Source organism: Xenopus laevis, chromosome 3S, assembly GCF_017654675.1.
Source record: "Xenopus laevis strain J_2021 chromosome 3S, Xenopus_laevis_v10.1, whole genome shotgun sequence".
In the NCBI taxonomy this organism is placed as follows: Eukaryota; Metazoa; Chordata; class Amphibia; order Anura; family Pipidae; genus Xenopus; species Xenopus laevis.
Window position 1 is genome coordinate 57476252 of NC_054376.1, and position 72089 is coordinate 57548340.

The following is a 72089-nucleotide window of genomic DNA, read 5'->3' on the forward strand; positions in this document are numbered from 1 at the left end:
TTAGAAACTCAGAGCACTTCTGAGGTCGATCCTTTTCTACGCGAAAAAACTAGTAATTATGAAATGGATGAGCCCTAACCCTCCCTCACTGCAGCAATGGATTGACTTGATCAATAGTACATTACCCTTAATTAAGCTGACGTACAATGCTAGGGGAACACCTGGGAAATTTGGGAAAATATGGGACCCTTGGCTAAGCATCAACCCCCATGCATCCCTTCCGGATGATTGATTTATGAGAAGTACTCTGCCGTAGTTATGGTTATTGGCTATTTATTTCTTCAAATAATCGCTATACATATAAGTACTTGTAACCGGAGCTGAATAAGTGTAAAGCATATATGTGCTGTTTATTGTTTGTTTTTTTTGTTTAAAATGCAAAATAAAAACCTTTAAAAAAAAAAAAAAAAGAAGATACATGGTCTTGCTCAAAAAGCCAGGGATATTTCACATGACATGTGAAATAATTATCAAATCAATAGAGATAAGTAGTTTCCCTTTCAGGAATTACTTTGTACATGCTGGCTCAACGGCCTTAATTTTGAATATGGTTACTATTATAGGGGTTGTTCACCTTTAAATTAACATTTAGTATGATGTAGAGAGTGATGTTCTGAGACAATTTGCAATTGGTTTTCATTTTTTTTTTTAGTTATTTAGCTTTTAATTCAACAGCTCTCCAGTTTGCAGTTTCAGAGATCTGGTTGCTAGGGTCCAAATTACCCTAGCAGCCATGCAATGATTTGAATAAGAGACTGGAATAGGAATAGGAGAGGCCCTAAATAGAAAAACGAGTAATAAAAAGTAGCAATAACAATAAATGTGTAGCCTTACAGAGCATTTGCTTTTTAGATGGAGTCAGTGACCCCCATTTAAAAGCTGAAAAGAGGCAAAACAGAAGGGCCAATAACTCAAAAAACGATAAAATATAAATAATGAAGACCTACTGCAATATTGTTATGAATTGGATATTCTATAACATACCAAAACTTAACTCAAAGGTGAACCACCCCTTTAATTTGTGCAAAACTGGAAAACCATAAAAAACCTAAAAGAGAGAGTACAACATTTCCACATGGTTAGAAAGATTCAAACATATACTAACATATCTAACAAAACTAAAAACAAAAAGAGATTGTTGACTGGCTTTGGGTTAAGTGACATGGGTTGGGCAGAAGAGGTTAACATTGGTCCAAGATTTGATACCAGCCAGGGCAGTATCTGCATAAAAAATCTGCTGGTTTATTATCCTTTGGTAGAAAATGCCTGTCCTGTGTAAAATTATTAATGATATAAAGTATAATAATATTTCTATGTTAATTTCAGATGTATTGAAGATATTTATCAGGGGAAGAATTCATTTACAGTGAAGCTTGCACACACATGCTTCTAACTCTCATGCTGTGTAATCAGGGATGATGATGATGTGTGTTACCTTTTGCAAGCTCACATCATTCATTACAAGGTTTTTTTTTTTTTTTTTACTCCAATTACTGCCTGACCCTTTGCTTTTTGAGGACAGGCTGCCCTGTGTGTTATTTGCCATAGGCCACTATCTGAATGTAAGGTTCTAAGCAAATACCTTCATGTTACTTATACTGGATTAAGACAATACATGTTGTCTAATGAGATTGCGAGAACCCCACAGCATCAAGGTTTCTCTTACTAGTAATCTTTATAGTGAAGATCTACGCCTTTCATCCCTCTCATCCCTCTCTAGTCTTCTCTTACTTGCCTATGGGGTGAATATTTCCATATCTTTCATCATAACGTTGCCTGCCTTGGTCACAAACATGAAACGCAAACTCTTGCACAGAATATCTTAGCACTGATTAACAATTACAAGTGCATTTAAACATATGTGCAATTTCATATGGACCAAATGCAGAAATGGAATCTGCAGAAAAATCTGATCCACTAAATTCATTTATTGGAAATATTCTCTAGTGTGTTAGTTCGAATCCAAACCATTTAAAGCATACAAAAAAAAGTGAATTTACCCCATTTCCATAGCAGTTGAAAAGTAGGTTGACGTTAAAGATAAGTGGTGCAAGAGTAGTATCAAAGGATGAGACTCCAAGCATGAGAGAATCTACATTGTTCAGGCATGTTCAACCTGCACAAAGTCATTGGACTCTAGCTCCCAGCATCCAGATTAAACTAGTGTTTTTCCATGTTTCATGAAGAGATTTAAATTGTTAGAACTCAGGGAAATGTAAATGTGCTATATGGTTGCCTTCTGTGTAGATGATATAAAAAGTATTTATAGCAACTATTCAATCTTCATTTTTTTTTTTAGAATTCTAGAAAACTTGCTACAATTATCCTCTAGGTAATAATGGATTATGCCACCACAGAGCAAACACTTTTAGGGGAAATTTAGAAACATTTGAATTCAAAGTTGCACAAAAACATTCACGCTATAATAAATAGTTGCCAATTTCAACTTTTCATAAATAGGAATAATATTTGCATTCATAGGAAGTACCGTTGTACTCAAATTCAAGGTGGCACCCTATTTATTGCAAATGTTGGTAAATCTGCAACATAAATAAAAGCTTCAATTTTACTAATATACTGACCCAAATCAAGCTGATAAATGGAGTTAAATAAAGCAGTACTTTATTAGATGATTTACTTTTCAGTACAGTACAGTACAGTGTAATATTACTTTTTGAATTACTCACAGAAGTGAGAAAACAATATTATTACTAACAGTTCTAAAGAGATCAGTTTTTTTATGGCATGTGCTACCTCCTGAATTGCACCTCATCCACTTGCACTTTTACACTTGCACTTATACAAACAGCATATGCAAATGAATTTAGGCCAAGGAATTCCCCCAGGATGTGCCCCTACCATTCAATTAAAAACACAGAGACATATTATGGCAAAAATCTGTAGAGGTCACATGCTTTTTTTTAACAGTTTTAAGCATCAAGGTCTAGGTACATCCTAACCCCAGCTGCGGCTCTTAGTCTCCAAAAAATGTGGGCTCAATGCCCAAAATTATTTCAAACGTGGAGCAGGGATCATTGGGCCGAGTTCCCTCAGTGACCGCCTTTTTAGCCCATCCCCCTGCTCCCAACATTGTGAATAATGGCGCTAACCCAGTCTCTTGCATGCCTCAGACAAGACTGTGTAGTCTGAAGTCTGATGCACACTCGCAACTCACTAAAGGTAAGCCTGCACTGTAACCAATTCGTACTCCTAGAGCTGCACTGACGCCACCCAATGGAAAAAAAAAGGGGAGGGGTGACACCTATCCTTTTCCAATGGCCCATGAACCCGGCATATGCCCTCCACCATTCCTCACGGAACACCTTGATGTTCCCAATGAACAAAGCCAAACCTTCCTCTGATAAATGCACTCCATCTTCCCTATACAGCTGTGTCCGCTTACATTTTTTATATTTTCATACCTTATTACATCCCCACCGGAGGAACACACGAATTTACTTAAATATATATTCCTGTTTGGTAAGATTCTTTAATATGCCACTTAATATAATATGAACTATCTGTTGCTTAAGTGTTCATTTTGGGGGTATAGTTTTCCTTTAAGGCCATTTGGGAGAGGACCATATCAATGCACTGGTGTGGTCCATCCAAGAGGATTCTAAAACCTGCTTGATTGATATCAGATGGGCAGACTGTTGGAGAGGACTGGAGGGTGTTGGCAGCTTTTATTGGCCAGTGTATCACCACCTTTATAACTTAAGGTACTATATTTATTAATACACCTTTTCTAAATCCCCTTTCTACAGCATGCCAAGACATTTACAGTCTAATCTAGTTATTATGTGCTATGTCATAGTTATAGTTATTTAATCAAGAACGCAAGTTATTTTCTATTTAATTTATTTAGGGTGTAAAGCATTGCAATGTTCTCTTGGATAGCTTTGATATTTCTATGTAGCAGCTGTGAGATCAAGTTATCAGTGCCCTAAATCCCCAATCATGTTAACATACTCTTCATAAACCAGTTAGACAAGCAGACAACATGGAAAGGCAAAAGGTTAAGTACATATGATTGACCTCGCCGAGGCTGTGTTCAACAGATCATTAAATATGTTGTGCTCTTCTGCTTCAACTGGTCACACTGAAAAGTGTCCCGGGAACATTATTTAATGCTTAGATGTTCTACCTACTTTTCTGTGACACAAAATCAATACCTCCTCCTTAGCCTCAATCACATGGATTTCCATCCATCTGGCTTTTACACTCCAGATGGATGGGAAAAAAAAATCACATATTCTGAATGAAACAATATCTATAGGCACATGAATTAATACATTTTTTATTTAATACCTCTATGTCTGGTTCCCTATGCTACCCTTAGAAAAGCTACCTTTCAAATGGTATAAATGATTTGAACACTAGAGAGGAACAAACTATTTTGTCTGAGTTGGTTTTGCTATGAAATATTGTTTCAAATTTTTGTGTGAATCTGCAGTAGAGTTGTAACATACGGTATGTATTCTGCTGCCGAAAAAAACATCACATTCATCATTATTATCCGCTCCTCGATTTCCACATCATACAACAGAGATACAAGCTGCATATGGGCTCCATGTTTAATAGGAAATGGCAACATGGGAGCACTTAGAATAGTGGAAATTAGTTTCTCTTATAGAGTAGGATCATTTATATGCTTTTACAGAGCTGGACCCTTCCTTCTTTTTCAACTAACAATACTAATTTCAGTGTGGGTATTTAGCAATGTGCATTCTATACTGGTTTCTTTCTCACCCACCTCAAAAACACTTTCCATTGTTCTGTTATTCATTCTTGCTGGCTAACAAGTAATAATGGGCGAATAAATTTGGCAGACACAAATTCGTGGCAAATTTCTGCGCTTCGCCGTAAGTGAATAAATTAGCGAAACTGCAGCGACAATTCACTGACGAAAAGTCTGCCGCGTCCAAAAAAAATTGATGTTGAAATTGTTGCATGCATAAAAATTGTCGCGCTTCAAAATTATTCGGAAGCCCATTGACTTTAATGCATTTGGACCAAATAGTGACGCGTTTAAAAATTGACGCGCTTCAAAATTATTTTGACACCCATTGACTTGGCTGTTGGATTTTAGATATTGATTGCAATTGACATTAGCGCTCTTAATTGTAGATTCAAGCTGGTTTGGGACACTGTACTAAATGGTTTCATATTCACCACTCTCCCCACATTGTCCCTTCCCCTTTTTTCATATTCTCCCCATTTCCCCTTCCTTAACTGTAAATGAAAACATATCACATTATACAGGCAACACATTATTATGTGATTTTATTTTGTGTTCATTTTTTCTTTAAAAAAAAACCTAAATACATTAAAGTAGTTAACATAACCAGTTTTTAACAATAAGTAAATACATGGCTGATGTGGGATTACACAGATGAAATAATTATAGGTAAATGGCTGAAATTCAATCAAATGTGTTCTCTCAGAAATACACAAGGTGGGGGACCTTGTGTATTTCTGAGAGAACACATTTGATTGAATTTCAGCCATTTACCTATAATTATTTAATCTGTGTTTCATCAAGATCTGGCTATTTCTGCCCATTTCTGGTAGCAGCTGATTAAAAAAACCTGAAGGAAATGCTGACTTTTTCTATATTGTTTCAAGAGGTTGAGCCAGAGAACAGAAACAAACAAATACTGATTTCATGTGCAATCATATTTACAAATGAATTCAAAGGCACTGAACATTTTAAGTTAATGTATATAGGACAGGGGTGCCCAAAAGATAGATCAGGATCTACCAGTAGACCTTCAGCTGGTGGTCATTAGATCTCAAGACACTGTCAACAGCTTGTCTAAATCACATTCCTATTTTATGCTTTTAATTCAGATATTTATTATGTTAAGGTTACAAAAAAAATAGTTGTTTGTTAAATATAGCAATATACACTTTCCCATAAATCAGTATTTAAATAATATTTTCCATGGAACAGAATGCCAACAATGTTTTTATGTAAAACGATCCTGTCCCTTCGGCCGCCAGTGAAGAATGAAGAACAACCAGTATGTTTGCTTTTTCATAGCCGACTTTTGCGCCTTTTTGTGAAGCCACGCCCCTCGGAAAACGGGTAAGCTTTTAATCACACTCCCGTCTCTGGGAGTTAAGTCTCTCCCCGTTCATTATCTTGCATTCTGACTTGACTCTGCTGCTCTCAACCTGCATATTTTTTCGAGGCTGAGCGAAAAGGATCAGCTCTGTGCCCCAGCTTCAGACAACTGAACTGCTTGTGTGTAGTAATGTGCAGTGGACAGGGCCAGATTTATGCAAGCGGCACCCCAAGGTCAGTGCCAGACACTTCATGTGCGCACCCTCCCATTGCTGCACCGTCCTAGCGCTGGCTGGCTGAGAGCAGTGGAGCCAACACTCTGTGTGTCCTTGGCCTTACTGTGAATCTGTGCACTGCAGGAACCAAAAGATCTTTATTTTTTATTTAATAACATGTACTTAAAAAGCACCAACATATTTCACTGTACTGCTGTACAATAAACAGATGTACAGTATACATTAAACATACTGATTACATAGAAATGATACAAAAGGTAATGAGGGCCCATGCATATCTGTTTAGGAAAGGAGAGAAATCTGAAACATTAGCACTTGAATTATATCATTGCTGAGTTTAGAATGGGATGGAAGCAGCTGTGATTATATTTTCAGATGGATTTATCAAGTCAGTGAGAAATTAGGCAGACGGGGCAAATCAGACTTTTAAAACTAAACTGTAATAAAAAAAAAATGAAGTCTGGGCTTGTGGTAAAATGTATAAAATGCAACACAAATAGGGCATGGGAAGCTATTCATTCATTGTCCTAGGGGTTTGAAAAAATGTTTTTCAAGCACCCATACATACACCTACGAACCACTTTGTAACATTTACAAAAATGTTAAAGGAAAACAAAGCCTTAAAAATGAATATGGCTAGATATTGCATATTTTTAATACTTAACTTTTTGAACTAGTCTAAAGGTTCAACATCTATCTGTATAAGTTATCCAGGCCTTCAAAGTTGTCACAGGAGTTTCCCAGTTTGAATTTTGTTAGGAATGTCTGCACTCATCATCAACCTTAGCCTTACAGTATATTGTGCCATTTATATGATATATATTTAGTATCTTGTGCATTGGTCCCTAAGCTCAGTAAGTGACAGCAGCACAGAGCATGTGCAGTGAATCAGCAGAAAAGAAGATGGGGAGCTACTGGGGCATCTTTGGAGGTACAGATCTTTACTGTTAAAGGGCTGTGGTTGCCTTGGGCTGATATGGAAGCCCAAAACATAATGTACAACATTTCTGTAATACTTTTTTAGTTAAGCTGTAATTCTCCTTTAATCGTTAAAGAATGTGATTTTTCTTGACTTACCATAACCAAATTTAAAAAAACAAACATTGAATACATTGGATTCACACCATTCCCCTTCCCAAAATGAAACCTACACAATTTAGTATTCTTATAAAAATAGGTTATAAATTGTATAAGTTTGACAAAGAAGACTGCATGTTACCCCTTAAACAGGACACATTTTAAAACTGTGTATTGACTTACCTATGCGTCAGTAATTGAGAAAAGGTGTCTTTATGTAACCTGCCTGTCCTTATGCCCTTTTCATATTGTATGTGTTACAATTATTCCAATTTATTGTTTCTCTTACAGACTTTATAGCTGTCTGAATAGCAGACAAAAGCAATGTGTTTCTGAAAAAAACATTGGGGCTTGCACTCTGAAGAACTTTGTGGTGTTAGATAAAATATGGATGGCGTGTCTATAGACAAGTCAGCAGACCTAGCTGGTACATTTCAACAGTTAACCTATTTAGTATGGTTAAAAAATGTAAAGCAGCCTCCATATGCTTCTGCTGCAGGTGCAGTGCCTACTGCTCCTTAAAACTTAAATTGTACATTTCATCAACATCTTAACACCTGTGTCGACATAACACATCTGTTTGCGGCTAACATCTATATTTTTTCATTTGTCAGCAGCTGGCTACCAGATGAGTTTTTGATGAATTGCATGCACCTTTTTTCTATGGTTGTTTTATGATGCTCTTGACATGAAATAGCATCTCACAAACACTGTCAATGAGCATAGGCTTGTACTCTCCACAGTTCATTGAACCCATATGGCTAAGCACAGCTGGATAGATAGGTTTGATTCCTCAGGCCAATGTTTGTGTTGCCAACCGAGACTTTTACATGCTGACCCTTGTATAATTCATTCCATCACAGGAAATCTTGTCCTTTTCTTCCCAATATTTGATGAATGATCTTACTTAAAACTGATTGCCCTGTAAAACCACTGGTAGCTTAGCCCATTAGACACATGTTAGGAAGGAATTGCTCAATAAATATTAAGTCTTGCAATTAGTCTCAATAGCAAGTGTAACTAATACAAAGAGATAATGGCTGTACAGAGAGGCTGTGATCAACATACATCCGAATGCTGCTAAATCACTGCACATTGACTATGCATTTTCTGTATTTTAAAAAAGGATTACTTTCACCTACCACAAAGTCATTATAACTTTCAGATTACAACTTTCTAACTAAGGCAATGAAGAATATAAATACATGAAGGCAAGCAAGTTCAAAGAAAAAAGAGACCATCTACATTGACTTTTACATGATTTTGACAGGTTTTAGCTGGAGTATTATCAAATTCGAATTGTTAACAGCTTCGGGGTATAATAAATCTCGAAACAATTATATTTTCTCAAAAAATAGTTTTCTTCCCCTTTAAAACTCGACTAGAAAAAATTGAGTTTTAGTAAATTCAAAAAAAATAAATGTTTAAATATTTTTTAAGCAGACTTAAGGCATGGCGATCCAAATTATGGGAAAAAAACCTTATCCAGATCCTAAGAATTCTGCATAGAAGATAACATACATTTAGGGGCAAATTCACTAAGATTCGTAGTTGCGCCAGGCGTCGCACTTCGCCACACTTCGACAGGCGTAGTTTCGCTAGCGCTCCGCAAATTCACTAAAATCCGAAGTTGCGCTCAGGGGTAGCGTAAGGTTGCGAAGTTGCGCTAGCGTTGATTCGCGAAGCGAAGTTACGCTAGCGACGGTTAATTTGCATACGGCGCCAAATTCAAATTTCAATGGAGGAATATGTAGCAGCACTAAAAATGCCTGGGAAACCTTCAAAACATCAAATAAAATTTTTATTTTGCCCTACACATGTGCCCACTGTATAGTTAAGTTGCCATGAGTTAGGAAATGTAGGGGGGAAGGAGGGGAGCCCCAAAATAATTTTCAATCTTTTTCAGCCTATCACCCATACTATAGAAAAAACGCCAGCGTTTTTTGGGACTTAGAAAAAATTTCAACTTTTTTTGAACCAATCCCTATCTACTCTATTGCGCTTCGCCTGGTCTGAGGTGGCGAAGGAAGTCTAGCGTAAAAGGTAGCGTTCAGTACAATGCGCGCGTTAGTGAATTTGCGTAGTTACGTCCGTTGCTCAAATTCGCCAGGCGTAAGGGTGCGAAGTAACACTAGCAAATGTACGCCAGCGTTCGTTAGTGAATTTGCGAAGTAACGAAAATGACCAACGCTAGCGAATTGACGCTAGCATTAGGCGCATCGGCGCTTAGTGAATTTGCCCCAAATTCGGCTCTTAAAGTTACCAGAGGCGGCTTTTTGCCGCCCCTGGTAACTGGCCGCTCCGTGCCGCCTGAGGCAAGATTCTCACCTTGCCTCATGGCCGGAGCGGCCCTGACTGTGAGGGAATTGCAGGGCCTGCAACTATACTTGTGGACTAAGTGGCGGATTTAGCAAAGGTCGAGGTGAATTTTCCAATGAAAAAAATTTTTTTGTACTTCAACTAATACAAATTTGAAAAAAGATCGAAAATTTGAATATTGAAATTGTACTGTCTCTTTAAAAATTTGACTTCGACCATTCACCATCTAAAACCTGCCAAATTGCTGTTTTAGCCTATGGGAGACCTCCTAGAACCAATTTGGAGTCAATTGGTGGACTTTGAAAAATCAAAGTTTTTTTGGGGAAAAACTTTGAATCGAATTCGATCGAATGCGCTATTCCTTCGATTTGTACAATTCTAATTCGGCTGAATACAGACCGATTAGATCGAAAACTGACCTATTCGACCAAAAAAAAAAACTTCTGGCGAAAGAGGTAACGTTCAGTAAAATCTGCATCTTAGTGAATTTGCAGAGTAACGTCCATTTGCCAGAGCAAAAATTCGCCTGGCAATAGAATGTGAATGATCGCTAGCATCTGTCTCTTTCGCTAGCGACGTTACGCCTGCGCTTTAAGTAAATCGGCAAAGTCCCTTAAAGCAGTAACGCTGGTGAATCGTCGCCAGTATATAAACCAGTATCATCTGGGACTTTTTCTGCAGGGGACACAATACCAAGGGGGGGGGGGTGGCTTGGTTCTGGAATGGCAGTTCTTACCATAATTAATATAATAGAGCTCATAAGTTTCATGGAAAGAGTAATTTTTGGGGTCCAGGTCAGAACTGCTATTACATGGAGTTTTATAATATCTACTATGAAATATCTAACAATTTTTAACATAGGTTTGATAACAGTTTGTATTTGGTTTTGTAATGTATGCGGAATAAATTAAGGCATTTTACAGTTGATGTGTGGCAAAATTAATTCCTAATTTATGTAATTAGTCTATTAAACTATAATTCTAACATATGTTTAAGATGCCCAGAAGGTATTTAGTATCCCAGGTACTTATTTTGATGTCACAAAAAAAGCAGCTAATTAATTTTGCATGCATATTAATTTAGTATCTGCTTTGAATCTCTCTTTGTGAAGGCTGATTTAATATTTATCTTTCTAACCATTTGGGGAGAATTCTGTAGTTATTGTTCAAATAAAAGTGACTTTCTAAATACTATTTAACGCGCTTCTCTTCCTACATCAGAATATTTACATACCGCTATAATTAAATCATATCCAGTAAAAAAAATGTCGTTAGCTTTTCAAAGCTAAAATTGATGACTATGGCAATTTAGACTTTTTCTTCAAAATCAATTATTAATTAAACATGTTCATGGGAAAGCTGTGTTTGTTTTTCAGAAAACAATATCCCTGAGATATTTATACAGCACTATTACCTATTGATGAAAAGTTTAATGTGAAATATGTATTTCATTTTGTAGAGATTATATTCATTGTAATTTTTTTCATTTTATGTAATGAATTGGTTATAAATAGAATGAAAAGCAATAAAGCCTCAATCACCCTATATTTAACTGATTGCAGCAGGTTCCCCACAGGATTTCCAGCCATTTGACTTGTTTTGGCATACTTTATACATCTATCAAACTGGCCTTTTGATTTGAATAAAATTGTAAAATTTTAAAAGAACTTAACAAATTCTTTATCTCAGACCCCTCTAAAGAAAGAGCGGTCTGAGATGCTGGATACTATAGAAGATTATTGCCAATGTATTATTTTTTAATTTCTTTTGATATTTTTGATTTGATCAATATCGGTTTGTTTTGATACTGATACTAGAGTTTCCTAGCTGATTATTCAAGATAAGATCAATTTAAAATGATTCATTTAAACTTTAGTAAATCCCCAAATCATTGATACATCTTTCCAACAGTGTCTGATGGGTTTGATGAAATCTGCACTATTATTGTCAGATATAATTTTATGGATGTGTGGATGTGCTCAAACTATGCAATAAAATCCAATCAAATTTCAAGAGTTTGAAGAATTATCTACAGGATGAATGTTTTGTGCAATGAGAACACTCAAGTAAGTATTTATTAAGTCAGATTTCTATATCTCTTTCACACACTGTGTTCCATGCACTCAGCTATAGGAATTTTGTTAAAGATAGGTAAATGTTTAATAAAATAATTGCAGTAGTCATATCAACCTGAAAAAAAATCTTCCAACTATTGAATTGGCTATTTTTCAAATGTATGATTATTAAACATTCATCAGTTTCACACATTAAAGCACAACATAAGGGGAACTGATGATATTCTGTTGCTGCCAATGGGAAATATGGTCATTGGGTTAAACAGGCCAGCACTTCTATTAGCAAATTATATGAATAGTCAGATTCTCACAGAAATGCCTTCAACCAATGTTCAAATGATTGACTTAATGGGGTTAACATATTATCAACTCATTTACAAAGGACCCCAGCACAAGTGCTAAGAGTCTAAGGTCCACAAAATGCAACTCCTTAGTGCTTATTTGGTTGTGTCTGAAGCCTTTCTGCTTTCTGCACCTCACAGTGAATTTAAAATGTGGTTTAGAGTGCAGCACGGGTGGGCATAAGTTCTGTCCTTTTAATACGCTTGGGGCAGATAGTTAGTACAGGGCAATTTAACACCTTGCACTTGCTGTGTTCACTTAAGCTGGCCATACTGCTGCTGCTGACAGACCAAGTCGGAAGCTTATCGGCCCGATCGATATCTGGCTGAAAGTTGGCCAGATGTCTATCTGCAGTATTAAAATCCCATCAGATCGCGCCCACATCTGTTGGTAGATACGGCCCGTGATCCTACCGCCTGTGTTGGCAGCATTATGATCGGATCATTGGACCCTAGTGCCCACGATCAGATCAGCCCGATATCGCCCACCTCAATGTGGTCATATCGGGGAGAGATCCGCTGATTTGGCGACATCGTTAAACAAGCAGATCTCCCTGTGTATGGCCACTTTTACTTGTCAGTCTGAATAACACACAAGTTAGGGGACATGATGTGGACATTAATGTGTGTCATTTAGCATGGTCCTGATGAATATAGTGCATTCTGAATGCTGGTATTTGCTCTCAATTATGGAGTTCAAAGATCTGCAAACATTTTGGTTTGCACCTGTTTTTTGGACTTTGCACCCTGCACTTAGCTTACCCCCATGTTTATATACCAACTTTGTTGTATTCAAATCTTTTCTCACTGTGCTCCCTTGCAAGATTTTCTTTATTAAAATGAAATGTCTCTTTCCTTGTACATTATCTGTGTGTTTATTCTTCAGTTCATAATATCAGAACCTGTTTGGTTATCTCACATTTCTCTGTTTTCTAAACTGTGTTATCTATGTTATTGTTTTGCTAAATTAATGTATCACTTTTGTGTTTTAATAAATTGTCTGCCTCCCCCCCATCGTCACCATTTTTATAGTCTTACGGGGGAATGTAATAAAAATCGCTAACGGAAAAAATATTCGCAATGCGAAAAGTTATGCCTTTGCGCGAACAAATTTTGCTTTGTGCGAATTTAATATAGCTTTTGCGAGCCCGGAAACTGTATAGCGACCACTTCCGACAGTGAAGACCGTTTGCGAATTTTATAGTTTGCGCCAATGCGCAGTCAATGTAATAAAACTTCTAACTGAAAAAGTTGTTATGTTTGCTCCAAAAGATTACGACACCTTCAAGCACTTCTTATGAGTGCGCAATTAAAATTCGCAATGCGCAATTAAAATTCGCAATGCAATAACAGTTTAAGGAACAATATTACATTGCGAGATGTGGATTTTTAGTCTTATTGGTGCGAATTGTTTTGCTCTTTGCGACTTTTATTACATTCCCCTGTTAGTCTGCAATCCCCCTGCAACTTGTAGCTATTGCCTTTAAGGTTTATACCTGCAAACTCAAGCACAGTCACTCAGTGTACTTTAGAGGAGGTAATAGTACTTATCATGCGTGCCACAGTTATCATAATCTACTATAGGTTAAGACCCAGTTATTCTTTAAATAACATACTATATTTTTACAGAAACAATATACCACATTGTTTTCTTTGGGTAATGACACATGGAAAAATTTTAAAAGTTTTTTTCCCCAGGGCATTTTTGCTCAGTTATCATTTGATGTCAAGATACCCCACTTATATTCCATGGCCCTCTATGACAAGTACTTATAAGTGCTGCTACAAGTGCATTTCAAATGATATATAATTGACAGAGCAGGGTTTCCAAATTATTACTTCAGACAAACTTTCACAGAGTAACTTGGTTTAAAATCACATTAACTGCCACAAGACACATTTTTTTACTGTTTGTTATGTTATACATCATTTTATTCATGTTGCTATTTTTAAAATCACCTGGGTTATTGGTAGCCTCCCATTCCCAACCTGAATATTATTGCTACTGCTTTATCTTGTAGTATACCGCCTCTGACCAACTCCTTGCATAAAGCAAGTGAAGGCTTCTGCACTTTGGCATAAAAGAAAATAAGTAAACTGATTCCAGCAATATAAAAAATGTATTGTGTGTTAAAATAATGAATACATTTTTCTCAAACCCCACTCATAATTTCTCCTTGTATACATGTTTATCTATTGGCACTTAATTGTATAGTGAGTAGCCAAGGCATACAAAATATTGCTATTGTCAATAACCCAGATTACAAGAGAAAGTATTATCTTTTGGTTTATCATGTAAAAACTCCATTGAAATCTATTGAAAAATCTGGCAATGAATCAGCAGATTATTTTTTCTCACCAAATTTAATCTGAGTCAATAAGTTTTCTGAATGGAAAATACATATTGGTATTAAAAGTGGTAAAAAAAAGCATATTATTCACAAACAGATACAGATAAGTCAGTGTTATATTAACCTTATTTATTTTTGCAGTGCAAAAAAAGCACAAAATACGCAACTCTTTGCGATTACAAAATGGAGTAAATAACAAAGTCGATTCCACCTGTTTTTGCGTAGACCTTTAACAATGATAAATGCATTTGCCAGAACTTCTCTAATTTCCATTAGGAGATAAAGACAAAATGTTTTCAGCTCATCCATTCTATGCATTATTATTGCTTATAAATGCACTATGTCTATAGCAGCTGTAGAAATCTGGAATGGCTAATTATGATAAAACACACGTGGTATGCAAATTAATGAACTTCTTAACTGATAAAATCAAAGGGCAGTGTAAGTAATCTGATAATGAAGGTAAATGAGTGCACAGTAAAATATTCAATAATCCACTGCTTTGCCCAAAGCCCCCTCTAATTCTGCTTAGAAATAAAGGAGTTTGAGTGCCATAATGAGATTCTTCGGTCTGATAATTAATTGACACCCTTTTGAATATTCATATATACTACTACCAATAGGTCCGTAATTGCTCAGTGGAATGGATCTCAGAGGACAGTAAATTGCCTTAGACTTAATTAATATAATATATTCCACCTATAAAATGCTGCAGAGTTGACATTTGAAGCCCCAATAAAGGCACCTGTTCTGCTTTAAAAATCAGATAGACAGCTAGGTGCAAGCTTAGGGGAAGGCTACAGAATACGGTCAAATCAGAAAGTAAAATGTATGCTCTTTTACAGTCTTATACTTTCCCACGCTTAGATCTTTTTAACAAGATACCACATCGTTTTCTGTCAGAGTTCATCTCTTTATCTTGGAGCAACACTGTTTTATTAAAAAAGAGTTTATATATTTTACATGATCTGTATGAGAGTTTTGCTGGCTTTGTTTCTTCTTTCTTGGTGTAGAAGCCATGGATTAATTAAAGCCGACATCTGTGTTTCCGTTATCAGTGTGCCATTGGCGGCTATGTGCCACTGATAGCATTATGGCAGTAAGAGATCTATAAATACCTGTGATATTGTGTAAAGAAGCAATATGTAAATCTTTGTTACTACATTAGTCAATGAATAGTTTTTTAATAGGACTAACCAACTATAAGCAGAGTCTGTGAATGAGTGATATTCTTCAGCAACAACTGGTAGGCTACTTATTATACTTACTTGGGCAGTATACTTATAAAATGTTAATATCTTCATATTGCCCTACTGTTGCCAGCTTATGCCACAATTCACCTATTGTCAACTGCTATTTCTCCTTTTGGCAGTCCCTAAAAACAACTGTGGAAAATATGTAGTAGTGCAGGAGGCTTCTTTAGGTGTTTTTTAAACTTGACACAATCTTTACTTAATACAGTGTAATCTTTTAGAGTTTGCACATAAGAGCAAGCTGTTTGGAGACTTTCTGGTATTTCCAATAGAAATGTAATTTTAGTCCTAGAATTACCTGCCTAGAAGGCATTTGATAGTGTTATTGTAAAGCAGACTGAAATACTAAGAGGCTCAGAGGATGGCAAACTATGACAGAAACAGTGCAATGGATCCAAAGCTAGGGTGATGAGTATTGGGTTGTAGCTAAATTTGAAGGCTGTTTGCAAGTGCAGTCTAAATATGCTACCCTACAAATTTCTTCATGTTAAAACTAGTACTAGGACTACTTTTTATATTTTGATTTTATATATATATATATATATATATATATATATATATATATATATATATATATATATATATATATATATATAGTGTATAAATGTAAAAAAAAGTAGATTTAATTTAATTTGGTGACTGTACATAGGAAGATAACGTAAATTACCACAGGTTACAAACTAAGTAGAGTGTATTTGAAGACACCAAAATGCATATTTATTATACACATGTAGGCATTAACAATGTAAATTACACCGCCAGCATTAGCTGGTTGTTTATTCATTAGATCTTTATAAAATCTACATTGCCTCAAGACAGATGGATAATAATGTGAAATACACAACCAGATACACACTTAGCTCAGCAGGGTTTATACATCATTAGAAGGTGTCACAAGAAGTTGTGTATATATGTGTGTGTGTAAACAAACATACTGTATTATCTCAAATAGCAGAGAGGGTTTTTCTTTACAGTAAAAATGTTTCTTCATTTTTTTTTATTCCATGGATATCATATATTCTTGGGTTTCTGAAACAGAAACAGAATTTTACAGATTTTCATCATGAGCTAATTCGACACACTCATTCTCTACAAGTCTAGAGAAAGAGCCTGTAGGCAGACAGCCTGGGCAACTGGGTTGGGGAAACTGGGATGCCCCAAATAGATGCTTGAGGATTTGAGCTTGCCACAGAAGCCTGAGAACAAGTGCTGGCAAGCGTAAGAGTTCAGTACTGAGGACAAATGCTACCAAGCTTGAAAGGTTGCCAAATACAAGACCCTTGCAACAGCAGAGTTAACCAGGCTATGACCTCAGTTTACTGATCATTAATTGTTACTGGTCTATTAATTGTGTTACTAGTGAGGGCACCATTGAGTATTTATACATCCATTATGCCTGTTGCTGTGAATGAAACACAAAATGCAACACACAAGACACAAAGGTGCAAGGGAACCCTGTTCTTTATATTTGCCAATTACAAGGACATACGGGCACGGTCTTTCAGTGTATACTTACCACCCCTCAATGATGCAAGTTTAAGGGCAGTGAAAGTGCTTGACCCTCGGGGACCCATTTACTTAGCTCGAGTGAAGGAATAGAAGAAAAAATACTTCGACCATCGAATTGGCTACTTCGACCTTCGACTACTACTTCGACTTCGAATTGAATGATTCGAACTAAAAATCGTTCGACTTCGATAGTCGAAGTCCTGTCTCTTTAAAAAATTCTTCGACCCCATAGTTCACCACCTAAAACCTACCGTGGCCAATGTTAGCCTATGGGGAAGGTCCCCATAGGCTTACTAACAATTTTCTGATCAAAGGAATATCCTTCGATTGATGGATTAAAATCCCTTCAAATCATTCTATTCGAAGGATTTAATCGTTCGATCGTCCTTGTACAATTGTCCTTGTAGTTGTAAAACTCACCTACCATCTCACAACTCCCACTACATTGGGATGGGCCCAACACAATATCGGCTAGATTTGGTAGACGGTGGCTCAAGCTTAATGGATCATTAGCCTGTGCTGCAAACCAGCAAACCTGCAATGATGCTAATTGCAATTGGTGGCATCTGTTTGATCTCCAGGTCTGGCCATAAATAGAAACTCATACAAATACATGGGGGTATATTTATCAAAGAGTCAAGTTAGAGATCAGCACAGTCACTACAGTGAAATACCTCCGATCTTGATTAATTTCTATGGGATTTTTAAAGGTGTATTTATAAAAGGGTGAAAGTGAAAGTTTACCATTTGATAAATACGCCTTTAAAATCCCATAGAAATTAATGGAGAGAGGCGATATTTCACGCTAGTGGATTGTGCTGATCTCTAACTTCACTCTTTAATAAATATACCCCTTGGTATGCTGCTTTTTACCTCTTATTGTGTGCATGACTATATGCCATGTCACTATATGTTCTTTTTTTGTATTGTCTCCTCTATTTATATTAGTTTGTTTTCTTTTTAGGGAGGCCTAGGAATTTGTGGATCAAAAGAGATATTATTGACACAATAAGGGGCAAATTAACTAAAGGGGCAAAGTGGCCGTCGTTAGCGAAATCCCATCCGCAGGGACATTGGCAATTTACTAACAGGCGTAGACAACAATGTGCTAGCGAAAAAGACCGTTGCTAGCGCAGTTTGACGCCCTATCACCAGACAAATTTTCGCTCGGGCGAACAATCATTACTTTGCAGAACGTAACCTCTTTCGCCAGAGTTTCCTTCACCACCTTAGACCCTGATAAGATGAAGCTTCATACTCCTCAATCTTATGTCAGTGACAACAAATCCTGTATGCCGGAAACTCATAAAAGTTGTAAAAAAAACTATTAAAGATTTTTCTCTTTTTCCAACCATTTGTTTTAGGGTAGGCTCATGTCTAGGGCATTAGAGGACCTCTATTGTCTTTATTTTGCTTCCTTGGACATAATGTGTAATAATAAGTGGCAACTTCAAGCATTTGCACAAACATCTCCAATAAATCCGTCTATACGACCGATATGTACCCGCCCTAATCAAATTGACTTAAGAATTAAACACTAGTGAAAGGTTATTAAGAAATGCTCGCACTGACGAATGCCAGCATTCGGCTGCTGAGACGCAACATCGCATTTTAGTGAATTGGCATACTGGTATTGAATTTACGACTGACGAAGTGTGACAGAGCATTTGCTGGTGAAAATTCGCCCTTTAGTGAATTCCCCCCTAAGAATTTTACTTTGTTATTGCTTTATAGCCATAGAATTACACCAAGCTCTGTTTTTTGATTTTGCATATCCTCCAACTTTCCCCTCTTAAACTAATATCATATTTCCCCCCACAATTTCTAGGTAACAGTGACTTAAAATAAATGGGTCAATTATAACCTCTTAATTAATTGTTCCTAATCCCCCACTAGCATCATAAAAACATACATACACTTATATACTCTTACATAGTGATGGGCGAATTTGCGCCGTTTCGGTTCGCCGAAAAATTCGCGAATTTCGTGCGAAATTCGCGAAACAGCGAAAAATTCGTGAAACGGCGCCGAATTTTTTCGGCAAATTTTCGCGGTCGTTTCGCGAATTTATTCGCTGGACGCGAATCGCACAAATTCGCCGCGAATTTGCGCCTGGCGATTAAATTCGCCCATCACTACTCTTACACAGATATCCATGCAAAGAGAAAAAAAACGGACGCACCAAAATTTCAAACAACATTACAAAAGGTTACTTTTGCATATACAGGCATTTTATCTGAAAGTTTGTAGGATTTTTTAGCCTAATTACATAATTTTACAAAATACTGGCACAGCACTGATTTACAGCATATACTCAAAAACGTCCATTTTTGAAATATTTCTATTATTTGAAGGTTTTCTGTCTTCAGAGGAAAAAAAATCTGAGCCAGAATCTTCACTTTAGGCAAGTGATTAAATCCGACCTGTGTAATATCTTACAGAGAGACAACACAAAGAAGGGAATTGCTACAGGGGAAATCCTTTCTAAAGTCAGATCTAAAGAACATATTCCCAGAATTAAATATTAAACAAGTGAAAGATATCCTTCTTCTCTAGAACTGTGATTGGAGAATAGCTTTGATCAGGAACAGAAGTCAACAATTTGTACACTGGAAAGTCATTTCATTTTACATTTAAATAAACTATAACATATTTTCTTTAGTCAATGTAAGTTTTCAGTCTGTGAAAAAATATTCTGAATGTTTGCAGTGCATAAAGTAGATATAGTCGTCCTGTGGCTCATACACATGCAAGTAAACTACAGTGCTCTGCATCCCCCACTGACAGATGTTGCTTGGAGGTACAGATATCCACCTACAGTTAAACAGTTGTATAGAGAGAGAAAATTAAAAGGAATTATAAGACATTGAGAGAGAGAGCGATAGAGAGAGAGAGTATTTTGTCCTGCCATTATAAATAAAGTTTATGTACAAGTCTTATCTAACTTTTATCGTTAGTGCAATGCAAAATGAGTGCTTGTATCAGGGTATAAAATGTATAGACTTATTGATTTATTTCTGTGCACAAATATAGTTTTTCTGGCACTTTTTACATAGCTCATTGTGTGAAAGTCAGCAATGTTAAAATTGTGTTGTAAATTCCAGTGCAGATATATCAGCAGCAAACATATATCTCTTTATCCTTATTTAAAATCCTACAACTTTCACAAGTAATTGATACATTTTATGCCAAAATGTATACTTTTTTGTAGGGGCAGATTTATCAAAATGTGAGTTTAGATATTAATAAATAAAAACTCACCCACCCCGGAATTTTTGTAAGTGTATTTATAAAACGGTGAGTTATACTTTTCACCCATTTATAAATATCCTTATAAAAATAGAACGTGGGTGAGTTTATATTTATTTAAAATCTGAACTCACATTTTGATAAATCTGCCCCTTAACGTTACTCTCACATGTCCATAAATATGTCAACATTTTGTTTTACATTTATGCATATTTACAGAAAACAGAAAAAGTGAATTCATATTGTTATTGCTTCAAAAAAAGTACATATTTGCAAAAACACATAACAGATATACTGTATACATCCAGAATTAATAAGGACTTTCGTCATATAACGGATTATATTACTATTCTGCATTGCCTGAGCATTGGTCAGTCTGTGTGACCAGAGGTTTAAATTAATACTCCAAGCTGATCCATTCTTATTTTAACACTTGAGGGAAAAAAATTCTATATTGTTTCTGAAAGTCTTTCATGTTCACAGGTTTTGCAAGTGACCTTTTTCCTTTAGAAAGTGCTTGGGTTTTACTGAATGCGAAGATCATTCATTGGAAAGGGATCAATGCTGCTTTTAGACACTAGGAATTAGCCATCCTTTGGTTCACTGGAGGTTAGTTATAATCACATGGACTCTTTTTTACCAGCTTTGTGGGTGGCAATGCAGTGCTGAACTGGGGAAAGAGAAATAAAGAAGAGGAATTGAATGAAATGAATGGAGTTCTATTAACCTTTTGAAGAGCCAATAATAAACTGTTGGTATACTTAAACTATATATATGACTAGCAGAATAAATAAGAAAGTCAAAATTCCAACCACTAACAAACCAAACAAAGCAAAAACAAATACATACAAAAACAACCTTATTTCAATTAATATAAAAAGTAATAAACAAAAACCATTAAAAAACAGAACAATATAATATATACAAAGATCAAGTTACATTTAAAATGACAAAATCAGTAGCAAAATAAATTTATCAGATTGGAAACCTTCTAAATAACCCTGGAATGATTTAAGACCTTCCTGGGACAGTTCTCCAAATGTTCAAATAGAGTTAAAAGTGACGCAGCCTCTTATTAAATTAGCACAATAGGCTACTCTGGGTGGCACTGCGTTGAAGTTGATTCCGTTTTGACAATGTTGTTTAGCTATCATTTGCTATTTTGAATGAGTTGAAGCAATCCCCCTTTTTACAACATTTGTTTTCTTTTATGGAGAGGTGCAGCAGTTGAGGGCAGACATGTGAAAGTGGCTGTTTGGTTCTCTTTTTCATCCCCCTGACCCTGCCTTTGTCCCTTGTCACCCTGGGAATGTCACGCCTCACTACTTCACTTTGAGATGCTCTAGAAAGTGGCTTTGTTATTCCCCCCTTTTTTTTAGACACACACGAAATTGTTCTCATTCCCCCTGCTGTAAAAGATACTTCAAATTGGGACTCAGTTCACAAGTGCAATGCAATTTGGCTAAGCTCAACCTTTGTTCCGCACGTACAAATGACCAAACAGTGCTCACATTATACAGTTGATCTACTGCTGCCTTAACACTGGAGTTATAGGCTGGGAGAAAGCTAATCCCTCCAATACCAAGGTGGCATTTTTCACGTTTGCAATATTTCCAACTGAGAAAAATGTGGAAATTCTCAATTGATGGTTTTCAGAAAGGATAAGTATCCTACTGCCTATAATCCAACATCAATTGCACCCTTTATCTTAAACTCTTAATTGCTGGGTTTAATCATCTATAATATAAAACAGAAACTTTAGTTAGCTAGCAATAAAACTATAAAATGTTTCTCCTGTTGCTAAATAGGTGGTGAGAGGCTGCAGATGACTAGCATTAGCTTGATTGTGGGAAAAGACTTTTTGTGGTATATAGGCAAATGTGTATATGAAATGAAAATTTTCTAGCACAATAATGGCACAATATGAAAAGCTCATTAAGTAATGATTAGTTTTTGGATATTTTCCACTGAATTACTTCTCAGTTGTTTTGATATTGATATACATTTATAACTAGCACAATTTTGTAAATGTTCTCTTGTGCAGTTGATTTATGTTGATTCCACCCAGTCCTGTTGCACATTTGTAGGGAACATTTCACATATTGTTATGCTCACTTTCATGCTTCCATGAACACAATTTGTCATTCATAAGTAGCCATAGGGCCTTGATATAAACATTTGCAACTAAAAATAATAATATTGCAGAGTCGACAATTTTCTAAATTTGACTATTTATAAGACTACAATTTTCAAAGTAATATTTACTATTTTGAAACAGATTGCCATTGAACAGTTATATTTTGCTTCACCCTATTTAATTTAAAAAAAAATACCCTATGCCCAGTATAACACTTAGGGCAGATTTATCAAAGTGTGCAATTAGAGCTCAACACACAAAAACCCATCATTCAGGCCTATGGTATTTTTAGAATTATATTTGTCAGTAGGTGGAAGTTAGAGTTCACCATGTGATAATACCCTTCTAACAAATACCATAGCAAAGAAGAGATAGTGAGTGGGTTTTTCTGTGGTGAGCTCTAATGAAGAACATAAATAAACCAAATCATACTTTCCATTTTATAAACAGCTTAAAGGGATCATGTATGACCTGCAAATGCAGTATCAAAGTGTACTTTTGGAAGCAATTAAATGTTTTACCCACAATGCAGTGTTTCCCCCATACTTCCATATTTCTGAATAAAAAAAATGTTAAAATACAAATAACTGAATCAATTTTTCCTAGGGATGTGATGTAGAATGAGAAATACAGGGGAGGATGAGGAATGCTTATAAAGAAAGTGAGGAGGAAGCAGAACTGAATAAAGAAACTGTATAAGCAAAGAATAATAAAAAAAGAAACGATAAACATTAAAGGAGAAGGAAACCTTTCTTATTAAAATCCCCTACCCTACATAGACCCTCCCTGCTCCCACCCAGCCTAGGTGTTACCCTGGGTAAATGCCCCTAACTCTTTATTTACCCCTCATTGCAAATTCAGGGCATCGGAGTTCACAGGCACGATCTTTTTTCTCTTCGGTAATCTTCGGGAAGAGAGTGGTGTATCGGCACATGCGCAGCTGGCGCAATATTCCAGTTCCAAACAACTGTGCATGCTCCGAAATCCGAGAAAATAGCCGAATTGGTGGAAGAAGACCTGAATATTACTGAAGAGAAGAAGATGGCGTCCGTGAACCTCGATGCCCTGAATCTGCAACAAGGGGTTAAGGGCATTTACTCGGGGTAGCACCTAGGTTGGGGGGAGCAGGGAGGGGGGTCTATGTAGAGTAGGGGGTAGGGGATTTTAATAAAAATGGTTTCCTTCTCCTTTAAGTCAGGAAAGAACAGTGTCACGAAAGCTGGTACAAAATATGCAGAGCCTTATGACAAATTGTATCAAAACTCTTCATACAGGTAGTACTGTCATCTTTCATTCCAGCACAATGTCTCATTGTCTAGGATTTCTTCTTTATACCTATTCCTTATACCCTGTCCAAGTACTGCTGCTTTCCTTCATATATTGTTGTTACCTTAAAGCAGTGATCCCCAACCAGTAGCTTGTGAGCAACATGTTTTTAATTGCATAAAAAGTAAGTATAGTGTGCCAAGAAGAGTATCCTGTAGGCTGCCAGTCCACATAGGGGCTACCAAATAGCCAATCACAGCCCTTATTTGGCACCCCAAGGGACTTTTGCATGCTTATGTTGCTCCCCAACTGTTTACAGTTGAATGTGGCTCGCAGGTTAAAAAGGTTGGGGACTCCTGCCTTAAAGAGATACTGACACAGAAAATAATCTTTTTTATATCCATCATAACATTATCTTTGAATGCTATTTATAATTTTGCCATAAAAGTGTTTGCCTGATGCTTTCCCTCCATGTTCTTCTATAAGGGGGCTGCCATATTTGGGCAGCAGTACTCGGTTAGATACTATAACTGACAGACTGAGATAGGACAGTCAGGTTGACAAAACAGTCAGGTTTATGGACTTTTAATGTAGATTAATATTTTGAAAATACATTTTTTAGTGTCAGTATCACTTTAATTTAGAAACAGCCAAAACATATATCTACTTCATTATTGTATAATCCAACCTTTAAGTTCTGGTTACCTTGATCCAAAAAATTGTATTGCTGCCAATTCATTGCTGTCAGTGCCACACCTCACAGCACAAAACTGTAGCAAAGTAACAAAGAATTCTGCCATAGTACAAGCTGCAAACATTTACTATATTATATAGTTTTATATAATAGTTTTATTCAAGCATCTTACTCCTCTCTACCATATTTAACCAATTCAGTCTGTTTTAAATGCTACTGATAGACTCAGGGCCGGACTGGGAGTAAAAAGCAGCCCGGGCAAAAAGATCAAAGCAGCCCACATGTAACTCATCCACTCATATATTGGGGTAAAACTGCAAAAAAGTATGTGCATAAAGAGCTGCTTTTCTCACTTAAGTGTAATTAATGTAAAATATGTGAAAGATTGAGCAGCCTTGTGCCTTTATATGGTCACAGAACAACCCCTCAGTGACTTCTAATATCCTTATCATTTACAGTAGGGGGTACATTATCCCTTATAATACATGAGTGATACTCAGAGTTCCCTGTGTAACTCAGCCTGCAGCCTTGTGCCTTTATATGGTCACAGAACAACCCCTCAGTGACTTCTAATATCCTTATCATTTACAGTAGGGGGTACATTTTCCCTTATAATACATGAGTGATACTCAGAGTTCCCTGTATAACTCAGCCTGCAGCCTTGTGCCTTTATATGGTCACAGAACAACCCCTCAGTGACTTCTAATATCCTTATCATTTACAGTAGGGCAGGGGCACCCAGGTTATTTGTCATTTACATCAGTCCAACCTATGTCACACAGGGCATCATTGCTCACATAGTGCGTGGGCATTGAAAATAATGTAACTCGTAGGAATACTTGCTGTTTGCTGTTTTAATTGGGAGATCTCAACACACAAACTAACTCTTGGTAGAGAGTACTTGAATGATTATATTTTTAGTAATATGTTTATCACTTTAAATATGTGTATATTTTTAAGGTCATACATCAACATCAGTTTTAGTTGCTGCTTAGTTATAGATGTTATAATGAGCCTATAATGGGTAGTATAAGTAAGTAAGTCACTTTCCAGCTGGGGCTGTTACTGTTGCTTTGTCAATTTATTTTTTTATTTGTAACTGGGACCTTTTATTTTAGATGGTACTTTTCTTTTTGTAGAAGAAAAAGAAGACATGAAAGCTTAGAAGGTGAAGGAAGTGAGGGGTTAACTTATGTTTCCTGTCGTTTATTTTGTCACAACTTGGATAGGGTTATATCATTCAAAACATTTATTTCTTGTCCAGAGCCAATACATAGAATAGAATAGTTTCACCTATAATCTAGTGATAAAAGCTGCTAAATATTACAATCAGCTCACAGTTGATGAGGATCACGATAAAAAAATTAGATTACAGTAACCACTCACTTGCTTAATTCAGTATACAGTTTAAGATGAAAGGTGCACCTCCCCCAGTAGTTGAAGTCAATCTACTGAAAGCATAACAAAGTAGGAGCACAGTTCTGTGCTGCGTCTGCTGCTTCTCCCCACCGCTGTCTGCAGAAGGCAATAAATAAGCAGACAGGCAGCTCAGGAGCCTGCCGTGCGGGGGACTGAGGAGCAGTCCGGCGCTGCCACTGCTTCTGCTTCCGGTTTCATGACTGAAGAATCACCGCCCACTCTGCCCTGCTTTGCGCATTTAAAGGAGCAGTCGCGCTCTTGGGTATGTTCTACTTCTTAAAAATCTTGCGAGCGGCCCACTTGAGCTAAAAATAAAGCAGCCCCTCGGGAATTTGCCCGAACATACAGATTGCCAGTCCGGGCCTGGATAGACTTATCAACTTATATCACAATTTCATATTGACTGCTCCTCTATGCAAAGCCCCTTGCTGGCTTCCAATGTCTTCTCAAATTCAATGCCTACTCTTAACTCTGACATTTAATGCTCCAAACAATGACACCTCTTTACATCACAGCTATTATCACAAAATACCCTCAAACACTCCTTCATGCTCCCTACTATCTGTTTCTGACCATCACATGTATGTGTTTTTTTTATCAATGTATAAACATTATCCATCATATGTATTTAAGACATGTACAATATATCTGGAGATTACAAGTGAAAGTTGCTAGTTACTGCAGAGTGAGCTTCTATAACTGATATTTTTCAAATTTGGAGGAAAAGTATTTAAAATTTTTAGTGATGAGCGAAATTTTTCGCCATTTTGCAAAGTGAAACGGGTCAGATTCGCCTATCACTATTTATAATAAAATGTATTTTAGACAACTGTCCTATGAAGTATTGTTGCAAATTCTTATTTTTAGATTTTCCAATTATGGATTGTAGGTTACTACAGTAATGTCGCAACTAATACATATCTGGTAAAAACGTTTGCTGGGTAATCCTTTACTCTTAACCTAGATTTCCTAAGTCAAGATGTTTTCATTGACCATAACTACTTTGAAACATGCACTAATCACCCAATACTGGGGAAAAACAATAGTGATCCCTCCAGTCCTGTTAACCTTCAACTCATCCCTTTACTCCAGTAATAGTCGTATATTCCACAATTACTACTCTTACTATTCACCAGTGACCTGCTATCTGCAGAAGCAAAAAAACACTTAAACACTCTTAAAACTCAATCACTCTCTTGGCCTTTGTGACACTACAACGTTTAGGTTTTCCACTTACCTTTCAAATTGCATTTTTAATGTCTCCTACAATCGAGTACTATATCATCCCTTACCGCTTGGTGTTCATCGAGGCTTTGTCCTAGACACCTTAATATTCTAATTGCCTAATACTTCAATTTATTTGTATTCAAATTCCACCTGTATGATAATTTCAAATGTATGGGTAATCCTTTACTCTTAACCTAGATTTCCTGAGTCAAGATGTTTTCATTGACCATAACTACTTTGATATCCCTAATGCAAACGGTCCTCTTTCCTCAATTCAACGATCATAACATTCCACAATTCTCTCTCCAGTTATCAACTCCTATCCCCAGGCCTGGTGCCATTATTGTATCTTTGATTTTAGCCTCACAATCACTCCAATCACGCCAATCAATGATAAAATTAGACCATTATAATCTATAATGTATGAGCAATACATTTGCCCAATGTTAACAAATGATGTTTGTTCATTGCCAAATCTGACAAGACAGATTAGTTAATATTTCAGCCATCTGGACATATTTCCTTTTACACATGCTTAAAATTAAGTGAAACAATAGGGGCAATTTATTAAGACCCCAGGCAGAAGTGCAAGAGCACTAAGTGGAAGAAGAGTGTGCACCTTAGAGTTCATGCTGATAGGACTTCTAGTGTCTATTTGTGCTCTGCACCTCAGGCTTAATTATACATCTGGCGCAGTATCAGTGGTTGCAGGGCAGCCCCGTTCTTACCACTAAGGGGAGGACTAACACCTCTATCTAGCTTGGGCATCTGAATGATAAGCAAGATATGGTGATGAGTAGAGGGTTGGAGGCCTCTGTGCCTCCCCCCTCCTCTCCCTCGTGAATACAGCAATTCCAAACACAGGCAGCAAAGCATTCAGTTAGTGGCCGCTGGCCTCTGTGCTCCAAATCAGAGCAAACAAAAATGGTAGAATGAGCCTGTTTGTGCCCTTTGCACTATGCGTTTAACTTTGTAACTTACCCATAATATTTATAAAGGGGGGGGGGGTGAAATGCTTATTGGCTGCTATGAGTTTCCTAACATTATGCAAACTTTATACGTTTTTTTTACATTACCCCTGAGCCTTCTCACATGACCCAAGATGCTTCACTTCCACCTCCCTTACATAAAAGAGCTAGGACCTCAATTCTTGAATTAGGGAATATGTATGATTTTTTTGAGCTCAATTTCAGCAACAATGAGGCAGCCTCGAGCTATACATCACTGGTGTAAAATAGGTAGACTTCCAGGCTTAGGCCACATGAAGTAATTGAAGTAGTGTTTTGCCCACCACATTTTCTAACATTCAAAACATAATGTCAATACACCCCAAATTGCCCCTCATTATCAAAATTGCCTCCTATTAAAATGTCAAAATAGATGATATTTTCCTTTCTCTTTTCTCATCTGAAAATGTGCTCTGCTATATTTTTAATTTAGGGGCATGTAAACATTAGAGGCATTTCTATCAAGCACACCAAAGTAATTTTGATTGTTTTCTGGATAATGTAATAAAAGCTGAAAAGTTAGCACTATGTCTAGTGGCCTGTAACAACCAATTAACAGGTAGCATGAGGTCACCTGGTTGAAAGCACATGTCTGATCGATTGCTGATGGGTTACTTTGAGATTTTTGTTACATGACCTCCTTCAAGCTCTGCCAAAAAAAAGTCAACTAACTTCCATTACTGCACTTTTACTTCCATTATTGATATCATTAGCCTCCTCGTGGGGCTGCAATAAAAAATAACTGGGTTCAAGAAGATATTAAATTATATAGAAATAAGGTTCAAATGTACTAAATGCAGAACACACACAACTATAATGTTTTTATAAAATGCCCTATAAGTTGAAAGAGAAGAGACCTGTAAATGGTTAATTGAAAATATACTTTTTTTTCTTTTTACCAATAGTTGCTTATTGTACCGTCAATGTTGAAAAATCTGGAGTAAGCCTCTTAAAAATTACACAGTGTTTCCAGTCAAACAGAATTAGTACTGCAAAAGTATTTACACTAATATATACATACACATACATATAATATACATATACAAACATACAATATATATATATACACTGTATATATATATATATATATATATATATATATATATATATATATATATATATATATAGATATATAGATATATAGATATATAGATATATATATATATATATATATACATATAGATATATAGATATATATATATATATACATATACATATATATATATATATATCTATATATATATATATATATATATCTATATATATATATCTATATATATATATATATCTATATATCTATATATATATTTATATATATATATATATATATTAATGTAAATACTTTGCAGCACTAATTCTGTTTGATACTAGAAAGACTTGCTTAACAAATGTCAGTAGTGTTTTCCATTTGTAAAATAATACAAAAGCAGAATAGAAATCTCTAAAACCCGTTCACAGGACAGAGAGCCACTTCTTAAGCTTGGTGAACAGGGCGCCCAGTTAGCTCCCAGCAGAATAGCGCATTGCACCCACTCTTCAAATCACCCCAGCTAAGAAATAATACTTTCCTTAAACAGAAATGTGGCAGATTTGGTAAAGATTGCTCGGGATTCAGACAAAGAACTTCATCTGTTCTGTTGATTCCCATATGCCACGAAATCACTTTGGTAAACTCAAAAACCTGCAGCTGCACAAAAGAAAGTCCCAGACCCAATTCTTTGCGCTCCCCTTTCCCTGCCAATAAGCAAACAGAGCGACAGCGAGTAAATTCATCAAATATAATCTAGGATTTAGAGCGAAATGTGTTAAATTGCTTTCAAGATGAGAAATCTGCTTTTGTTTTGCGTATTGTTTGAAGCCTTGGAAAACCCTAGAAGCTGCTTCACTTCACCCTATCGCTATATTGTAAATATTAGCACGGTTTCAGTAAAAGGGGTATTTTCTTTTTCTGGGACAGAGCCTGGAACCTCTGCACACTCGCACCTGCATTGAAACCATAAGGATGAAAACCAATATTGTGTTAGTGACTATTATCTGTGGCTTTCTCTTGCCCATCTCAACAGCCTGCATGCCACTGAAACGAATTGTGGATTTATGGGAGAGAAATTAGCATAAATTATTAGCAAATCTGTAAACGTGTGGGGTCCTGCTTTTGGGGGGAAAAGGGTCTATTGCAATCCTTTCATGCAGAAAGCTGAGACCATAGAAAGGCTGAATAGCCTTCGCTGGAAATAGATGCCCATTTGCCTTGCACATTGATATCATTGACTTATGTGTATTTTATTCCGTTTTCCCAACAACTTGCCGAGCTTCTTATTTAAATGAGTTCCACAGAAAAGCTCTTTTATTTGTTCGTCGTTTATTTACAAAGGATACATTCACTTCAAATCCCAAATACACATTTTGCATGCTATTAATTTCCCTGGTTGACTAGAAGAAAGTAAAAAGAAAATAAGGCTGTTTTGTCTAGGTTGTGGCGCTGCCTGACTGTTAATCTCTTTCCTCAGTGCGCATTTGGAGCATCGCAGCGCACGGAGCCACTAACAGGTGTCTCTAACTCGGCGTTAGAGAATTCCCTACCTATGTGCAACATGTGTGCAACAAAATTGATTTGGATGGGCGAATAATAAATCTGGCGAGGCGACCAGGCACAAACCACAATTCATTTAACAAGTAAAAATACATAAAACTCTTAACTGTTGCTACTCCTTCCCCCTCAAATATATCAAGAATAGAACAATTGGATAACACCAATGTGATATTAGATTCTCTATATCTGTATTATATTATAATTATATATTATATAATTATTATATATTATAATGAAAGTGTCAATATTCATCTTTAACTGAGGACAGGCAATAACAAATCGGTGTCATTTTTATATCTTGAGCATAGAAAGACTAGGGAAAGTGATTCAATTAAATAACGCAAAACAAAAATGACAGAGGACATTAATCGTAACGACTGAACGCCAATCGCATTCATTCGTTCGATTAAACTTTTAGCAATAAAACTAATGACGGGTCTATGCGTTACAGTTATTTTATAGGGTGTTTAATCGCAGCCTTGCCTTACACATATCAATTCTTATTGCAATTCATTTATAATTCCTGTGCGTAATCTTTCCCGCTGGAAAAGGGGGGGGCGGCTATTTGCCCCTCAGGAAAAGAAGGGGTTAACAGTAGAAATATTCTGAACTCAGGTCACAAACTGTGCGGACTGTCTGCTCTACCTGCCTGCTCTACCTGCTTTTTTTAACCTGAATTTAGAAGATCATAATATGTTAGGACTCAAGTGCTTCTGTTAATATTGGAAAACGTGATTCTGCATTTCAAGCGACTAATCTGAATCCCAACAGCTATTTCAATATTAATGAAATTGTTTAATCTCCTAAATTTATCGTGTTTAAGTAACGATTTGGTGATTTACTGACCAGCAAGAAGCTGTCATTGATGTTTAGGCTGCCCCAAAGTAGCATTTGTCTTCTTCCAACTAATTGTACAAATGCATTTGGGCTTTCACTAGCCCAGACTAAATACCGCAAACCTATCCGTGTAACATATCAGTTATTTACTTCTGTACGAAGATACATTTACACCGATAGATGATAGATAGACACATGGTGATATATAATTATCTGCCTAAGATTATTGTTATGGCATTCTACCCTTAAAATATAGTTTTTGTGGCTTTGAATGAGTATGCTTAGCTAGAGAAATAAAGGTCTGACCAGATGTGTATGCCAATATTTCCTGTATAAAAGCTCTGGTGTAGGAGCTAGCTCATCTTGGAGAGGGAGCTGTTTCCAGAGGATCCACTGTTTTACTCCTTCTACAGTGGAACCCAGTTACCTACCAGCCGTGACACAATGACACATTGCCTGTGTATGGCAGTACCAATAGGGCATTTATTCTGGGCTGTGAGTTTAGATATATTGCAGTTATTTCTTTCATTCCAGCACAGAACAAGCATCTCCACTAATCTTGCATGGGCACCTGTATGTATGTATGTACCTGTATGTATGTAGCCACGCTGAGTACAGTCACCTATACTTATATATTTATATGAGACTAGCTAGCCTCTAGCTAGCCAGCCTATGAGTAAGTGCCCCAGCAGGCACGAAACGCGTTAGGTATTGTCTCTTATGTCCTAATAAATCTTTTTAACTGATTGATTCATTATTGTTGGAGGTACTCACATCTCTTTTTTGAAATGTTAGCTAGCCTCTAATACAAAAGTTGAATGAGCCACAATCAACGCTAATGTCATTAAACGTTCTGTAATGTCTGGAAATGAAGGTTGCACCTCCATACATCTTTTGGTAAATTCTTCATATACATTGTAGATGAAAAAACACTAAACGCACAAAACGCTAAATTCAGCGTTTATACATGTTAATTACTCCAAAATGAAGATGTCTACAGTTTGTCTCAGAACAGGAAAAAAAACTTCTGGAACTCTAGAGTTACAACTCAGGTCCCAACAGGGCTGAATGGTTCAGATCCAACATCCCGCTATATTCACCATTATTTGTATTTTATAACATTTCCATTAACTGTGATTTTACTCTGTGATTAAACCTACCTACAGCCTAGGCTTATGGCAGTCACATTGACAGACTGTATGTGTAGGGGGTACAGCCACTCTGATGTCTTTCCCATTGGGATGAGTGCGGTATTTTATGTATCTGCAGTTACTCTAGTCTCAAAAGGAGAAGTAGTAGTAAACACAGGCCATAGTCATGTTATGTGGAAGTACATAACCACACAATTTCACATGACAGCTGAAGTGCTAGCATCAATGAAATATTTGTATGTATACCTTTTACATGAAGTCTGATACCTTAGTAGGGGCCACTTTATTAATGGGAAACAACAATCACTATTTATAGCTTTTGCTGAAAGGGACAGTTGCCTGTAATTCATTGCTTATTATAGGCCATATTTTCACTGACTTTGACCAAACTGACACCCTTTAAAGTTGGCATGAATCCTAAGTGGTTGAGTAGAAATAATTTTTGGATCATCTTTGGTAAGACAGGGAAATAAAGATCTTTTGTGAGCTGAGCCACACATCTGCTATTTATACAGCAGTATAATAATAGTCAAGGGAAAATAGCATTAGCAGAGCTGCCCTGTGCCCAGGATTCAGTCATTTTATAAGTAGACATTCCAAATAAAGTCTTGTTAATTTATCATCCTGACTCCTGAGCCACTTTCTGGAATATCGGAGAATCAGAATAGCTGGCAATTGTATGTGTGCACAAGTATGCACTTGCCCCATATTATAATAGTAGTGGAGCTGAAGTGAGATCAGGCAGTTAGTATAGTCAGGATAAGTGTAACCCTCACCTCCCCCTCTCCTCTTGTTAAAAAGTAAAAGCGCTGCCTTAAGTTAGCTAACAATACAAATCAGATAACAATATAGAACAAACAGAATAGCCCAGCCAAGCAATTTCCATGTCAAACATCCCACTGCTCACTAGCTCCATTTGTAAGTGTGAATTGCAGACTAAGCCCCCTGCAAATCCCCCCAGAAAGGTTAGTGCATACCTTCACACACAGTTACTGGGTTCCATCACACTTCAATTCCGGTTGCTGAGCCTTTTCACCCTTTGCCTTGTCTTCAAATGGAAATGATTTCTATTGGCCCAAGGTGTCCATGTAAATAGGTGTAAATGAAACCAGATTATGCTTTTCTTCCCCTCCCCCCTCTGCTCCCTCCCTCCTCCTCCTCCCAAGGCGATTGTCAGATGATAGCAAAGAAGTGGCACATTAATGAAGCGCCTCTACAGGGGTCTTTTCTGCTCATGTCACTACATAAAACTATCAGTTGGTTTGAGGAAGGACATGGAGACAACTACTTAGCTTATCTCCCACCCTGCAAAAAAGGAAACCTTATCCCCCCCACCCTTGTTAATTCAGCCACTGACCAGGACAGGAGCTCATTCCCGATGCTCAAGTGAAGATCAGAGTTTCTTCGAAGAGGGACCAGACTGGCTGGGGCTGAATTCCCATCTGCTCTGCAAGGGAGGGGGTCCTGCTTTCTGGACAAGAGGCTTCATCTTCTGAAAGTGGCAACTTCTAGGAACTATAAGGTATTTCTCTAAAAAAAAAACCCTTTAGTGTAGCGGAATTGGTGGGAACACGGTGCTAGTTATCCACAGCCTTATTAGGTCATTCCCTCTAGATCCCATCGATGTGTTTCATATTAGGACACTAATAAGATAAAGTAACCTCTACTTTTTCCTTTCATTGCCGGGCAGATTTCCCCTGTTTACAAGTGAAGATGCCTCGTCCTGGAAGAAACACCTACAGCGACCAGAAGCCTCCTTATTCCTACATTTCCCTGACCGCCATGGCCATCCAGGGCTCCCAAGAGAAGATGCTGCCCCTCAGTGAGATCTACAAGTTTATCATGGACAGGTTCCCCTACTACAGAGAAAACACACAGAGGTGGCAAAACTCTCTGAGGCACAACTTGTCTTTCAACGACTGTTTCATCAAAATCCCAAGGAGACCTGATCAGCCTGGAAAGGGCAGTTTCTGGGCGCTGCATCCCAGGTGTGGGGATATGTTCGAAAATGGCAGTTTCTTAAGGCGCAGGAAGAGGTTCAAGGTGATGAAATCGGACCACCTGGCCCCCAGCAAAGCCTCGGATGCCGCCCAATACCTGCAGCAACAAGCCAAGTTAAGACTGAGCGCCCTAGCGGCCTCTGGTACTCACTTGCCCCCGATGTCCACCTACAATCTAGGGGTATCTCCGACTTCCAGCTTTAAGCACCCCTTTGCCATTGAGAATATTATCGCCAGAGAGTATAAAATGCCAGGAGGACTTGCCTTTTCCACCATGCAGCCCATGCCAGCCGCCTACCCTCTCCATAATCAATTGACTACAGTTGGAGGTTCCATTGGCACAGGCTGGCCCCACATGTACAGCTCCAGCATGCTGGACTCAACCACCCCCATATCCATGGCCAACAGCGACTACAGTGTCAGCGCCTATGGAGTACCTATCAAACCTATATGCCATGGGGCACAAACCTTATTACCGGCCATTCCAGTTCCTATAAAACCAACGGCAGCGCTACCAGCCCTGCCCACACATATCCCAGCTATTTTATCGAACTCCTCTCCATCCATGAGTCCAACATCTCCACAGACAGCCACAAGCCAAAGCAGCCCTGCTACTCCCAGCGACACTCTCACTAACCCCTCCACCGCCCTGCTCTCTGTGGCTGTACACTGACCCACCTGCTGACACTCTAACCATCCGCCTGCTGCCCACTTTTTGTTGGCTGAGAGAAACTCTTGACTTTGGTACAGAGCTTTTCAGCACGTTCCCCTTACAATTACAACACATTCATGAAAGTCTCGCCTATTCACAGTTTCATTCCTAAAATGTGGCTCTATAGGTATTTAAAAAGAAACGTAGGAATTCCCATAGTGAAATTCCACGTCTTTCCCAAACTGTGGTCAAATCAAACATGAAGATCAGGATAACTATTGAACAACACAATTGCAATTAACGGCCTCTTATTAACCTAGTTACGCACAATAATAGAAAAGGTCTCATTAGACCAATGTGTGATCTTTCTTTTGCTATTTTGTAATTTGCACCTTACATGTATTTTGTGGGTTTTTTTTGCAGTACACCTCTGCTAAACAAGTAGAATTGGATCGGTTCTGTACCTATTATATTATGTGCAACAAACTTAAACACAGTGACAGAAAATTGCTCTACCGACCTTGTTTTACATTAGCCATGTGTAAATACTGAGCCCCACATTGTGCTCAATGCAGCAGAGTCTGCAAGTGGTTATCATTTCACAGGCCTGAGGGATGATGTAGCCGATACCGATACGATTATATTTATTATTAAGGAAATAAGCAGCCAGGCATTTAGCTGTATATGGATTTGGAAAAAAAAGCTGCAAACTCGTAATGTGCTTGTTTTCAGACTACTGTAATATTGCTCCTGTGAGGCACCTGTAAATGTTTGTGAATACGAAAGAATATATGTTGTGTATAAATAATGCACTTTTATTTGGAACCCCCCACCTGTTTTCTAATCTAACTCAGATGATGTTCTGGAAACTGAAAGTCGCTCCTTTGCTGAGTGTGCTGAACTCACTATTCTAAGTGATTCTGCTGTGCTCCCAATGAATTGTAAAGTAATGACCATTGCGATTGCTTATAGTACAAGCAGCATGGCATCTCCAGTGTTGTGCCCCCTTCGCAGCATGTGTGTACTGTAACAGGCCCATGTAAAAAAGACATCCGCGTTAAATTATAATAGTTGTGCAAATAATATTTTCTCATTAAAATGTCTAAAAATACAATTACTGTTTGTCTTTTTTTTTCATGTCCACAAGTGAGTTTCTAAGAAATATAATACCTAATTTCTAAACTTGACAGATGTCTGATAAAGTTCATTTTATATTTATCAAGGTTGGGATTTTGGGCGCTTTGTTATTAGCAAATGTAAAGAGAGATGTATATGTCAACGCCTTGTCTTTCGGTCTGTGTCTTTCTATCTCTGTCTGTCTTTTTAACTATCTTTAACTATGTTTATCATCTCTCTGTTAATTCTGTCTATATTACATACAGGAATGAATAGTTGTACTTGTTGCTGTAAGTAGGAGTTATTGTTATGTGTCCATTTGATTTAAGAAAATGCATATATCATCTATATCTCTCTCTATCCATCTTTCATCTATCATCTCTCTCTCTCTCTTTATATTGTCCATGTCTCTCTCTCTCTCTCTCTCTCTCTCTCTCTATCATCTATCTATCTATCTATCTATCTATCTATCTATCTATCTATCTATCTATCTATCTATCTATCTATCTATCTATCTATCTTCTATAATCTATCTATGTATCTGTCATCTGTCTGTCTGTCTGTCTGTCTCTCTCCTCTCTCTCTCCCTCTATCATCTCTCTCTCTCTCTCTCTCTCTCTCTATTTATCTGTCTATATCATATCCCTCTCTCTCTCTCTCTCTCTCTCTCTCTCTCTCTCTCTCTCTCTCTCTCTCTCTCTCTCTCTCTCTCTCTCTCTTATCTATCTATCTATCTATCTATCCTCTATCTATCTATCATCTATCTATCTATCTATCTATCTATCTATCTATCTATCTATCTATCTATCTATCTATCTATCCTCTATCTATCTATCATCTATCTATCTATCTATCTATCTATCTATCTATCTATCTATCTATCTATCTATCTATCTATCTATCTATCTATCTATCTATCTATCTATCTATCTATCTCTCTTATGAGAGCATGGGAGGTCAGAGTGCAACAAGGTGAAACATATATTTAAGAATTGTATCCATGATGACTGTCTCAGGAAAAGTTACTGGTTAACTGTGTTAAATAGATTTTCGTATAATTTCTTATAAAATCTATGACTATATAATTATATGTTATCATTAGTTAGAGATTGCTATTTATTTAGCTATTGACATACCAAAGTCGCTCAAGTGTTGCAGATTTTCCACAGTTTCCCTGGAGCTCGTTAAGGTGTGTCTGTGTTTGGCTGAGGGAGAGCCTGTTGGCAATGCCAAACACCTATATTAAAAGCCGATGTTCATTTTGGGGATGCTTGGCTAAAGCTGTACTGGGATGACACAGACGGATGGGATTCGAGTCTGCGCTGCTTCTTACTGATCCATTAGTGCAATCAGTGCAGATATCTGGAATCCCTACCCTCAGGCAATGGATGTTAGGAATCTCCCTGTGTCCTATCATGATCTATAAGTTCCAATGCGTTCCCTCTGCTGAGCTAAAACTTTATTTTTCGGCCACTGACACCTGCTATAATCACAGTGTCGGGCCATTATAAGGGCTTGTCCCTCTGTCTTATATTCAGTCTTCATTGCTGCCACATTGCGCATCTCTCCTCTGCTTTGCATTAGTATGGGAATGGGAATTATTAGCTCAGCTCTGCGGTTTGGTTTAGATTGCGCACCAAGCAGAAATGGCTAGAAAATCCATGAATCATCCTCCCTATTAAAACGCATGAAGTTACTAAGGCTTGTCACGCCGCACACAAGTAATTTCATTCATCAAGATCAGCCCAGGCCTCTATATCAGTATCAGTATATATATCAATATGATCAGCTACATGGAGGACTGGGACCCCTTTTCTCCCCAAACAGGCTCACAGTTATGTGCGCGTATCTTCTTCTAGCACTCAGGGCTCATATTCGTTTCCTTCTAGAAAATATCGTTTGCCTATTAAGTTTAGGGGGAAACAGTTCATTGATATGTTAGAAATGTAATTTAATTCACCTTCACACCTAATAAATTATATTTAATTTTAATATTATGACCAGTTTGCTTTTCCTTCTGTTTGGGAGAATCTATATACAAAAAATGAAAGAACAGTAAACAAAACTACTACTAATAATACTAGTAGATAATCTATAGACCCTACTTAGGGTCTATGTTATGCACCACTAATTCCAAGCGTATCATCAAATAAAGTAGCTTTATAAGGGGAGGAATGGACTGCTTTGTTTTTTATTTAATCTCCATCATGGCTCAAGTCCAATGTCAATACATACATTTAGGGAAGGGGTCTAATGAAGGCAATCTGTTTTGCAAGCATACAACTCTCTGGAATTCACATAAAAACTGGTTTTATTAACCAGAGAAAACATGTGACGTGTGCTCAGATTTCCTTTAAAGGAAACTAATGACTTATTCCTGATCCTTCCAAGGAAAAAAGTATTAATTATTACAATTATTTTTTTTTTTATTATCATTGCAAATGCATTAGCTCTATGCAATCTCCAGCCTTGGATACCTTCTTTTATTAATTGTGACAAAATGTTGTGTTCCCAAACATCCAACAGTTTTTTTTATTCTATTTTTTATATAAATAATGATATATTTTATTGGAAATTGCAAATATCTAATGAAACCGTTTCAATTAACAGATGAGGGCTAGACCTAGAGGACCCCTGGAATTTCCCTTCCACATCTGGTTTATTCTGTGTTTCTGCTAAGTGGTGAAACATTTGTAAACCCCCTACAAAGCAGCAGCTTCAGTATATGAAATATGCACCACTAGTGCCATGTGCTAACCAAAAAAAAAAAAAAATTCTTTAAAGATCCTGGCTTTATTTGGAAGTTAGAAAGTGAAAACCCCATTGAAGAACATTAAACAAATAAATTAGAATTCTGTCACTTTCATGCAATTGAGTAGATTAAATAAAAGGTCCCTGGCCACTTCATTCACTTCAATAGAAATTCTAAAGAATGGCCAAACCTAGACTGGGCCACCAATGTAGATTTAGCTTCTTTTTTTTTTCCTCTGCAGAGACAAAAAGACAGAATTCCCACAAACACATTACTGACTGGTGGACTAGGAAACCAACTCTGAAACCTCCTTTGGAATTTAAATTCGTGTTATCTCCCCTCCTTCTGGGGGTTGTTTACACTACAGTGCAAGTTATATTGGCATCCTCTGTTAAAAGAGGGGGGAAAATAATAAAAAAGGGTTTACAGGCACCATTTGCCCAGCGGATCAAAAAATAAACTTCTAACAATACAATGCTTTCTTGAAATAGAATTCCTTTCTATTTCATAGTTACATCATTGTTTTCCTATAAGAAACACTCAAACCATTTCCAATTTTGCAGGTGTAATACCCTGATGTTTAAGAAATACATATTTAGAGGTTGATGTGTTTTGAACCCATTAACATGTATTTATCAGTGGCTTGCCACTTTACAGTAGACTGATTGTTTTATTTTGCAGCTAATAAAGGCATGCTAATAAAATGAACAGGGACATCAGGGGTGGTTGTTATGATTTATACCCCCACCAGTGCCATTATAAACTAGCTAGTTATATATAAACACCCTATAAAACACAACTTTTTCTAAACATGACCCATGATTATACATTAGACAAATAAATCAATTGCACTTAATAAAATAACTATGTGACTGTGGTGTGTATTCTAACATATTTAATTGCCCTTGTTGTTAGTATTAGTCGTTGGATTCTGTTAATTCATTTTCTGGCCGCTTTACTAATACGCAATGTCCTGATGTTCTAAGGTTATAATGATAAAATCAACATTATACCTGCCTGCACCTTGGGTTACCAATGTATATAAAAATGTGGGAAACGGAATGTTTTAGAATGTAACCCTAGCTGTATCAGCATGCAGCCAGAATTGTTTGTTGTTGGATACATTTTTACACAGCTAAGAAAACAGAATTGTGTCACTTGCTTGTGATTAACTTGTATCTTTCTTTTGCTAATTTGGCATCTTTGTTGATGTGTATCATGGCCTGTGGGCACAGGAACATAACATTTAGTGGTCCATCCCTACACAGACTATACAATTTGATGATAGAAGGGAAGGGATGAGCCAGTCCCAATGGCTTCTTAAAGGGATTCTGTCATAATTTTTATGGTGTAATTTGTAATCTCGTGTGTAGGCAGCCATCTCAAGTCATTTTGCCTGGTCATGTGCTTTCAGAAAGAGCCAACACTTTAGGATGGAACTGCTTTCTGGCAGGCTGTTGTTTCTCCTACTCTATATATAACTTAAGGAGTCTCAGTGGGACCTGGATTTTTACTATTGAGTGTTGTTCTTAGATCTACCAGGGAGCAGTTATCTTGTGTCAGGGAGCTGTTATCTGGTTACCTTCCCATTGTTCTGCTGATGGGCTGCTGTGGGGAAAAGGGAGGGGGATGATATCACTCCAACTTGCAGTGCAGCATTAAAGAGTGACTGAAGTTTATCAGAGCACAAGTCACATGACTGGGGCAGCTGGGAAACTAACAACTGCACATTCACCAAATGTAACGTAAATTGCCAAAGGGACCCGAAGAATACCGATGCACAGAAAGATGGCACCCATGAGCTCCGCTATGCTGACTCTGCATGTGCGGTCAGTATTTCTAGAGGGGACACAATTCAGGAGTAACACTGTGCAGGGAGGGGGACCAGTGGGAACTTTTGGCTAAAGGCTTTAAGGTTACCAGCAATGCCTTTTTGACACCCCTGGTAATCTGTCGGACACTGCTATCTTGTGGCAAGTTTCTCACCTCGTGGCAGGAGTTCCCCTGTTTGTAAGGAACTGTCACCCCAAGATCACCCCCCAAAGCAAAGTGAGATTTATTAACTAAAAGAGAACAAAGCACAGAATTCACAAAATAGATGCAAATATATCAAAGTGTTATGGGCAGATTTTTAAAAATCTGAGTTTTTGAAAAAAAAACACGAATGCAGAAAAAAATGCAGACAAAACTTGTGCTTTTCTCGAAAGCTAGCGTATTTAAGAAAAAAGCAACAAAATAATCCCACATGTGTTTTTCCATTGAAAAAAAAGGTTGTATGTATGCTGGTCTTTTGTCCAGTTCATTTTCAATTAGGCTGAAAATCTTGAATGTTTTAATAAAGGGGGAAAATAAATAAATAAATAAATAAATAAAGTTGTTAGAGAACACTCTCATTGACTTCTATACAACTTCATCAGCTTTTACTTGCCAAGTTTTGCCTTGCATCTTCCAGCATCTCCAACCATAGCTGAACCTGTTGTACCATGTGTTTGACGGTTAACTTGAACTTGTCTGCCAATTGCTTTTCTCCACCTGCCTTTTGTACTGAGCAGATTTTGGGGCTAAACTCAAATGTATGCATGTTCAGACTGAAATCCGCTCAGTGTTTCTGCACACAGGCTGATACTGTGCCTGTCAGTGGAGCTATACAGAAGATTGTATGGAGAAAGCTGATCATCCACATTGTGTGTTCTTAGCCTAATCAAGGCTCAGATCAGGATCAGAGCTACTGTTCTAAGAGATACGTAAAGCAGGATCAATTACCCTTTATCTAAATGATCATGTCACACCCAGTTACTTCAAGAAAATTAAGGATGATGGTAAATGGCTCCTGCTCACCCACAGGAAATTTTACATGGGGCAATTTCCATTCATCTAAAGAGGCAGGTTCTTTAGGCACCTGTGGGAGAGATGTACCATCTGCCATCACCCTTCATGTCACTTTTTTTAATAGGCCTTAAATGTGGCACCAAAACACCCACTTCATCTCCCAAAAGGTACAAGTAGCTTGATGACCATTGCAAGGTAATAATAGCATGAAAATAAAGTGACATATTTCCAGGCTGCGAGTCCATTAGCAAAGATATTTGCATTAAAATCTATCTGGACACAATGGTCAATTTTATTAGGACCTTTCATTGGCCCATCTAAGGGGTCTTTCCAATATTGGGTGAGGATCACAGAGGTGCTTCGATGTGTTTTTGTTCTGAGGGGTCTCTATAGTCCCACAGTGTGATCCAATTGGATCAGTCAGATTTGGCCTAGCATGAAGGTTACCTTTGGTCAAAACAGATCTTCCCAAATATGCCTAGCTCTACCCTAACTGAAAAAGGCTATGGACACACATTCGGAGAACTGCAGAGGAGCGGTTTAAGCAGAGGCAAAGATAACTTCCGCTAGCATATTTACTTTTGCTAGTTGAAAATGTGGCGGATGTCTGCATGTGTGTCATTGGCCTAAGGCTAAATGGCTCATTTACATAGTAGGTAACAGATAAACTATGCTTACTACAGTGGTTCTAGCACTTAATCCAGTAAATATACAAGGGTCAAATGTCATTCATGGATCTCCACAGAACTATATAATTAAAGTATATATATATATATGTATGGTAAATTACTGTGTTGTACTTTATCTACTTACCGAAAATACTGAACTTCTCTGAAAATACTGTTGTTTTTACTTTCATGGACATAACTTTCTTTGAAAAATAATAAATAAACGTTACAAAGTTTGTCATACCAAAGCAAGCAATTGTTTCCTTTCTTTCTTATGTATATATGCTTATGTACTATACTAATATTATAGCTTGTTTAATCTAAGCTCCGAAGAAGATAATTTTCAGACAGGCATCCCTTCTGTCTCCCTCCCTGTGATGTGCTTTAGTGTAAAAAAAAAAAATCCCTTTAAATTCTGACCCTTAAATGCAGAGAGCTGGAAGATGGCGACCAGGAACTTCACTGCCCTTCTCTGCATTTAAGGGTCAGCATTTTTTAAAGGGTTTTTTTTGTTACACTAATGCCTGGAAGTTTAGGGGAGGCTTTTGGTAGGGGGTTTAAAGTGGAGCTCCTGGTCCCAACTTCCAACTCTTCACAGTTGAAGCAAATTCCTGACACAGAAACCCGAAGACTATACTAAGAGCCAGAAGATAGGGATCGTCAGCTCCATTGCTCCTCTTTGCATATAAAGGTCAGAATTTTTTAAAGTGTTTTTTTCTACACTAAAGCACATCACAGGGAGGGAGAAGGGGGAAATGCCTGGGGGGGGGCTTTTGGTAGGGGGGGTTAGTTCTCCTTTAATGCACAAAATGTGTCAATGTCTTAAATATATTGATCATGGGTTGAGTGCAGAGGACCTTTTAAATTTGTCTGTATGAATTTTGTGGTCACATCCTTATTGTATCTCTATTTAAGGATTTCATAAAAATAATTAGTGAGCACAACTTTCCTTTGTTTGTTATACTTTATACAGGAGCAGTGGCCAGCTCTATGTTGTAGCTTTTTTTTTCATTTTTATAACTTTTCGGCATACAGAATATGATGTCACTGACATTAGACTGAGGGGAATGTAGCTTCATCTTATCAGTTTGCCTGGTCTAAGCAAAGGAAACTCTGACAAAAGGGGAAACGTAATGGATAATTCCCACTTTAGTGAATTTGCAGAGTAACGAGCCTGAGCGAAGATTCACCTGGCTAAAGGGTGCCAAACGTTGTTAGCGCTGTACTCTTTTGTTAGCAAATTGTCCTCAATGCCTGTTAGTAAATTGGCCATATCCCTGCGGATTGGATTTCTGGCAAATTTTCGCTAGCAGCGGCCACTTTGCCCATTACTAAATCTGCCCCAGAGTTAGAGAGCTGCAAAGCAGGAGTTGTGTTCTTTTCTGTTAGACATCTGGTCACTCCAGCCTTTATACATTACATTTTGTGAGAAACATGCACACATACTTAGGTCTTGGTGCCCAGTGTCATTGAAAAGGGACTCATAGCCAACATTTTAACATTTCTCCTTTCCCATAGTGAGTGAGATCTGTTCTATTTGCAATGAATGCTTAAGCCTTTGTCTCCCTTGTAATAGCCTGAATTAAAGTATTGTTATGCAGGGACCCAGAGGTTTAAAATGTCCCTACACTTCCATATCTCTCTAGTTGCTGGGCAGATGTCCATGTATCTAGTTAATAATTTACATATTTCAGTTATTTGCCTACTGGCCTATGACACACTTTAACAGTGTCTGGTTAGGGATGTATCTTTCTCTTTGGTTTCTGGTTGCTGACCCAGCTGGATCTGTTCCAGGGAACCTGGGTACACCAAGGTCTAGTAAAGTTGTTCTGCCCTAGAAGGAGTAGTACCTCTAGTGATAAGTCGAGGAGCAGGGACCCCGTGAATGAAGCTCCTTTGTGCTCCTACAAGGATTGTAGTAGGTAGTTGCTCTCCCCTAGGCTCTGAGACTGCCTATAGTAAAGTGACTGCAGCTGGATAGGGAATTAGGATTATTCCACAGAATGGGATCCACATGGTGCTTCCATATTGTGTCACATCTTGCTGTCTTTGCTTTACTGTTCTGGCATATTTAACATCTACAATACATTGCCTCTATGAGTATTAACCTTGTGGATCATTTGTCTCTGAAAAATAAACGTATTCTTTCGTTTGCTGCAAGAAGCTCCTGGCGTCCTTTATTTTATTTTTAAACACAGTAGCCTATGAGAGTTGTAGTTCGAATACACCTTTCTTTCGTACCTTCCACATACAGTAGCAAAGGCTCTGCCTTACGTGTTAGAGTCAAGTGTAACCAATAACCATTGCCCTACTTTTTAGCAGTTTAGCCTATTTTAGCACAAAACAGCGTTATAACAGTAACACTATGCAGAATTGTAAATGGTTCAAGGTGCTTGCTACTATCATCTATATGGTCGATGATCAGAATAAATTAACATCTGGTTGATTGAGGTGTTCCCGAATTACACCCTTAACAATCAAAATATTTCAAATATCGTTTTCAGGGTGATAAAAGATCCCAAAACACTGTACAGTATATACCTTAATTTGCACCTAAAAGGGAGAGCATGAGAAAGGGTTAACCACTTTTACTTCTACATATTCCTAATGACCCTCTAGAACAGAAATTCAATGTAAGCGTTTTTAACTATGATTTTCAAGATCATCTTTACTCCACTGCCAAATAATGACTGAGCTAAATCTCTAAATAATAAAATACCTGACATGGCTTTATTGGTGTATTTTTCATCCCTTTACGTTCAGCCAATCAAAATGATAATATCAACAAACTGTGAACTGCAAAGTGTTATTCTGCAATTTCTCATTGTTATGCAAAAAAAATCTTACATTCTCAACTACTTTCTCATCTATTTATTGTTTGGTTACTCATCTGGAAATTTTAATACTTTCTTCAGGGGCAGGGTTGGCAATAAAAAAGAGATCTATATATCAAATCGTTAACATCTAGCTATCATTGTGTGCCATAATACAGATGGAGTGGCTAGCCTATCAACTCTATTTACTGTCCCTTTTCTGCCGCTTCTCTGCTGCTGCCGTGTTCATTGATGGAATCAAAATAAGGTAATCTGTCTACCTAAAATGGTGACAGATCCCTACAATTATTAAATCGGAATGGTTGAAGTGATTACTTCTGAATCCAACAGAAAAAAAACAAACCACTATCATTTGTAAAAAAAAAAATCGTAACTGACAGTACTTTCTTGTCATTATGCCAGATTCTTAAATTTCTTAGTAACTAAAAACGACTAGTAAAGATTATGGCATGATCCATCATACTCTTCGTACCTACAAGCAGGCAAGTCCTTCAGTTTGCAGGGTACTGTATGCGGTCCTGTTAACCTTTAAAAGGTGTACTATCGCTAATATGAAAATGTAATATAAGCGTCATCATATTGAAATAATGAACTTTGTAAATACAATCAATTAAAAATTCTGCATTGTTTCTGAAAAAATCAAGTTTATCTTCACTATTCCTTTCTCATCATCTGTGTCTCTTCGTTTTGTCTTCTTGCAGCAGTTGGGTGTCAGATAGTCACTGGCAGTTAGATCCAATATATCTTATAGGGGCTTCCTTTCCTAGCAGATGAATTAGCGCTCACTCAAATAACTGATTCCAGTACAGGCGTAAATTCGTTACCACTACGCTAATTCACTAAATTGCGAAGTTGCGTCTCAGCAGCTAAACTCTGGCGAAGTTTTGCTAGCATTAATTGTAATTTTAAGTATATGTTCCCTAATTCTATCTTTCAGTTTCCAGCTTGTTTCCATATTGTTTCTGATATTTATTACAAGTTAATAAGTAAATTACATTTTTGTGTTACAATTAATGTAATGTTGCATTTTATGTATCTTATTAGTAGTAGAAGAGGTAAAAATTGTGTTCTGTTGTTCTTTAAATCTAATGAAACTAGGTGTCAGTTTGTTACCTAAAGTTGCTTTAATTAATTAATTTTCTTTAATATAGGATCTGTTTATAAAATCACTAGTTTCCTATTGATAATGTTTCTTATTTGGTTAAATTGGGGACTATATGTTAATATACAGGATAGGGATTCAGAATCATCTTTCTTCTTTTTTGGGTATCACTGTTTCTGTTTCTGCAATTATTTCTCGTAATAGGAAATAGGAAATAAGAAGCAGTATTGTCGACATTGGTTCTGTATCTCTCAAATAAATCCTTTATTCTTTAAACTATTAACTCTTCATCTTTTGTGGAAATGCAATTGTATGGTATATTATTAGTTAAATATTTTGTGTGACATGATTTAGCATTAAGCATTGTGTTTACTGTTTTCTATAAATTTTAGTGACAATAGAATTGTTTTCAACATAAAGGGTGATTTCCATAGTTTATTCATTTCCAGGAAATTGATGGACATCAAAGCAGATAAAGCAGGGCTATTAGCAGCAGTGTTTGACATAGGGGAAAATGGGAAGAAAATGTGGAGTTTATCAACCTAAAGTGACAACAAAATCAAAAGACATTAATGAGTTTAACAAGTGATAATTATTAAATATAAAATAACCCAAAATAAAACCTTCTTGTATTCAAAGAGGATACATACGTACTGTAGCTTGTCCATGAACCAGTATAGAAACAGGAAAGGTTGTACTGTTGATTGACTGGAAGTGTTACAAATGTTATATGGTTGTATCACTTCACCTGTGTGAAGCAAATAAAAATATAAGTTACAAAAAAAAAAGAAACAGGAAAGGTTGGAGGTGAATTTTAGAAATAGTAATTGATTTGATAAAAAGACACAGGAATAGATCCAACATTCTATTTGTGTTTAGTAGTAGAATACTCATTAAAACTTCTTATATTACAGCACATACAATGGAAAAATGTATTGGCAGTTTAGGAATAAGGGATTTTTCCTTGGTAACACTCATCTGACTGTCTCAGTATTTAGTATAAGTCAGCTGGGAATACAGTCCAGATTGCTTGTCAAAAACATATGCTGCTTCAAATAAAGCTTAAAGGCTTTTAGAGACTTTTGTCCCAGTGGCAAAGTGTCATGCCATGGGCTAGTCGTTCTATTTTTGATGTGCCAAAAAAAAAGTCCTTTCTAGTTGTTATATATTTTATTATACAAAACAATACAAAACTATTGTGATCACACACAGTCGTAACATTGATAGGAATATATAATTACAAGCTAAAGTTTCCCTGGGTCACTGCGAGAGCTCTGAGTTCCCATTAATGACATCAATGTACACAGGGAATCGCAATGACTATGTTGTATCTATCATAAGGAAAAGAATGATACAGAACCAGAAACTGGGGCATACCACTGTAATGGAGGCAAAGTCTGGGAAGGTAAAAGGTGACCATCCAGTGTTTGGGCAGTTTTCCTATGTTGTGTTGCTTTAGCAGTGCAATATAAGATCTGGGACACTGAACACTAAAGAATCACTTTTACCCATTCTGAGTGTAAAATGCAGATATGTGAGTTTATCTTTGACTGTAAAGGTTTATAATCCATGCTCATTAATAGTTAGACCTACAGGAATAATAGAAGGCAAAATTAGCACTACTGTAAGTAAATCTTTTAGATTATTAAAAGGGTGGCTCACCCCTAAAAGTTATTTTTAGTATACTATAGAATGGACAGTTCTAAGCATCTTTTCAATTGGCCTTCATTATTTATGGTTTATATTTTTTCAATTATTTAGCTTCTTCTAACTATTTTTCAGCTTTCAAATGGGGGTCACTGACCCCATCTAAAACAAGTGCTCTGCAAGGCTAATATATTTTTATTTATACTTTTTATTACTCATCTTTCTATTCAGACCTCTCCTAATCATATTCCAGTCTCTTTTTCAAATCAATGCAAGGTTGATAGGGTAATTGGGACCCTAGCAACCAGATTACTTAAACTGCAAACTTCTGAATAACAAATGGAATAACCCAAAACCCACAAGTAATAAAAAATTAAAACCAATTGCAAATTGTCTCAGAATATTACTCTCTACATACTACTAAACGTTAATTTAAAGGTGAACAGCTCCTTTAATCTTAACTTAGCTCTGAGGCCATGTTCTTTACTGACCAGTAATTCTGCACCAGTTTGTACTTTTTATCTAATGTTGCAGGTCACACAAGTTTACAATAGCCTTTGCATTAAATGATATTTCATAGTAAATGCAGCTAAAACTTGTGATATGCCTATTTGGTTAATAGAATCTAGAGCTCATACCCTGCATATGTGTGATTTTTCCAACAAAAGTGAAGGTTACCAGAGTTTAAAGATGAAATATAGCCCATCCTGTGCAAAACCACTGTGTTGCAGTTTAATTAAAAGAATTCATTAAATAGCTGCCCCATCCAAGGTAATTAGTATGCATAATTTATGCTTTACTTAATACACAAGGGCAGTAGCCTGAATAATAAACTCAAGTTAACCTTAAGTAGAGAAGATTGAATGGTCACATGTTTATTTAGCTTAGGTTTGCTATAGAGCTGAGGGTAAAGAGGTGAAATTCTGTTCTTGTCAATTCATTAATTTTCTTGAAAGAGCTGCTGTCCGTAGAGGACAAATACAATTTGCACGCATCTGCAAACATTATCTTCTTGTATGAATTGAACTGGTCTATCCTTATACATAAAAGTTTAATTTGCCAGATCCTTTTATTGTTTGCAATTGCAAACCCAGACACTTTAAATGCATTTAAAGCTATGCAATGGTGATGAGATGAGATTGATGAATACATAAAGGTATTTAACTCAGCTTACATTTAGATGTGATGTATAATGTAGCAAAGAAATAGAATACACACGTCTTATGAACAAAACTCAGCAAACTGCATGTACAATGAAACACACACACAAACAAAATACACTGTTTGGGATTTACACGTCTACATTTCTGGGCACATTTATCAAAGTTCAAATTTATTGGAGTTTTTTTTAACTCTAATAAATTTGAATATACTTGAAATTAGATTGGGGGGTTATTTAATAAAAAAATTTAATATCTATAACTTTAGGTGGCCAATTCATTAACTTCGAGTGAAGGATTCGAAGTAAAAAAACGTAAAATTTCGAAGTGTTTTTTTGGCTACTTCGACCTTCGACTACGACTTTGACTTCAAATTGAATGATTCGAACTAAAAATCGTTTGACTATTCAACCATTCGATAGTCGAAGTACTGTCTCTTTAAGAAAAAACTTTGACCCCCTAGTTCGCCACCTAAAAGATACCGAACCCAATGTTAGCCTATGGGGAAGGTCCCCATAGGCTTGGCTAAATTTTTTTGGTCGAAGGATAATCCTTCGATCGTTGGATTAAAATCCTTTGAATCATTCGATTCGAAGGATTTAATTGTTCGATCGAACGATTAATCGTTCGATCGAACGATTATTCCTTCGATCGTTCGATTGCAGTATTTGCGCAAAATCCTTCGACTTCAATTTTCGAAGTCGAAGGATTTTCATTCCCAGTCGAATATCGAGGGTAAATTAAAATCGCAAAATTTTAATTTGAACTCGAATTTTGGATAATTCGCAATTCGAATTTGATTGTTTTGACCATAAAAAAAATTTGAATTTTCAGTTCGACCCTTAAAGGACCAGTAACATCAAAACTTCGATATTCGAAGTCGAAGAATTTTAATTCCTAGTCGAATATCGAGGGTTAATTAACCCTTGATATTCGACCCATATTGAATCGGCCCCTTACTGTAACTGATTTTATATTTATCCCGTAGAAGGAAAGTTAAGATTAATGCATAATAAAAGGGACAAGTTAAATAAAATCACAATGAAATGTTAATGTATTCTAGTACAGGTACATAGCTGTACTCTTTAACATTGTTCACATTTATATTTCTAATTTACCTTAAGCCTTTAAAGCATCAAGACTGACCAGCAGCAGTTGGAGTTTATGTGTTTATCTAGTTTTTATGTAGTAGGCAAACATTTAAATTTCTCAGTATTTTCTTAAAACCACTTCGACCAAAGTCCCATCCACATTTTTAGCGTATTTATCAATAATAAATCTGGTGTGGGAAAAGACTTTATAAAATCACAAAAAAAATCTGAATCGTACGTTTTTTAAAACATTTACGCCAGAAAACTCTGATTTTTTTTAAATATCGCCCAAAAACCAAAAAGATTTGGATTATTGTACAAAACCAGGTGCAGATCATGATATCTTCCAATTGTAAACGTGACATCTACATGAGCTCGGCAGGTTTGAGATGCATTACTTTTTTTTCTGGCTTTTAGCATCCTTGGGGTTTAATAAATCACGAAAAAATTATGTTTTCCCCTTTAAACTCCAACCAGAAAAAAATTATCTAATAAATAACCCCCTTAAAGGAGAAGGAAAGGTAAAAACTAAGTAAGCTTTATCAGAAAGTTCTATATAAATACACCAGTAAACCCTCAAAGTAATTCTGCTCTCAGAAAAGAAACACAGCACTTCTTTCCTTCTATTGTGTATACACAGGCTTCTGTACCAGACTTCATGTTTTCAGTTTAAACCTCCAAGGCTTGAGCATGCTCAGTTTGCTTCTCCCCCCTTCTCTGCTGTAATCTGAGCCCAGAGCTATAAGTGAACAGGGAGAGACTCAGGCAGGAAGTGATGTCACACCAAGCTAATACTACAGCTGCTATCCTAAACAAACAGAGAGCTTCTAGAGCTTTTTACTCAGGTATGGGAAAACATTCTACAGAATAAATATAGCACTTTAGCTTGCACTATTGCAGCTAATCTATTGACAATAAAATGCTTCCGTAGCTTTCTGTAGTTGCATGAAGAAGTATAGTTTCAGTTCTGACTGTTTAACATTTTTCAAGGAAATGGAATGCTGCACTCTTAATGAACTTTGCATTTTGACACTGTAGTATATGTTTAAGTGAATTGCCCTAATAACAACCCTCTGTGCAAAACAATATCCCTTAGGTGAAGGTGGGTGCAGATTGTAGCTTTAGGTTGCATCATTTAAGTCTCATGGTATTATAACTTAAAATGGGGTTTGAAATGTAAAGGAAAACGTTCCCCCTAAAATGAATACTTAAGCAACAGATTTGTTTGTATCATGTTAAGTGGCATATTAAAGAATCTTACCAAACCGGTAAATATATTTATGTAAATAATGCCCTTTTACACCTCTTACCTTGAACCACCATTTTGTGATGGTTGATGGAAGAAGTGTGGAAGCAAAAGACAGACAAAACTTTGTCTGTTAATTGATTCATGTGACCTAACATGTATGGTTTGAATCCTAGGATCCGAGGGTGTGGCCCTTATTTCTTAAAATGTTAATTTTCTATTTATGATTACCCAGTGGCACATACTACTAAAAAAGTATATTATTATGAAAATGGTTTATTTATGATTATCGAGTGGCGCATACTACTAAAAAAGTATATTATTATGAAAATGGTTTATTTACATTAAGCAAGGTTTTACATATAAACTGTTTTATGCAATATATTTTTATAGAGACCTACTGTATATTGTTAGGTGGTATAGTTTTCCTTTATATAGGAAGTGTCTGTCCAAAAAAGAGCTTTGTTATCAATGTACAAAACTATGAAATCCATAAAAATAGGCTAATACCAATCAGTGAAATCAAAATTGAGTATTAGAAGAAAACACACCATAGCTATAACATCTAACACATACCGGTCAGTTGTCTTTTACTAGTCTCTTTTATATCACAAGCATTTCTCTCTTTATAATAACGTCTTTTATATATCACCACCTAACGAAAATAAATCTATCATCTCTTTAATAAGGTGGGAAATGATAGAACTCTTGCCTAATAAGAGGCTAATATTAACACTGAGGTATAATTTTGATTGGTCTAATTCTAATCTCTTCAGGATATATATTTAATTAAATATTAACAATGTTGGATAATAATAGTAAAGATAATTGTAAATGACTGTAATATGAAAGGATACACTTTCTTAATAAAATTGTAGGCTTGTATAATTTGTTATTGTCCAGATTTGTAGACTTTTGTATTCTAGATCTAGACTATTGGCTGAATATTGCAGAATTACTAACAAACATTTTTTGACATTTTTTGGGTCGACATTTAGGGGCCTAATTTTTTTTTACCTCGAATGACCTTTTTAGCTATAAAAAACAACACATATTTAACGAATCACTCTAAACCATGAAAATTTGATATTTATTAAGTTTAAAAACTTAAAGGTGACAAGGTCATATAGAAGTCAGTGGGAGTTGTCCTTTGCAAACTGTAAAATCTTTCTTTACTTTCAGCTTTTAGATGCTTTTTTGTTTTTTTTAATTGTAATCACATGGAACTTCTTACAATAATGAGGATTTCAAGCTTTTCATTAGGGATGCACCGAATCCAGGATTCGGCCAGGATTGGCCTTTTTCAGCAGGATTCGGATTCGGCATATGCAAATTAGGGACGGGGAGGGAGATTGTGTGACTTTTTGTCACAAAACAAGGAAGTAAAAAATGTTTTCCCCTTCCCACCCCTAATTTGCATATTCAAATTATGATTCGGATTCGGTTCGGTATTCGTCCAAATCTTTCGCAAAGGATTCAGGGGTTCAGCCGAATCCAAAATAGTGGATTCGGTGCATCCCTACTTTTCATATTCTTATTCAGATCTCTTCTGGGGTTTTATTAGTTTGTGCGTTTTATATTTGGATCTATTAAAAAATAAGTATATATTTATGATTTTTTTTTTTAACTGAGCTTAGTTATGCTTGAAAAAAAACTCTAAAATACACAAATTTCAATACTGATAAATAAGCCTCTAAATGTACACAGAAATATTAATTTTAACATTTTGAATTTGAATATTCTATTTTGACATCAGGCTTATCTTATAAAGTCAGCTGCATTAAGAAGTATAGTTTCAGTTCTGTTCAACATTTTTCAAGGAAAATGGAATGCTGCACTCTTTATGAACTTTTCATTTTGACACTGTAGTATATGTTTAAGTGAATTGCCCTAATAACAACCCTCTATGCAAAGCAATATCCCTCAGGTGAAGGTGGTTGCACATTGTAGCTTTAGGTTGCATCATTAAAGTGAAATGCCCAGCTAATGACTAATGAAGGAGATTCCAGGGTCAAACAGGATAATCCACTAGTCAGTTTTGTAGAGCTTAACAGATCTGCCAAGAGATTTCACATGATAGGTACATTGATTCTACTCTATAAAGTTGTATATAATAAGAAGGGGACATAAGTTAACTTGGCATATGTTCCTCTTGTTGCAATAACAATTGTTTGTAAACAGAACCGCACAAACTCAAAATTATGCAGTTGGGGAATTGACTCCTTTAATCATGCCACCAGAAATTCAAGTCCATTAGTCCAATTAGGGTATCCCAAAGTAAAGTCCACATTTGTTAAACCGCAATATTGTGAATGGGAAAAAAATATTTACATTCAACATATACCATGACATTTATGAGGAAACTAGTTGGTATACCCTAATTGGACTAATGGATTTGGTATATTCAACTGTTCAACTGTTCAATTGTTTTTGGTGGTAAAACACTTCCTGGATTGCATGATGGGAAATGGAGGTGGGGTTTGTTGGGTTTAAATGGGTCTGTACACTGAGAATTGAAATGTTGATTTTCTGGTGGCATAATAAAAGGGGTCAATCCCCCGACTGCATAATTTTGAGTGTGGATCTGTTTCCAAATGATTGTTGTTTTTTATTGTTTTTAGTAACACTGGCAACATTTGTTAATTTATTCAGTTACATGAAATTTATATTTTTCTTCCAAAATGTAAAAAATTGGATTCATTCAGACTGGGTTCAGTGTCTTAAATTTCAAGGAAGTCTGTTAGGACATTTTTCAATGTAAAAATTGTTTGCTAAAAAAGATGTTTGCAAATGTTAAGACATGTACTGGTAAAATGCAATGGCCCACTAATTCCAACCGATTTACATCCATATTTCTCAGTTCAGGGATCAAATATGTTAGAAAATGATTAGCCAATGGACTATATCTGCTTGTATATGGTATATTTGCAGGTGAGAAAGCGAAAACAAGTTAAAGGTCCTCTTCACTTCCTGCTGCCTGCCCAAGGGATGCTATTCCAACATTCAGGCTCTCTCTCCCTGCACACCATTTGCCCATTCAGCCCTTGAACAAAAAAGATTTAGCCTTTATCATTCTTTTACTTACTGCCTTCACATATTTATACAGGTATAGGATCCCTTACCCGCAAACCCAATATCCAGAAAGCTCCGAATTACGGAATGGCTGTCTCCCATAGACTCCATTTTATCCAAATAATCCAAATTTTTAAAAAAGATTTCCTTTTTCTCTGTAATAATAAAACACTAGCTTGTACTTGATCCCAAATAAGATATAATTAATCTTTATTGCAAGCAAAACCAGCCTATTGGGTTTATTTAATGTTTAAATTAATTTCTAGTAGACTTAAGGCATGAAGACCCAAATTACGGAAAGATCCGTTATCCGGAAACCCCCAGGTCCCGAGCATTCTGGATAACAGGTCCCATACCTGTACAACCTGGTTATTGCTTTATTTATAGATAATGCTCTTGTCTAACAGTTCTGTCTTCCATAGGTCTTAGATTCTGTGACCACTGACATGACATGTACTGTACATTGGATCATGCACTTGCTACTGCACAATTATCCTGACCTGACATGACAGTTACTATAGCCTAACAGTTACCTGACAGTTACTATAGTCTAAGGTTTGTAAGGCTTAAAGAACTGGGTTCTTAGCCAGTTTGCACCATATCTTTTCACTTTGCACCCTGCCCATTAATAAATGAGCCATCTAATATTTACCTTAAGAGATCTTGGCTATTTCTAGAGGAAGTGTCTTTCTATATGTTCAGTACATGATGGCACCTGGCTACATACCGTATATACCGGAGTATAAGCCGAGTTTTTCAGCATCCAAAATGTGCTGAAAAAGTCTACCTCGGCTTATACTTGGGTCAGCAGTACCCGACCCGAGTAGCTGAGATTGCAGTCACTTTTAATCATTACTATACCAACAGTACACTTGGGGAGAGACTGCAATATCCCACAATGCCCTCTGTTGGTTATATGAAAGAATAACAGTGCGCCCTCTGTTGGTTATATGAAAGAATAACAGTGACTGCAATATCACACAGCGCCATCTGTTGGTTGTATGAAAGAATAACAGTGCGCCCTCTGTTGGTTATATTAAAGAATAACAGTGACTGCAATATCACACAGCACCCTCTGTTGGTTATATGAAAGAATAACAGTGCGTCCTCTGTTGGTTATATGAAAGAATAACAGTGACTGCAATATCACACAGCACAGGCTTATACTAGAGTCAATAAGTTTTCCCAGTTTTCGTAGGTAAAATTAGGTACCTCGGCTTATACTCGGGTCGGCTTATACTCGAGTATATACGGTAATCCAAACAGTAAGGTATATTACACAGTGAAGAGCATCAAAATAATGACTAAAGAACAAGTGGAGATTTATTAAAGGTCAAATTTTTATGGTTTTAGAGGTTTTTGAAAACCATGACTAAACTCACAAATTCTAAAACCACGATTGTATTTGAATTTATTAAAAATCGGAATTTAAAAAGTTAAAACTGTGCTGAATGATGCACTAAAAAATATGAATACCTCAAAAACCTCTAAAGACTTTAGTTTTTGGACAATTCTTAGAGGAAAAAAAACCCCTGAAAATCTCTAAAAGTCCAAATGGATTAAAAGTGGTCCAATAAGATCAATGCAGTTCCTATTGGGGCAGATTCACTAAAGGACGAAGTAGCGGTCGCTAGTGAAAATTCTCCAGAAATCACAGGGACATCACCAAAACAGAGGACAATTTGCTAACTAAAGAGAACATTGCTGCTGCAGTTTTGCATCCTTTCCCCAGGCGCATTTTCACTCAGGTGAACAATCATCACTAAAGTGCAAATTTTACAGAACGTTACCCCTTTTGCCAGAGTTTCCTTCGCCTGCTTAGACCTGGGAAACTGATGAAGCTACATCCTCCTCAATCTTATGTCAGTGAAATCATATCCTATATGCTAAAAAGTCATAGAAATTTTAAAAAACGCTGGAGTTTTTTCATATTTTAAATAGGGATTGTGTTGAAAAGTTGTAACTATTAAAAAATGTTATTTTAACTTTTTTTTAACCATTTGAGGGGCATGCCACATTTGGTTTAGGGTGAGCTCATGTCTAGGACATTAGAGAATATTTCTCACTGGTGAAAATCAGCCAAAGTACTGCTTAATAATCTAGACTCAAAGGACAAACTGCCTTGTTTCTTAGCATGCCTCTATTTATAAGATAGTATATGTATTATAACATATTTTGCTTATTATTATATTAAAACAATTTCTTGCTTGCAATATCATTAATTTCCATTTGAGCCTTGAAATGTGGATCAAGCTGAACTTAAGACAGGGTACCTCAGAGATATTAATATTGTATACGAAAGGAGTATTTTTCACTATTATACTCTAATATTGATAAAATACTCACAGTAACAATGTACTTCCCATTGGGAAAATTAGATTTTCACCTAGACCAAGCTAGCCGCAAAGCCAAACTGTCACTTTCATACAGTAGGTAATTAATTACAGTGTTTATTTTTGGAAGGATGAAGCATTTTACATATATTTACTTAGAAAGTGGCATGGCTCTTCAAGAATAAATAAGAGCTATAATTCTAGACCTGAAAATCCACAGTTTCTGAGGGCTGCTCATCAATTTCCAGCTGTATTAATGAGCAAAAGAGCTGAGACAGTCATTTATACTCTCTTTATGATAAGACTAACCTACAAGGCAAATCAAGATTAAGGAATAAGGACAAAAGGAAGACACATTTATGTTAAACCCTGACTGTTTCACAATCAATCATAATTGCACAGGAGGCCTGAATCCTAAAAGTTGGACAGAAAAGGAGATGGTGGGATTTATATAGAAGTTTATTTATCCATTAAATATTTAGAAAGCAGCTCATATAATATAATATGTGGTTGATTATGGGTATATGTAGAAGATATTCAGAGTATATTTATCTATATGCACTGTAAATGTTGATTGCAGAATATTTTTTATGGCAATTACAGTTTTACTCTTAGGTAATTAAATAAATGCAAATTAGAATAAACATTTATAATAATTGTACATACACTTATATGCAGAGTACATTGCAGTATCAGCTTACACTGAGTTAATCAATGATAAATTAATAGATATTTAAACAACGTTTCTCCTGTTCTTGGCTTTAAAGAGATGTCAGAAAACTGACATCAGAAAATAACCTTTTTTATTATCTATCATAACATTGTCTTTGAATACTGCTTCTAATTTTGCCATAAAAGTATTTGCCTGATGCTTTTGCATTACCTTTCTTACTACCCTGTTCCTCTATGAGGGGGCTGCCATATTTGTTATATCCGTTAGCATTAGAAACTCTTACGGACAGGTTCAGAAGGGACAGTCAGGTTGACAAAACAGTCAGGTTTAGGAAATTTAAGTGACAATTACTTACAAAAGCAGAACTTTCAGTGAAAAACAATCAACATGACCTATAGGTAACTTTTAATGTAGATTAATATTTTTAAATTTTTTATTGTCAGTATCACTTTAATATTATCAAGATTTGTTTTAACACTAAGGGGGTTATTTATCAAAGTTCGAATTTACCTTAATATTTTCTGCTACAAACTCCAATCAAATCCGCTCTGGTTTTTTGCACTTATTTCTAATTACATTTCCCCGAAAAAAATGTTTTGCTTTGCAGGAAAAAAAAAATCAGATTTTCATGATTTTTTCCAATTTCTCAACAAATTTTCACGATTTTTTTTAGGACTGTTTCGGTCTCGAAAATTCAGATTTTTGCCAGAAAACTCTGAAAACTTCGGAGTATTGCCCGATACCCAGCTGACATCAAAAAATAATTGGGACTTCTCCCAATGACTTACAGTATATGCAACCTCGACAGGTCTGAGATGCCGGATTTTCTGATTCAGACTTTTCCATCCTTGGGGTTTAATAAATTCTGAAAAATTTTTAAAAGTCTGATTTTTGCATTCAGAGTTTAGTAAATAACCCCCCCAAAAAAACTTTCTGTTCTATGTAGGTTTAGTCTGATAATTCTAAAGTATCAATGTTCAGACCAGGTCACAGGTGAGTTAATTAATGGGATTGTGTTAGAGGTGGTGATCTAAGTGAATGTCTATTTCTAGATGAAGCTAAATGGGATTTTGAGCTTGACCCTTTGGGAGAAACTCCACGTTGCGGCTCGAGCCGACACGTCGCCATGCGACAAAATGCATGCAACGTGTTGGATGTTCTGTAGATACAGGAAGTGAAGGAGAAATTGCAGGTTAGAACTACATTTATCCGACTGTCCGATGAAAACGCATCGTGCAGTGAGCCGCATCGTGGAGTTCCTCCCTTTAGCACCAAAAGGTATGAAATTTAAATGTTCATTGTTTCTTTAATTGGGTTGTTTACCTTTAAATAAACTTGTGGTATGACATAGACATTGATATCCTGAGAGACAATTTGCAATTGGTTTTCACTTTTTATTTGCCGTTTCTTTTTTGTTCAGCAGCAGGATCTTGTTTATCTTAGCAACCAATCAGGTTTGAATAAGAGATGGAAGTATGAATAAGATAAGACTGAAAGATAAATTAATAAGAAAGACAGAAGAATAAAAAGTTAAACAAATATAAAAATAGCAATAGTTTTTTAGCTTCCACAGTCAGCGACTCCCCATTTGAAAGCTGGAAAGATTTAGAAAAGGAAGGCAAATAATTCAAAAGTTATAAAAAAAAGAAATACTGAAGACCAATTGCAAAGTTGATGGAAATAGGAAATTCTGTAAAATACTAAAGTTAACTTATAGGTGAACCACCCCTTTAAGTTATTTGATAATGGGTGTGGGAAGAAGAAGCCTTTTTCCAACTGGCACAAGAAAATGAATAGTGTGACATAAATGTAATATGCAGTTTCTGGTCTCCCACTTCAGTATTCTCAGGCCTGAGGTAAAGAGCAAAAGCAGCTGAGCATTTAGGCAGCCTGTGTGAGATGTAAAATGATGCAGTTTGATAAGCCACATGATTTATTATTTTTAAGACCAGGCTTTTCATTACTCTGTGCACTGGTCCAAACATTCACTCTCCTTTTCCATTGGTGGATAGGGTCGCATAATACTATTTTGTGGGTTTCCACCATAATTTTTTTGCATTATACATTTTTTTCTGGTAACATTTCTGACTTTTTAAAAGAGCTTCAGTCTTTAGATAAGAGCTGTGTTAAAACACACACAGCAACATGTAACATGTTCAAATACATTTTGAAAAGGTCCGATATTCCACACCTTCACTAATGTGATATAGGGGGATATGTATGAATGCTATATTTCACTAAAGCTAAGACTGCCACTCTTCTACCATGCTTTTCTTAAAACACCAAATAGATTAGCACTAGATGGCTTTGCATAAGTGCCCCCCTCTATATTACTGTACTTTGCACAAAAACCCAGCAATCAACTTCAAACTACGGCTGTTACAAACTGGACCAGCACTGCTACAAGTTGTCAGTGTCAAATGTAACCTATATATTCATTTCCGTCCAACTAAATTGGTTAGAGGGATGGAAGATTTTAATTATGAGGGGAGACTGTCAAGGTTGGGATTGTTTTCTCTGGAAAAAAGGCGCTTGTGAGGGGACATGATTACACTTTACAAGTACATTAGAGGACATTATAGACAAATAGCAGGGGGCCTTTTTACCCAAAAAGTGGATCACCGGACCAGAGGCCACCCCTTCAGACTACAGGAAAAGAACTTTAATTTGAAGCAATGTAGGTAGTTCTTCACAGTCAGGACAGTGAGGTTGTGGAATGTAGGGTGATGTGATAAATATGGTAAAAATGTGGACAGGAGTTTGGTTTTGAAAAAATTGTGAGAAATTTTCAGATGTTAGTAAATAACCCCCTAAGGGGTGGATAAATAGTCTTAAAAGCTTAAATGGCAAATTTATCAAGGTGTATGTTTTATTTTACGCCTTGCAAACACCAGATTTGCTGCCTTCTTTTTAAGTAAGTTCCAATGAAAGTTGCTTGAAGAAAAAACAAGTAAAAATGAATGCCACTTTTACACCGTTTTTTACATGTGATGCCTGGCGATTTGTTGCAAATTATTCTGCTGCGTTTTTTTCACCATATAATAAATCTGCCCCTTAATCTTCAAAGGAACTTTATTTTGTATTTACTTATATTTTATTGCTGTCTATTCTAAGTAGATATTTTTTTAATGTTTGAGCATGACTACTTTTATAGAAATTATTTTTCAATAAATCTAAGGGCAACTGAAAAGGATGCTAAAATCTGCAAATAATAATTCGCTATATATATCTTATTTAGGATGTTTTCAAGCCACATGCTCATGTCTGTTTGCCCTGTTGAAACACCTGTATATGAAATCTTGATGTAAAAAAAGTCTGTTTAAGTTCATATCAATGTCAAGAAAGCTAGAGATTTAAGCATATGCAGAGCATATTGAGACCTTCTTTTCATTAGAATATAGATTAATAGTACTCTTTAAACACTTTTAACTCTATCATTTTATGTGTAATTTGGAAATGACCTTTTAAGATCCTTTAGACCAGGTATTATTAATTAAAGCACAAACTAAAGCACATCATTTTTTTTTTTGTGTTTACTTGTTAGAATTGAAAAGAAAGTTAACCAATCTTCAACTAGCATGACACTTAAATACTGCCTTTTGGAAGGACACTAATTCCATTTTCAGTGTGCTAGTGCATAAACAATTGTGGCTGAAATACACCCATATAGGAGGCAGCACATTAATTGGTTCTCAGTGCTTTGATCCTTGGTATTCACTTCAATCACACACTTGGGCGATTGTTAATAAAGCATCTGAGGCTGATACATGCCGGACCTGTTCTTGTTTAAAATTCAGAGTTATGCTCCTTCCCATTCCCTGTTTTTGCTCATTGTGCGGTAGCCTTCATTTTAAGTCTACGAATCTGAAAAACTTAATGACTTTGGTTGCAGTTTTGTGGTTTACTTTGCCAGCATCAGGGATGGAACAGCAGTTTGTCAACTGATGTGAGACATCTCTGCAAGCCCTCTAGCATAATAAGCTGCTGTGCCAGGTTTTCATTAGAAAAAAACCTTTCTTCCTTCCAGCCCTCTTTATCTTCTGGCCCAACCAGATGGCAAAGATGAAAGAAAATACTAAGTGTGGAAATCTAACCATACGGCTTACTTTTTTTTTTGCTTCACAAAATGTTGATCAAATTTGCTCATCTTAGAAAGCAGTAACCATGGATGTGTGAGATGTTTCAACAAACAGAAACTTTATAAAAAGAAGAGTCAAGTTCAGACATGTTGAAAATGTGTTTCTGTGATTGGAGCTTGCTTGAATACATTATACTTAAATATAGAGGCCTTTTGTTGACTTTTTTTCTAGCAGAACAGCTTCTGGGCTCACCCCCAGCAAAGTTAGAAGTAGGGAAATACAGCATTATTTTGGAAGACTTTAAGCACTTCTTAGAAACTTGAAACACCATGACCCAAATTAACACCCTTATAAGTAAATGCTTAGTCCCAATGTTTAATATCTTTCTAGTCAGGGTCCTACTGGGCCACTATGGGCCCCCGCCGACCCGGACCTGCTCCCTCGGCTGCCCCATAAACACCCGCTCCTGTGCTAAAGTGGTGATCATGCATGTGCATTTCGCTTCGTTCGCACATGTGTGTACTAGGGCTAGACTTTGGAGGTCAGGACGGGGCCCGGGGACTGCCAGGAGGGCAGTCCCCTGTTTCTAGTTCGTAATAGGGAAAATAATGCATCACACGTACAGAAACAGCAGTTCTAATGGGCAGATCAACTTGAAATATATTTATGGGCAATCCTGAGATTTTACTCATATTTATTATATCTTGAATGAGGGAATCACAATCATGTTGTCAGGAAATTGCATTTAAAAATTACAAATTACTAGTGATAGGCGAATAAATTTGGCAGACGCAAATTCACAGTGAATTTCCACATTCCGCTGCAGGTGAATTCATTCATCAAAATTGTTTTACGCATAAAAACTGACGCGTGTCAAAAATATTGGGACTACCATTGACTTTAATGCATTTGGACCAAATAGTCAGGCGTATAAAAAATGACGCGCATCAAAATTCTTTTGACGTCCATTGACTTCAATGCACTTCCCGAAGTGTTCACGATGGGCACAAATTCGCCCATCACTACAAATTACATTTTCACGCAAATTGTTAAATCTCGACGGGAACAAAATCTCAGAAAAAATTTGGATCTTCAACTTGCTGACTTCCCATTGACTGCTATAGCATTTTGACAGGTTTTATTGGCAAGATTTTATTTTTTATTTTATTTGATATGTGTGATGTATCTTTTATTATCACATCTTATATGATGTGTCTTATTTATGCTTTCGTGAATTTGCATGATTCGCAGCAAAATAAGAACTGTGATAAAACTCCCTCAAACTTTTATTATGATGCATTGTGCAGTATTGTGCATTGTGATGCATTGCATTTGATTTCCAGTTTTTATTCATTGTTAAGATTATTTATTGTTTTAGCAGCTCTCCTGTTTGGAATGTTCCACTTACCTTGCGACTAGGTGGTGATTTTAATGATAGACAAGAAGTATAAGAACAACGCTGAATAAAACAATGAGTAATAGAAAATAATAGAAAATAGAAAATTACCATAATATTCTAGCCTTAGGATAAATCCTTCTTTACTAACCAAAAAATTTTTCAACTACATGCTGGAGAGAAACAGAACAGAAAGACAAAATGGCTCAGTTACTAAGCTTTTGCTTTAGGCAAGCTCAGCTCAATTTGGAACAATTTACCAACAATACAACACTTCTTTCTCAGCATTCCAATACAACACATCTTTCCCAGAATTCCAGAGCAGCTGTGTGCAAAACATGTGGCCATTTGATAAACAATGGCAAGTTGTATTGGTAGCAATATAGCAATATAGGTAATCATGTAATGTTCAGTAACACCATTTGAACACAATTCAGCTGGAAGAATATACAAATGGAGTCCTGGAACTACTTCCAGGAGGGTAAAAGTATAGGAATGACTTGCACCACTGTGCACTGAAGCTTGGGACTTGAGATCAATTTGGCAAAGCAGGTTCAACCTGAATACTGAAAAACAGATGTAAGTGCAAGCACTGAATGGCATTTCCAGATAGGTGAAGCACTCCAACATATACTGTATTATATACTGTATATACTGTATCTATTAATAGATCTGCAAGTATTGTTGATAAAAAAAACATGAATTTACTATACATGGCAGAAGCTTTCTGAATGTTTGACTATACACTATTAGCTATAACAATTTGCAGGACCTCTAATGCACACAATTTCATTTTATACCTTGATGAAAGTTAACAGTTGTATTGTTCCAAGTCTATTTTAAAGTTTTTTTTCTTTTCATGACTCCTTTTGGGATATAAATAATAAATTCTCTTTTGTCACTGAAAAAAATATATGTAATAATATATGTAAAAATGTTGTTGTGGAACTTCAAAAACCGGAGACCACTTGAGGTGAAAAGATAATGTTTATGTGACACCAGGATTCTAAACCCTGAACAAAGAAATCAGAGTTTTTATAAACTTGGGGACGTATGACATAAGAACTTGTGGGTATAAAAGGGTGTAACCATTGCAAAAGCATAGAGATATTGCTTCACAGCACAGAAAAACAAAGAAATACTTTGTAAACATATTGTGCTCCAAAAGCGAAAAATAATTGTTTATGCTGTTATTAGTTCATGTAATAATAGAAACATGTTTAAATATAAGAAAGAATTGTAAAAAGATAACATTGCCTTTTGGTTTAAGACAGATTCCGATCTCAGAATTTTGTTCACTGGCTCCTGGCAAAACTGCTTCAGAGCAAGAGAGAATGTTATTGTAGCACTCTTTGATCATCCAAAATCAGTTTCAGCATGCAATGTCAGCATGACAAGAACCTTTCTTTGATATGGCAAACCATACTGGAAATCAAGAAACAACAATTAGTATTTAAGGATATTGAAATCTGTATATACATAAGAAACCTAAAAAACGTAGGTCTTGTTTTTTTTTATAGTAAATTCATGGAAAATGATGGACAGCAATTAAAGGAACAGTAACACCAAAAAATGTAAGTGTTTTAAAGTAATGAAAATATCACGTACTGTTGCCCTGCACTGGTAAAACTGGTGTGTTTGCTTCAGAAACACTACTATAGTTCATGTAAACAAGCTGCTGGGGAGCAATGGCGGAAATTGAAAAACGGCTATATGGCACAGGATAACTAATGGATAAAAGATAACACCATTAGACAGACAGAGCTTATCTGCTATCTTCTGTGTAACGTGAGCCTTTTCTCCTTTGAATGGCTGCCCCCATTGCTACACAGCAGCTTATTTATATAAACAATAGTAGTGTTTCTTAAGCAAACACAGCAGTTTTACCAGTGCAGGGCAACACTGCATTATATTTTCATTACTTTAAAACACTTTTATTTTTTGACGTTACTGTTCCTTTAAGCAAGGTTTTTACAAACAAAATCTTAAGTCAGTGGCTCACAAGATCCTGGTGAGCCTCAACTGCCAGGTTGTCAGTATGACTAGTATTTAAAAGTTTAAAACTGAGTTTTAGGAATAATACAAAAACAGAAACAAAATGGAGAAATTGAAGATAAGATATAAAGTACTTATCTAACAGTAATTAGCTAATGTTGGTTCAGGATACCTTCTTTACAAGACATTTTATACTTGTATATAAATATACAAAAAAGTTAGTAAGAAATAAATAAATTTGATAAACATGTAGAGTGGTTAAGGGATATTCAGATAACGTTCTACCAGACATCTCTGTGAAGTTATAAGTTCAATAGATAGATTATAGTTTTACATTTTGGAGATTTTTAAAGGAACAGATATCATAATAATGGTTTGCCCAAGTAGAACTTCACCCAGTGTGGTTGTGGACTGTATTTCTAGGCACACCTCTCAACATTCCCAAGATAAAAAAGTAAAAAAAATGTGCCTCCAAAAAATTTGTGGACAATGGATACATTTGCAATGCATTTTGCTGAAATGCACAGGAGTCAATGGGGAAAAGTGAAATTATACTACACTACAACTGTTCTTCATATAAAAAAAAATAAGCACCCCTGCTCCAATTTTTTACAAACATGACAACTCTTTATGTAGATGAGGGAGGGCTCACATCTAATTGGTTGATGTTGAAACATTGGAGAGCATTCTAAAATATCTATGTTTTTTATTTTTTTTTACAACCTTGATGAAACTGCAAATATTACCACGAATCTATACTGGTACAAAAACTCAAACTTGTTTCAAACTGCAATAGACATTTCTGGTATGCAACATTATTTGATATATATAAAATATATAATATTTATATATACTGTATATATATAAATATATAATATATATATATACTGTATATATATATATATGTATATATATATATATATATACATATATATAATTTATTTTTATTTTTTTACAAAAAAATATTATCAATGCACACAATTCACTGATACTTATAATTCATGTGTAATAACTTGCTATGCATAACATTTCTAAATTTGTATTTCATTTTTATTGCATTCCTGAGCCCCATTTACTAATGGTATACAAAGGGCTAAGTACAAAAAAATTTTTCCGACAATGCAACTTTTTTTTTCCGATTTCCAACATAATTGTGACCTGTGTAATCTGATGCAAGTAAACCTAAGTCCAATCATTATATGTATTTTGTGCTTAAAATCCTGGCCACATAATGCCTAGCAATTTGACTGTTAATAGTTAATTATGTCATATGGGAAAGCAACTAATGATGAGATTTCTGCTGCAAAAACTTTTGTTGTTAATGCTAATATATATTCATATATTTTTCACCCGGCACAGAAGAGACATTCTAAATGAGTTGTGATCAAAAGCTCAACAACAATGCCAAAATATGCATTGTATTAATAAAGCCATATGCCAGCTATACTGTATTCACACTTGGTAAGCAAAAACATTTAACTGTTGTGTTAAATGGGAAACTGACTGTATATTTCAATGTATTAGACTTAAAGCAAGTCTATGGGAAATAATGAAAAGTCATTTTAAAAATGAAGTTGTTCCAAAGTGCTAAGCATCATTTTACTGGAAAATTAAACATAATAATAAAATAAATAACACCACCAATATAATTTGCAGCATTTCTTTTGCCCAGAACACTACAAACCTTTTCCTTTAGGCTTTTGTTAAACACCTTTTTTTTCTCTGTGATTTACACAGGTATTGAAAAGAATGCCTCAGAAGCAGAGTCCTCCTTAGCCAAACACCCATGTGTGCATGAAATTAGAATGTCAACTCTTGATTCATGCTGCCAGTCTGTGACTGTGAAACAAATTATGTCAGTGGGTGGCAATTGCAATATTAGCCCAAGAAGATCATATTTGTAGAAAGGAGGGGTTGGTGTTATCTTTAACATTTACTTTGTCAAAATCATTTGAATTAGCTCACACCAGTTTGAAATATAATGCAGTATGTGTTAAACAAAGTATCTCATTACAAGATTATTTATCGAATATATTAACCACTTCCCAGTTTAGGTGATAATATTTACTATTGTGTACACAAACTCACATTATAGTATACGTCAAACAGGGACACATGAAAAACCCAAAATAAGCATCTCTTAAGAAGTGCCCTTAAAGCAAAAGAGTGCCTTAAAGTTATGGCATTGAATGATGTAATACAATGTTTAAAGGGACAGTTCAGTGTAAAGATAAAAACTGGGTAAATAGAAAAAATAGGGATGCACCGAATCCAGGATTTGGTTCGGGATTCAGCCTTTTTCAGCAGGATTCAGATTTAGCCAAATCCTTCTTCCTGGCCGAACCGAATCCAAATCCTAATTTGCATATGCAAATTAGGGGCAGGGAGGGAAATCGCGTGACTTTTTGTCAAAAAACAAGGAAATAAAAAATGTTTTCCCTTCCCACATTCCGATTCCTATTGCAGCAGCATGTATAGCTCTAAATGATCCCTCATAAATGAATTAGAGTATACACAAGCATATCACAAACGAATAATGAACAGTTATGGATGACAGTAGTATACACAAAAACGTTTTCAACTGTGGGAGGAGGTCCAGGTGCACCGCCCTGAACCCTCAGCTTAGGGGAGCAGACAATGGCAAACAAAATGAGCAGGCACTTCCAATGATCACTCCTCCAGGCAGATTTGTCAAAAAATATGTAACTTTATTCCGGTATACTGGAATACTGGGCGGATTTTCATTCCAGGGTTCCCTATATATATATGGTCCTATGTATCAGAGCAGGCTGAACAGGTGCATTGACCCTTTCTGCAAAACGTTGTTTTGTGTTTAGGTGCAAGTACCTTTGTTAATAGCATTTAAATGAGTGTACTGTTTCTTTCAGTTCAGAAAATTGCACTTGTGCTCATGTTCATATATGAACCCCTTTGTCTTCTTTGTCTCTTGTTTCTTTTTATGATAAATTTCACCCACCTAGGGGTTGTGAATTAATTACAATCTCTATTAGAAGAAGGAAAGCCTTCATTTCCATGCAAACTCCATGCTGCTGAGCTTACTCCAGCTTTTTTACTCTTCAACTCTTCTCTAGCTTTTCAAATATTTCCCTCCAATTCAAACAGACTTGTGTCAAGCCTATTTTTAAAACAGCCATGCTAACTCATCCTGTATCTCTTGTCACTGTCCCTCTTACACTACTGTCCTAAATGAATGAAAGCGTAAATTGTATCTTGTTGAGAAGAAAATGAGAGAAATTACAGCCTGGTCACCCTTGGAATTTTATGCAGTTAGACAATTGTTAGCAATCAATATATATGAGCCTTTTGATTGAGTTGCTAAGTTACTCAACAGAGACAACAAAAATATGCGTTGGCATAGTATTGGCTGTGGGCATTTTAATGCAACAATTCTTTGATATTTGGTATACACTGTACAAGATGTACATTGACCTATCACTCATTATGATTTCAGTTTATATTTATTGGTGTATGCATATCAGTATATAAATTGGGAAAAATTTGCTTGGAAAAAAAACCCAGTAGGGGCCTTTGAATATGCATTAATTACATAGCCAGTATTCACAACTTGGTTTACATTGGAGGTGTACATTTACAATGCTTTCTTTGACCCGGCAGTGTTAAGGCCACCGTCTTACCTTGTTCCACTGATCTTCCCCACACATACAACTCATCATGAACAATAAAGACACTTGAAGCCCAGGATGGAATTTAAAGGCAGCAGCTTTATTAAACATTAATAAATGTAAATAACCATACATAACTGTAATATAACAGTAAATCATGGGAATGCTTGCCTCACAGGTTACTCCACTGAGTGACCGAGCCCACTGCCATGCCGGCCACCAGGGCGCTGCCCTTGGATGGGCAAGTAGTGGCAGATGGCCTCACTTAACTTACCACCCGGGGCCCTTACCCGGAAAGGCATTAACCCACCACAGATAGGGTACTACAGCCCCATTACCCCACACTGGCAAGCATTCCCCCGACCACCATTCCTCTCGTTAAATAGTTAGCAAATTAACTTGATAATATACTTCACTAGTCAAAAAAGAGGGCAGGAGGGCGGGATGCTGCTTCACCAGACTGTTCCAGAAGGATGGCTGCCAATCAGTCCCCCCTGGATACACCCTGCTGGTAAGCCCTCCTTCATTCCTCACCACCAATCCTAACACCCTTATTTGCCTATAGCCTGCCTAGCCCGGTCAAAGCTTCCCTCCCTCCACTTTGGCTTGTCCAGGAAGCCCTATTGTTGTTTTTAAAATTATATTGCAAATTAGCTCTGTAGAAAACACATGCAATGAGGTTAGATTTTTTTTTACATTTTTAGAATTTATGGTGAAGCCCTTTAACCCGAAATAGGTTACAGTGTAATATTTTAGCATCTTTGAATACCTATGATCCATTAGTTGTTTGTTTTTTGGACTGACAACATTGTTAAAGGGTAGATTTTGCTTTTCTCTTGGAATAACAATCTAAGCAGCTCCACTTACAGTATAAGAAAACAGGTTTAAAGAATAGAGCAACAGGAACCAGTTTTATTTTGTATCACCTAAAAAAGTACGGCCTGTGCTTTGCAACCAAGGCCAACAGCTTCGCCGAGAATTGTACAGTTTCAACATACAGGTATTTAACTTATTCTGGTAAATCTGTTAGGATTGAATTTGAAAACTGTAGGCAGAAAACAACTATTTGCTGCTGTATATGAATTTGAGGGCACTGCCTTTGGAGTAAAGACATTACAGCAACATTAAACGTTAGTATTAATTTAAAAAAAATATGTTTCTCAAACCCAAAAATACTGAACAGCTTTACAGTTCATTGTAGTGACTCTGTTCTATGACAGACTCCCCACCTTCCAAATCACATTGTCTATAGTAGACTTTTCTTTTTTTTAACAATATCTTTTTTATTGTAGATTTGTTGTACAGCAAAGAAAACGGAGTACAAAATAAAGAAAAGATACATTATAAAGGAAATAAAAGACAACAAAAGATCGAAAATAAATTAAAAAAAAAAAAAAACAGATGTGCAATAACATTCCTTGAGTTATACAATTTATAAATACTTAGTACCCTGTACTTTACATAAATGTTCAGTAGTGTATTGCAATGACCTTCTAGAATTAGTATTCTCGTAGAGAAAATTAAGTCACAAGTGATAGTTGTGGTAAATCATTATCCATGCAATTTTTTATAAAGTTTCCATTTGTTTCCCATTAACTCTGACAATCTGGACTCTGCGAACCACTAGAATTAGCCCTCGTCCATCTCACCCAAGAGTCCCACTGGTTCACACCCCTACTGGATTTGCGAATATTATATTGAAAAAGTTTTTCCATATGAATTTGACTATTCACCCTAGAGATTACTTCCCGGATTGACGGGTGCGAAGGGGGTTTCCAATTTCGAGCTATAGTAAACCTAGCTGCTATCAAGATATGAGCCATAACCCATATACTTTCCTTGGGAAATGAGTCTATACCCAGGTTTAGCAACGCCATAGCAGGCTCCAAAGGAGGTGACTTATCCCCTACTGCGTGGATTAACTTTCCTACATCTTCCCAAAAATTGACTAGTGTAGGGCAACCCCACCACATATGGAAGCTACCCGCCGTTTGATTGCAGCCTCTCCAACATAACTCTGAAGTGGTCATGTGCATCTTAAACATTCTCAGCGGGGTTAAGTGCCATCTCAACAAAATTTTTCTGTTTAATTCAAAGTGATTGATACAATGAGATGCCTTCTTTTGCCATTTCAAGGCTACTGCCCATTGCTCTTGTGAGAATACCTTCTTTAGATCTTTTTCCCATTTATGGAAAGGCTTAGGCTTATCCCTATGGTCATTATACATTTTATAACAAAAAGTAATGCCTTTCACGGTGGAAGACTGAGATACCAGATAGTTATAAAATATTGGATGGGGTTGTGGAGTGACCTTAAGGAATGGTTGGATAATATGTCTTAACTGTAAATAAAGGTAAAAATGTTGTTTTGGGATACAAAATTTATCCTGTATTTCTTGAAAAGACCATAAAGTATCAGAGGATACAATATCCGCAATAAGAACAATTCCTTTGTCTATCCACTTTTTAAACCCATTGTCACTAGTAATAATATGAATGGCTGCTACAGGGATTTCTAACGAGTCGACACTCCACCACCGCTCCTCAGTTAGTATACCCTTATAGTAGACTTTTCTATGTGTAGACAAGTATCAATGAGAACATCAAGTTAAATGTTCACAGTAGAATCATCTATATACTGTAGATCCAGGACAGCCCCCAGTTTGGGAGGTTGCAGTTGGTACAACTACATGGGCTCCATCATAGCTGGATGAAAATCAGTACATATATATATGTGCGTTATAAGACAGGATCCCCCAAATGTATGGTAATTTCTCTATGTACCAAACTATAAATGATATCCTGACATTAGAATGTGCCATTTGTAACTTAAAGTGACATTACTATAGATGCTACAGAAAAAGTGTAAGGACACTAGTATGGAAAACAGTGCCATGCAGCTTCATACACTGTGAACTCTCAAATGGGCATAGTGGGCACAGCAAAGCCCCAGACAAACAAAACCCTGTTTCTTCATGTCCTCTTCCATGAAC

The 72089-nt window shown here is 36.4% G+C and overlaps 1 protein-coding gene and 1 long non-coding RNA gene across 2 annotated transcripts; one reads left to right on the plus strand and one right to left on the minus strand.

Moving 5' to 3' along the window:
• Window positions 1–19439: 19439 nt before the first annotated feature.
• On the minus strand, window positions 19440–33950 carry LOC121402164. Its single transcript, XR_005966638.1, has 2 exons — window positions 33785–33950; window positions 19440–21149 (listed from the first exon to the last, which is right to left on the minus strand). It is a non-coding gene; the product is annotated as an uncharacterized LOC121402164 (long non-coding RNA).
• A 103-nt stretch (window positions 33951–34053) lies between these two features.
• Window positions 34054–36573, plus strand: foxb1.S (forkhead box B1 S homeolog; the record flags this gene model as incomplete). Its single annotated transcript, NM_001088367.1, is given in 2 exon segments — window positions 34054–34329; window positions 34498–36573. A coding segment is annotated over 1 exon segment (960 nt). The 3' UTR covers window positions 35481–36573.
• Between the last annotated feature and the right edge of the window lie 35516 nt (window positions 36574–72089).